This window comes from Pleurodeles waltl, chromosome 8 (assembly GCF_031143425.1).
Source record: "Pleurodeles waltl isolate 20211129_DDA chromosome 8, aPleWal1.hap1.20221129, whole genome shotgun sequence".
NCBI lineage: Eukaryota > Metazoa > Chordata > Amphibia > Caudata > Salamandridae > Pleurodeles > Pleurodeles waltl.
Window position 1 is genome coordinate 495843451 of NC_090447.1, and position 72089 is coordinate 495915539.

The window sequence follows — 72089 nt, forward strand, 5'->3', positions numbered from 1 at the left end:
CTACTGTTAGTTACATAGGAGTGAGAATAGTAAATCTAATCCCTCCAAAGTCTTACACTTCCCTGCTTTTCCTTACATTGGAGTGGGAATGGTAAATCTAACTTCTCCAAAGTCCAATACTTTCCCTGATTTTGCTTATGTAAGTAAGAATAGTAAATCTAACCCATCCAAAGTCTATCACCTTACCTACAGTTGTTTAAAGTGGGAATAGTAAATTTAACCAGTCCAGAGTCTAACACTTTTCCTTCTGTTGATTAGATTGGAATGGGAATACTATACCTAACCTCTCAAAAGGACAGCACTTTCTCTTCTGTTGCTTAGGGTAGAATTAGAATAGTGAGTCTAATCACTCTAAACCCCAACCCTTTCCCTACTAATGCTTAAAGTGCAGTGGGTATAATACATTTAATCCCTCCAAAACCCATCACTTTTCCTACTGTTGTTTAGATTGGAATGGAGATAGCAAATCTAATCCCTCCAAAATCAGACACCTTCCCTAATTTTGATTAGATTGCAGTAGGAATAGTAAATCTAACACACTCCAAATTCCAACACGTTCCCTACTGTTGTTCATATTTTAATAAGAGTAGTAAATTGAGTTCCTATAAAAACACGTTTCCTATTTAGGACCTAATTATGAGTTTGACAGATGGGATATCCTGTCTACCAAACTCCAGACAGGGTGGCTGCTGCCGTAATGGAGACCACCCCAACGGACCTATTAGGAGTTTCCCGCTAGGCCAGTGGGCGGAAACCTCGGTTTCCACCCGCCAGCCTAGTGGGAACAGGCTACAGCATTGTCTTTGGCTTGTAATCGAGCCAGCGGCAATGCTGTAGCCCACAGGGTGCACCAGCACCCTCGCAGGGTGCATTGACTGCAAGGCAGACAGTAAACATTGCAATGGTGCTGGGCAGGGGAACCCCTGCACTGCCCATGCCAAGTGTCTTGGATACTGGTCAGGACATCGTCATGCAGCGCTGCCTTTGCTTATTACGATCTCTGCCACCTCCAGGCTATTGGGATCATGGATCCCGGCTGTGCTGGCAGAACCCTGGCGATCTGACTGGCAGAGTCTTTATATGGCTGTCGGACCGCCACAGCAGCAGCAGTAGTGCCCGCAACCATGGGACTGGCGGTCTAAAGACCGCCAGCCTCGTTATGAGGTCCTTAGATTGAAGTAGGAATAATAAATGTAACCCATTCCTACTTTTGCTTATGTAGCAGTGTGAAATGCAAATCTGCTACTTTTGCTTCCATTGGAGTTTAGATATAAAATATTTTATTAAAAAAAAAAATATTTATGTTTTATATTAATTCTATTTTTTAATTGTGTGATATTTGTTTTTGGTAATATATTTAGTTAGATATTGTTGATATTAATGTCTGTTCAAATTTTTTTAGATAATGTTTTCTATATGTGTGTTTGTGTGTGTGTTCTATATTATTTTTTAGTTAACAGTATTAATTAAACTATTCATTTTAATATTTGAAATAGGTTATATATTCATATTATGCATTTGGTGGCTAATTTTTACTTTAAAATTGTTATTGATATTGTTAAAGTGATGTTTTCTTAAATTCTCTAGTTTTTTGTTTTTTTTAAATAAAGTATATTTAATTATGTATACTGTTACAAACGATTGCTTATATTTTTATTTTTTAGTATTGCAATTTTTTTAACTAAATCATACATTGTGGTATAGATCTGAATTTTCAATTTATCTATCTGCTTTTTGTCGATATTCTGTTTCACTATTATTAGAAATTGGGTTGTTGGTTGACTGGGGTGTAAACATTACACAAACAGCAGCTACAATCCTAGTCAGGTTAAGTGTCAGGCAAACCTTAAATTAACATTTGCTCACCCTCTGGTAGCTTGGGACAGAGCAGTCAGGCTTCACTTAGAGGCAGAGTGCAAAGTATATGTGCAACACTTCAAACAATAAAACAATGAAAACACCACACAAACATTATTCCAGTTTAGGAACATAGAGTATGATGTATTAAATAAAACAAGACCAAAACAACAAAAATAAAATAAGTAGATTGTGAGTTGGGAATTTTTAATGATTAAACTGTAAAATTGCACTTCAAAGCAAGCAATAAGCGCCAATCGAGGAAAAACAAAACTTCAGGCCACCGCAATGGAGTGCACCGGCTATCGAGACATATGCACTACTTTGGTTCTGAGCCTTGTAGTAGAGGTGATGCATTGAAATTCTCCATGGAATAGTAGAAATTCGTCAGTTCTCAAATGTGGCAGATTTCAGGTGTAAGTTCTTGCTGCGTGAATGTCGAGGATCCAAGAGCCGGAGCTTGTGATGCGAACACCAGGGTCGGGGATGAGTTGTGCAGTTGAGGTGAAGTGTTGGTTCTGATGAGTGCAGAGGTTGTGATGCAGACTTTCAGCGTTGGTGTTGAGGCTGCCATCAGCAAGGATGCCAGGTTTTTGCAACAAGAAAAGTGTCACAGTGGCGGTTCCGAAGGCGGTGTGCTGGTTCTTTTCCATGCAACAGCAGAAATGATTAAATTATGCTCCCGCAACAAAGGATGCGTTGGTTCCACTGGAGCTCAAACTCACTTCCAAGAGTCCAGGACTGGGGAGGCACCACTTGGCAGAGCAAACTCACAGTTGGCAGAGTACAGTTGCAGGACTAGGGTGATTAGACACCTTTTATGTCCCTGAGACGTCAGATCAGGAGGCTAGTCATATAGCCCCTGGAGTCACTCTGGGTTCAATTGATGAAGGTGCAGTCCTTCTCACCCGGGAAGGGGAACAGCAGGCACCAGAGCAGCACAGCAGCACAGCAACACAGGAGCCCAGCAAAGCAACAGTCCAGCAGAGTGGCAGTCTTTCAGCAGCACAGCAGTCCTTCTTCCTGGGAGAGTGGTCACAGATCTAGAAGTGTACTGAGCTGGTGGTGTCAGAGAACCAGTACTTAAAGCCAACTGGGCCTCTGAAGTGGGGGAGACTTCAAAGACAGTCCTTTGAAGTTCACAGATGTCCTGCCTTTCCTGCGCTGGCTCAAAACACAGTGCAGGGGATTTTGCAGCCCTTTGTGTGGGGACAGGACATAGCTTATTCAGGTGGGGCCCTCTCCCTCCTCCAATTCTGCCATGATGGTCCATCAAGGCCCACTAGATCACACCTAAGCTCCCATTGTGTGTTGCTGTCTAGGGGGGAATACCAAAGACCAGCTCTCACCCACCCTAGACAAATGATCATATATGCAGCAGGCACCAAATGTGTAAAAGCAAGAAAATGCCAACTTTCTAAAAGCAGCTTTTTCAGAATTACAATTTAAATTCTGTCTTTAGAAACTCATCTTCACCATAAGATGTAATTTTAAATTCTGCTTTCAGAGACACCAAACTCAAAAAGTTTATTTCTTCTAGATTGCGAATTACACTTATAAGATGTAATAAGGTAATCCCAATGCTATCATAAGGGAGAGATAGGCCTTGCTGTAGTGAAAAACAACTTTGGGAGTTATTCACTACCAGGACATGTAAAACTAAAAAGTACATGTACCTCCTTTTTAGATACATTGCACCCTGCCCTGTGGGTTGTTCAGGGCCTACCTTAGGGGTGACTTATATGTATAAAAGGAAATGTTTGGGCCTGACAAAAGGGTTATTTTGCCAGGTCGACATGATAGTGTAACTGCACATGCAGACACTGCAATGGTAGGCCTAAGACATGATTAAAGGGCTACATATGTAGGTGGCACAATCAGCACTGTAGGCCCAAAATGAATCATTTACACGTACTGGTCCTATGTAGTACATTTTACTAGGGACCTATAAGTAAATTAATTATGCCAACAGGAGATAAGCCAATGTTACCATGTTCTAAGGGCGAGGGCTCAAACACTTTAGCACTGGTTAGCAGTGGTGAAGTGCATAGAGTCCTAAAGCCAGCAAAAACTAGGTCTGAAAAGTGGAGGAGGTTGGCAGAATGTTGGGAGAAGATCACCCTAAAGCTGTCAGGTCTAACAACTATATTTTTGACTCAATATTTTGGCAGTTTACATGCAAAATATGTAAACTCAATATTTTTGTGGGAACATTTCTCACATGATTTTCTGATATGTCAAAATTGTTGTTCTGAAAAGACTGTCGTACAACAAATTACAAAACTGTTGGTGACAGAAAAATCATAATCAAGATTGCAAAGCTAAAGGTGCTTTTTTAACAGCACAACTTGCTCAAAAAAACTAAATGAAATTATTTTAGTCACCTGTAAAAAGACAAACATAGTGATAAAATTCAGTTCAGAGTTATAGCATCCATTAGTTTGTACTCCTGAGGATTTTGAGATAAGTATACCTAACCAGTGGTTTTGAAATGAGAGTTGAGCTACACATTTGAACTAAGCTACAACAGCAGCTGCAAAAGAGAAGAGAGAAGAGGAAGAGAGTAGTCACTTCAAACATAGAATCAGGATTCTGTTGATAACCAGCTCATTACACAAACAGCAGAAAAGACCTTCTCTAAAAACGATCTAAGTTATAAAAGGGCACTAGAATGTCAACTTTATACTGAAGACATCAAGGCACTATAGCTAGAAGAATTGGACATAGAAGGCCTTACTCAAGGCTAAATTATACTTTTCACTCTAAAAACCAACAACCCAACATCATTGATATCTATTAGAAACATAAACACCAAGGCCCTCATCCACCGCTGTGGAGCAGTCGGTATGGACTGCCACATTAGGAGGTGTGGGGCTTGGCAGACACCAAGCCTGCACAACCTTGGCTGCCCCCCCGGTGTAGTTGTACCTCCGCGGCCGGTTGGGAGCACCTCCAACCTGGCAGAATACCTCAGCCTGCCATCAGGATTACGAGGTTGCACACTGCTAGGCTTTTCGTGGTGCTCACCCCACCACAAAAAGCCTGGTGGTCATGAACCCGAGGACAGGAATCTTCATTCCTGTCGCCAGCACGCACACACTTCACCACACATGCACACATACCCCCACCTGTCCACACACTCACAGGCATCCCCCACCCCTTCACGCACGCAGGCATTCACCTACACACCCATTCAGCATATGCATACATGCACTCAGACACCTCCACTCACTTACAGTCATCAACACAGACACATACTCTCACTCGCATTCATCCATCACAGACACCCCCATACACACGCACATACATGTACACACAGCTACACATACATTTTCAGACATGCATACATCCAGTACCCCCGATGCAGAAACACACACACGCACCCAAGCACACCTCAGACCCCCCCCCCCCATTTCAGACACCCACTTACCTCTTCTGTCAAGTAGGACATCCGGGAGGGATGGGTCCTGGCAGTTGTGGGATGCCTTGGACTAGGAATGTATAGAATAAAGGGCTCACTGTCTCTTAGAAACACTCTCTTGTCACTTCAGGTTTTAAAAAATATCACCATTTGCGTGGCAACAGTACTATGCTTAAGACAAAACTGGGATAGAAACAATGCAACAATATTACCAAAAAGGGAAGATTAAATACATTTTGAGACAATGAAAAGGATAACTGCTGAGATCAGGGAGCATAACTGGAGGTAAAGGCCATGACATTCCTTATCTGGTCAATGTCTTAGGGCAAACTCAAGTGAATTATGCATACAAATTTACATTGACCCAAATTTGAATTGATATGCTAAATCAAGTGCATTGATGCTGTTTCTAAGCTCAGACCTCACTGTTGTTGTGAAATTAAGAAACAACAATAATAGCAGTTAGTACAGTGAAAAAAGATGCCTGCAATTAGAAAAATCATCCACCAGAGTTCTAGCTTAGACTTCCTTGAAAAGATGGTGTAGCGAGGAAGAAAGATGAAAAGAAAAGAGGTATCTAGACTGCAGACTTACGAAGAGACAATAAGGATCACTCCTGCAATATGGGACTAGTAAAGAGAGGATTATTGCTAAACTCTATAATTCTTTTGTTTACATGATTTTAACACACGCATGAAGAAACTTAATAATCTGAAGAGTCATCCTGCCTTGACTTCCAAATAAAGCACAACATCTTGAGTCAGGGCATCCTTTGATACTGAACAGCCTCTTTAAACCAAAACTGGTTTAAATGGTGCTGCACAGATGTTCCTACTGAAGAAATCCACTTCAAAGGCTGGAACTCTAGAGTTGATGAGGCTACCAGAGCTAAATTCTAGGTATCATTCGAGGATCAGAAGGGGTGGTAGATGCTACCCCTAAATGATTGATTTATCTTCCAGGTAGCTTCTCACCCCTGGCCACTTGCAGGCATAGAGCAACAAACACTGTTTTCCCAAACTCTTGACCTTGCAGTACTAATTGGGGATTTTGGGATAGTATTTTTATATAGGGAAGTGTCATATATTGTGGAAACACTTAGGGCATGATTACGACCTTGGCGGATGGTACTCTGTGACAAATGTCACAGATATCCCCACGCTATTTTACAAGTTCCATAGGATGTAAAGGAACTTGGAATCCGGTGGGCGGGATATCTGTCACGTTTGTGACAGAGTATCCCATCCGCCAAGGTCGTAATCAGACCCTTAATGATTTTAACTTTTTTAGATGGAATCTTTTATTTACAAGACACTGTAGAACTCAAGTTGTGAACGCCTTGAGACAGCCCAGTTTAAAAATGCACAGCACAATAAGCAAAATATGAGATACACTTTCAAACATATGCTTGTGACATTGAACAGGGCATTTTCAGCTGGGTAATGTGCTATCTGAAGAATGCATAGTTTGGGTCCCTTGACATTTAATGTCAGTTAAATTCACATTGTATGCTATAAATGTGTACTGTTCCTCATTCACTGCTTTTGTGACAAAATATGTATTGTGTGCCACATGTTATTCTCTTGCTTTTACTGAGTATTTTGAGTTGTGGTACGTATAGATACATTTTTATGCACCCCAGGAGACAATGCACTAGCCCATTAAGAGCAATATCTAACCCACACCATATCAGACCACAACCCAGTACTACTCTACCTGAAATGAGAGCACTCAAAACTATGCATTCCTACATGGAGACTAAAACCTGAATCGCTAGAAGATTCCCCTTGCCAATAAATCATCTAGGAAAATATTAGGCAATATTTTGCTGAAAATAGCGGCACGGCCTCCTCCTCCCACCAAGGTAGTGGGATGCTTTTAAAGTAGCAATCAGAGGAAAATGTATTACTGCGTTAGTGGGTATTAGAGGAACAGTACTGCAGGAAGTCCAGGCTGAATTAGAACTAGTGATGTGGAGAGATGCAGATCTGTGGGACCCGATCTACAAACTGAGACAACTAGAGTGTAGGGAAAAGGTGGTAAGTTAGGTGGAGCGACTCAGGTGTTTTGATTATAGAAACTATATGATGAAGGTCCATGTGGAGCATGACAGCACAGGATCCCTGCTGGCATGACTGGCTAACTCATCGAACAGAGACTCAGTGATAGTGGAAATTGAATCTGATGAGGCAGCCAGACTGTACAGAGAGGAAGAGACTAACCAACACTTTCTCTGCTACTATCGGAAGCTAAATGCCAGCTTCATAGAACACAAAAGTGAGTAGCTTAGGGCCGACCTGACCCCTTTACCCCTTCATACCCTTACACATTAGGAAGCTGAAGAACTGAAAAATGACATCTCCTTACAGGAAATTAAGGCAGCAATAAAGGGCTTAGCGAAGGGAAAGAGTCTGGGATCCGATGGGTTTCAGGTCGAATTCTATGGCAAATATAAGGAGGTATGGCCTTAATACTCGTAGCACTATACAAAGTGGCCAGGGTGACTGGGAGCCTTCCTATATCTACGAAAGAGGTAATGGTGATACCCTTGTTGAAACCACGCAAACCCGCATATGACTGCAAGGTCTACCGGCAACTGTTAATGCTTAATATTGACTACAAAATCTTAAGCAAAATATTAGCAACCACACTCCTCCTGCATATGACCAGACTAGTGCACCTGGACGAAGAGGGATTCATCCCAGGCCCCAATTATATGCTTAATATACTATGGCTGCTGACAGTCCTGGAAGCTAACACATATGACCACAATCAGGCAGCAATATTTGTTTTCGATATAGAGAAAGCATTTGACAGCTTTGAGTGGAATTATTTATATGGGGTGACAGAGTGCATGCAGTTGGGCAGGGATTTTTGACATGGACCAAACTGCTGTACAAGGACCCTTTGCTAGAGTCCCCGCAGGCTAGATTATTTTTTAGATCTACAATATAGGCCGAAGGACAAGACAGGGATGTCCCCTGTCTACATTGCTATTTGCGTTGACAATGGAGCCATTGGCCTGCCAAGCCAGACAAAGGAATTGGTATTAGGAAGTGAAGGTGGGTGCATAGCTCTATATGTGAGTGATCCGTTACTCTTTCTTAGAAACACAACGGAGGACATGAGTATGCCAGGAGCATGTTGGCCAAGTTTGGGGCCCTATCAGGTTTAAAGGTCAATTGACAAAAATCCAATCTATTCCCAACAGAAGCGAATCGGGGATCCCCCAGAGGGGTTAAACCCATTACAATGGGAAATGCTGTCTATCTTACCCGAGTGTCTGAATCTTTCACGAGCATGCTGACCTCCTGGATGGGAATGTGGGACTAGCCGTTAAATTGCTGGGATTGAACATAGAGTTCTGGAAAACCCTTCCCTCCTCAGTGGCTGGCAGAGTTGCGTTGCTTAACATGGTAGTGCTACCACGGCTGCTGTACTATTTTATGGTACTACCACTTTGGATCCCCAGAGAATTGCTCTGAGAGCTGGACTCCCTGACCACTGAGTTTATATGGGATAATGGACACAAGCGAGTAGCGCTAATTACATTACAACTTCCGCTGACAGAAGGGCACTTACCAGTACTGGAATTTGAAGCATACTATCTTGCTGCACAGCTACAGTGGTTCACCCAGTGGATGGCAGGCAGACAAAATCCAGGCAGGGCACTTGAACCATTCGTCTCAACACTGGCTAGGTTACTGGGAGCAATATTAAAGACAGAGCACCTCAATGAGGATGATACCAGGGAATTCCAGGTGATGTGCCGAAACAGGACTCACTGTCCCCAGAAGACATGCTGACGACTTCCTTAGTCCCCTGATGTACCCATCACAATTCTCATAACGTTGCCTCACAGTGGAAACTGGGGAGGCCCGATAGAGTGGGTGACTGCTGGGGTGACAAGGATGGAAGATCTCTACCGTAAAGGGGAGCTCCTCCCCTTTCAAGACTTCAGGATGGAATTCAGCCTTCCCGCAGGGTCACTTCCTGCTTCACAGGGCAGTGACAACAGCGTTCTGAAGGCACTGGAACACAATCTCACAGGACCTGTCAATACACGGTGACATCCTCTGAGACATACAGAGCAGTAACAACCCTTCATGAATCAATACGGAGAGATATACTCTTGTGGCTACTCTTTGCAACAAGTGGGAGGGGGACCTAAAAATTTCATTCCCCAAGAGTGACTGGATAACTATAGTAGACATGATACCAAAGGTATCCTGAAATACGTGATTCAAATTGGTTAATCTTTATGTACTTTACTGCCCTACCTGACTCCTGAACACATTAACATGTGCTTCAGCATAAATGATGCTGCATGTCCCAGATGTGAGGAGGTTGGAGCACAATTCATGCACATGCCATAACCTACTTTACAAATCTTTTGGGAGGAAGTAACAACGGTCTCTGTGGAGGTCATATAGAGGGAAGTTCCCTGTTCCCTGGGCCATTGCTTGTTAGGTTGGTTTCGACAGTCATCCAAAACAAAGGTCACAAGCAGATTCCAAGATTTGACATTCATATTAGTGAATAGGGAAATTACCAGACATTGGAAGTCTTCAGGGGCCCCTGTGTGACCACCTGAGGAAAGGAACTAGAGAAATGGGCTAGTTCTGAAGGGGAGGTGCTATTGAGAGATGCTAGGACAGGAATAGGTTTGATTGGCACAGTCTACACCTGGGAAGGAGTGGTGGTTAAAAAACCCAGATTCCCAGTCACAGGCACATTCTCTGGGAGATTCCCATGCCCACCATCCCCATAAGGAAGGAAGATTAGTGAATGAACTGACTCACAAAATTGTGCATCCCCTTCACCTCAGAGCCATTAGAAGAAGAAAAAAAAACCTCTATGTACAACAACCAGAGTGACTTTGATGGAACAAACCTATCTACCTGGACTGTATAACTGGGATGCAATTCAGAAAAGGGAGGGGGAGGGGAGAGGTTAACATTTGGAAATTGTTTTTTATGTGCTCAACTTGAATATAGCATGATGTGCAAGTCAATAATGGGCTAATAACTGATGTAACTATATTATATATGACATACACAATGAAGCCTCAATAAAATACATTTTAAAAAGTTTTCTCTTTCAAGCATATGATACAAAAATAAAGTAAAATGGAAGCATATGGCCACCATATGCTTACTTTTGAAAAATTAATAACACACATATGTTGCAATTTTACTAATAACGTTTTGTTTTTTAACAAAAACCTTTCATTTTAGCAATACATTCAATTATTAGCTGTGAAGGAGATAAGAATGCATCTTCACCTAACCAAGCCCATAAATCCAGGCACATACAAAACTATTTCAACACTTTATGACTTTGAAAAGGAGACATCAAATAAATCATCATCTAATTGGGCACCCAAGGTGGAGGAAAAAATAAATTGCTGGTTTTTAATTTTGCTATAAAATAAATAAAATAAAATACACACCTTAAACCTGATTTATCACTGAACAAGACATCTTTATCCACAAACAATATATTTTCATACATGGACAAAGTTGCATCACCACTGTTATATTCCCCCGTCATGAACTATCTGTCAACCCCAGTACATAGGTACGTGGTCAGGCAGGCTTTAAGACTGAGGCCTGAAGGTTAATGACTGACAGGTCACAGGAGTGGTAACATTTAGCTGGCAGCCAAACGCACAAACAGGAAAACTTAGATGAGATCCTGCATATAGGCAGTAACACTACAATGATCCCAGGATATTGGCCCCAATAAAACACACATGACAAGAGGGCAGCATGCATTACCAAGACATGACAAAGTCAGATGCCACGTGTAGTTATGTAGACTTAGCCAATCAGGACACAGCACACACAGCACACCAGTGACCACATGCCCCTCACGCCGGACATCTGGACACTTATTGCTGGCCCATATTGTGTCCATGCCAGTCGAGGCCCGTCTGCATTCCCTATCTGGAAAGTTTATCTATGACTCTCTAGTTAGTGGTCTTATCCGGGACTTAATGGATGATAAGCTGTATAAACATTTGCTGATTCAAGGCCTCATCTATGCTTTAGAGTTGATAGGCTCCCCTGATTTCAATGTACCAATGTTTAAACGGAGGGTGTGTAGCTTCATAATAGATTACATCTTTGTTTTGAGAAATTTAGCAAACTATTTCCAAGGGGGGAGTAATGCAACTAGCATATAGTTGCCATAATCCTCTTACCATCACTTTAGCAGTCCTAAAGGAAGACCTATGGTTGGGGTAAATTATTGTACTAAAATACCCCCAAAAAACAATGGGCGTAGGCTAGTGTGGAATTCTGCTAATATGGACACTATTTAGCAGAGCTTGAATATAGGCAGTCAGAATCCAGTGTATTATTGCCTCTCAGTAGACCGTAGTCCCCTCCATGTTGTGAAAGCTTTGGTAAAAGTGGGACATTTACAAGAGCCTTATTTCTGAAGCTAACAAGTAATTCACATGACAATCATGAAACATGGTTTGACAGTGTTTGGACCATTGCAAAAAGGAGGTTAAGAAATGCCCAGAAATCCAACCATAGGAATAAGGAAGAGCTTGCAATTTTCATAAGGGAATACAAATTGATCCTGAACAAAAAGTGACCGTCACCTAGATATATGAGAATAGTTGGTTTATTCTTGCAAACATGACAGTATTTTCGGAAAACAGACAACTCAAATGAATTTTTTGACAACTGCAAAGAAGGCACTGGGGACAAATGTCGTGATCAATGGATAGTTCACTGTAAACATATTGATTGCCCTCCAGAGAGCAATAGGGACACCTTTGGCCTGGAACTGCCTCTTCTTCCCATAAATATAATATTTCTATTGAATGGGGTTGTTGCCACACTCAATAAAAATACTTCCAAAAAGCACCAGGTGCAGATCAGGTTATGATGGACCTATCCAAGGAAATTATTCAGTTTTGCGACCCCCCTCCTTACAAATAATATTAATACTGCTTGTTACTGTGGATGTTGGCATACGGGGATCATTGTCCCGGTTTTAAAAAAAAGGCCCTACCAGGACCCTACATACTGCCTTTCAATTTCACTAATAAACTCTATGGTAATAATCATTGGGAGAGTTATTTTTGATCTGTATACCAAAATGTAATATCTTGTCTGTGGTACAGTATGGGTTTAAGATTGCCTTGAGGACACTGGAGCAATGCCTCAACTTGCATCTCTTGTTCGACAAGCATCCAGTTGCAACACACAGTTGAATACTTCCAGCCTTTATGCACCTGTCACATACATTCAATAGTGTCAACAGATCGAAGTTGTTGGCCATTTTACAGTCCTTAGGACTGGAAGGGGGATTGGTGGATTTATTGCAAGTCCTTTATTTTTGTCTGTCTGCCTATGTAAGATTTGATGAGAATGGGGAATGTAGCAATTCATTTGGTTAGGCCTATGGTGGCAGCAGGACTGTGTCTTCTATCCATTTGTTTTTCTGTATATCAATGGTCTGGATGTCCCTTTAATTAACAATGGAGGGATATGCCTGTTGTTAGAAATTGGGTTACTGGATGACTCAGGTGTCAACCCTGATCAAGCAGCAACCATAATCGTATGCAGGGTAAAGCACAAGCAAACTCCAAATAAACCTGTGCTCAACTTCCTGGTAGCTTGGGACAGAGCAGTCAGGCTTACCTTAGAGACATGTGTAAAGTATTTGTGCAGCACTTTAAACAGTAAAACAGTGAAGACATCACACAAAAAGATCCCACACCAGGTTAGAAAAATAGAGCTTAGTGTAATAATTAAAACAAGACCAAAGTGACAAGATTCCAATCAGTAGAACCAGAGTCATACATTTCTAAACAATAAATTGTAATTTAGTGCCTAAAGACAGAAAGTGCCAGCAACGGCTATCTGGTCATGCGCGACTGGGTCAAAGTCAAAAATTGAGGCAGGCAGAGATTGGGCACAGGCCAGATACAGTCCCAGATTAGTCCCACTGAAGTTTTACCTTCTCAAGTTTTGTGCCAAGAGTTAGGTTCACATTGGGGAGGGTTGCGAGGAGCAAGGTGAGCATTGGGGGCAGCAGTTAGTGTGGTGCAAAGAGGAGGCCAGTCATTGTGGACAGGCTTGCTGGAGCTTCACATTGGCGGTCTCCCTCAGGCTGTCAATGCTGCTGTGCAGAAAAACAGGCTGAGATGGCTTGTGCTGAAGGTTGGTGTGAGAGGCATAGTTCCAGTGCCAATGGGCCTGTTCACAATCACAAAGAGCCCAAAATACAGATTTCAAGGGCTCATAAGCCACTCCAGGGGTCCAGGACCTGAGATACACCACTTGGGAGTCAGGAACTTGATGAAGACAGGTCCAGAAGCTGTTTGGAAGACTTCCATGACCTTGAGGCTTAGATGAGAGATCTGGAGGCTAGCAGTCTAGCCTTTTGAGTCACTCTAGGGTCCTGGGTTCAAGATAAAGCTGCAGGGCCAGTTCTTCTTCCCAGTTATGAGGGCAGCGGGTCAGCACAACAGGGCAGCAGTTCCTTTACAGCAGCATTCCAGCAGAGGGGCAGTCCTTAAAGCAGCACAGCAGTCATTCTTCATGATTGTGTGTACACCAGTCAAGGAGGAGTAGTGTCCGAGGTACTTCTTTTATACACAGTTGTGTCTTTGAAGTGAGGAGAAGCTTTGAGGCATGCCTTTGAAGTGACAGATGTCCTGCCTTTCTGGCCCTAGCTCCACACTAACTATGGTATCCAGCCCTGTGTGTAAAGTATGCAGCCCTGTGTGTATATTCAGGTGTAAGTGAGGCTGGACCCAATCCAGCCTCCCATCCTGACAGTGATGGCCTATCCAGCCACACCTAAGCTCCCAGTGTGTATTACTGTCTAGGAGGAATTCATGAAGCCCAACTGCTAACTACACCCAGTCATGTGACCAGAGACAGACTACAGGCACCAAAATGCTAAGGCTAAAAAATACAAGAGTTCTAAAAGTGGTAGTTTCAGAACTGCAATCTTAAATCCGACTTTATCATAAGTTAGGATTTTGAATCAGGATTCTAGACATGAATCAGTTATCTCTTCCTATTTGGAAATTACATTTATAAAATTTAATAAGGCAACTCCAACGTTGTCCTATTGGAGAGGTAGGCCCTGCAGTAGTAAAAACAAATTAAAGAGTTTTTCACTACCAGGACATGTAAAACGTAAAAGCGAATGTCCATCATTTTCAATACACTGCAACCTACCATTGGGGCTGCCTAAGAACTACCTTAGGGGTGATTTATATGTACACACAGGCTGATCAATTGCAGGCCTGACACATGTTTAAAGGGTGGCACAATCACTGTGACAGGCCCACTAGAGTCCTTAAAGTACAGGCCCTAAGCACATGAAGTGCATTTTATCACAGGCTTATGAGTAAATTAAATATGTCAATACAGTCAATGTTACCATGTTTTGAGCAGACAGCACAACCGCATTAGCACTGGTTAGTAGTGGTAAAGTTCTTAGGTGCATATTTATACTCTGTTTGTGTCGAATGTGTGTCAAAAAGTTTGACGCACATTCGGCGCAAACAGTGCACCATATTTAAACTTTGACGCCCGAGCTTGCATAATTTTTTGGATTTGGGAAACTGCCTTGCGTTAATGACATGCAAGGTAGGCGTTCCCGCCCAAAAAATGACTTTAAGGCCTGTGTGCCTTATTTATACTCCAGTGTAATTTTGACGCACAGGAGGGGGCAGGCCTTAAAAAACGTCGCACAGCCTGATGTGCGTCGTTTTTTAACGCCTGGGTGAGGGCAGGCGTTAAGGGACCTGTGGGCTCACTTCCATGGTCTCTGACCATGGAAGGAGTCCAGAGGAGCCCTTCCCTGCTCCCAGGGACACCCCTGCCACTTTCACCCACCCCTGGAGGACACCCATGGATGGGGGGACCCATCCCAGGTAAGTACAGGTAAGGTGAGGTAAGTTTTTTTTTTTTTTAAGTGGCATAGGGGGGCCTAATTTGGGCCCCCCTACATGCCACTGTGCCCAATGACCATGCCCAGGGGACAGAAGTCCCCTAGGCATGGCCATTGGGCAAGGGGACATGACTCCTGTCTTTGGTAAAACAGGAGTCATTTCAATGGGGGTTGTACATCAAAAAATGGCACAAGTCCGGTTTGAGGCATGATTTTTGCCTCAAACCTGACTTGCACCATTTTTTGACGCACAACCCCTATTTTCCCCTACGCCGGCGCTGCCTGGTTTGAGTCATTTTTTTTACTCAGACCAGTCCGCAGCGCCGGCTAATGTCATTCCCTAAATAAGGCGCCCCCACGGTGCAGTGGAATGACGTTAGCCGGCGGTAACATTTTTGGCGCAAACCAGTGCTGACGCTGGTTTGCATCAAAAGGTATAAATATGGGCCTTAGGGGCATATTTATACTCCGTTTGCGCCGAAATTGCGTCGTTTTTTTTGACGCAATTTCGACGCAAAACTAACGCCAACTAACGCCATATTTATACTATGGCGTTAGAGGCGAATAGCGCCAAAGTTCCCGGAATGTGCGTCATTTTTTAGCGTGAACCCCTTCCTTGCGTTAATGATATGCAAGGGAGGCGTTCCCGTCTAAAAAATGACTCCCAGGCCTTTACGTGGTATTTATACTCCCGGGCAAAAGAGACGCCCGGGAGTGGGCGTGGCTAAAAACGGCGCATTTGCGCCGCATTTTAACGCCTGGGTCAGGCATGGCGTTAAGGGACAAGTGGGCTCAAAATGAGCCCAGAGTGCCCTCCCCTGCCCCCAGGGACCCCCCCTGCCACCCTTGCCCACCCCAGGAGGACACCCAAGGCTGGAGGGACCCACCCCAGGGACATTCAGGTAAGTATTTTTTTTATTTTTTTTTAATAATTTTTTTTGGCATATGGGGGCCTGATTTGTGCCCCCCTACATGCCACTATGCCCAATGACCATGCCCAGGGGACAGAAGTCCCCTGGGCATGGCCATTGGGCAAGGGGGCATGACTCCTATCTTTACAATGATAGGAGTCATGTTGATGGGGGATGGGCGTCGAAAATAAATGGCGCAAGTCGGGTTACGACGATTTTTTCGACGTAACCTGACTTGCCCCATTTTAAGACGCCCATGCGCCATTTTCCCCCTACGCCGGCGCTGCCTGGTGTACGTGGTTTTTCTCGCGCACACCAGGCAGCGCCGGTCTGCTTGCGCCGGCTAACGCCATTCAATAAATACGGCGCCCGCATGGCGTTTCAGAATGGCGTTAGCCGGCGCAAAACTTTTTGACGCTAAACTGCGTTAGCGCAGTTTAGCGTCAAAAAGTATAAATATGGGCCTTAGAGTCTTAAGGCCAGCGAAAATGAAGTCAGCAAAAACAGGAGGTCTGAAGGTAAAAGGTTAGTGGGAACCACGCCAAGGATGCCAGGTCTTACACCTGTCATCAAAAATAAGATGGTACCTGTCTTATTGTATGCGGATGATGCAGTTCTCATAGCAAGAACCCCAAATGACCCTAAGATATTTCTTGATGCATTGTAGGCTGCATTGACCAATTGATGTTTAGACACTAATGTTTCCAAAACATAAATCATGGGCTCACTGTCTATCAATTAAGGATAAGTCCATGGAAAAGATTAAAGAGTTCCTTTATTTGGGGGTAACCTTTGACCCTTCAAGTTAATCTGTCTCCTTTTTTTCAATTAGGAAATAGCGAATTATTTGAACTGTTACGCCTCCAATTTAAAATAGAAGCTAACTGCACCCCTTTGGAAATACACAAAAGGAAATGCATCTCAATTCTGACACATGTCGCTGGTATATGCAGGGACAAAGATGTCAGAAGACTGCATGTAGAGACAAATATGGTATGAAGCAGTACACTGGGTATGCCAGTGAGTAGCTCACACTATGCCGTATCTCAAAAGCTGGGCTTGGACTAATTGGAGAATCAAATAAAATTAGCCCCTGTTTTACTACGTTTCTCGAAGAGGTGTAATGACCATGCCGTGCTGAATAAAAATATAATAGAGGACTGTTTATCACATGATTTTGGAACTCTGATTCTTTGGCTCAATATATTATGATAGCCACTTCAAAAGTTGTCTGACCATCTATCTTTTATAAACCAGTAGAGCTAAGGAAATCAGATATTGACTCTTGGAAAGCTTTTTGGGTGCAAGGCAAAATAAAAGAGAAAGGGTGGAGTTTGCTAAAATCCTCTATTCTGGATTATGGGCCAGATGTATCAAAGCTTTTTGCATTCGCAAACGGTGCGAATGCAAAATGTATCAAAGGCATTCTGGGGGTCATTCCAACCCTGGCGGTCGGTGTTAAAGCGGCGGCCAAACCGCCAACAGTCTGGCGGGAAAAAAAATTGAATTCCGACCCTGGCGGAAACCCCCAACAGAGACCGCCACTTCAACACACCGCCCGCCACGGCAAGACAAACTAACAGGGCGGCGGTCACCGCCAACAGACAGGCGAGAGTCAATGTACCGCCCACCCCATCACAACCTACCAATCCGCCACCTTTTCCGGGGCAGTAGCCCCGCCGATAAAAACACGGCGGAAACAGGCATTTTGAACGGAAAACGCTCACCTCCATACACCCCATGAGGAATCTGGACAGCATGGAACTCGAACTCCACATCCTCCCAGCGATTGTCTTCCTGCTCCTCTACCAGGAGCACGAACGCCGGCGCAGAAGACAACGGTGAGTCCTGCACCTACAACACAGGGGAGGGGGAAGGTAAAAAATTACGGGGACACACATACGCGACACACCCACCCCCACCCTCACCCACTACAACACACACATCAATGCATAGCAACAACTCAGAGTTACACCCCCCAAGCTCCCCGGAAGAATGCAAAGACAAAAGGTAATTATTCTAAACATTGGAATATATTGTATCACTGGCTTATAAATATATCACACATCTAAAACCTTTATACACATACATTTTAAAGTCCGATCATTGTAGCAGGTTATTGTCCGTGGGCCACTGGGCCCAAATCACATGGGCAACGCCCACACAGGATACCTGACTCCAACGGAGAGAACACTGCAGGGGCATCAGATAGCAAAACTACAGGCACCTCAGGGGGAAGGGAAGGTGGGGCACCTCAGCCAGATGAGTGCACGATGCCAGATCCACGAGGGGCCTCCATGGCCACTGTTCCATCCTGGGGAGTGCAAATCCACAGTCTCTCAAGTCTCTACAGTGGGTGGGTTGCCCACTGTTCAATCCTGGGAAGTGCAAAGCCACAGTCTCTCAAGTCTCTACATTGGGTGGGTTGCCCACTGAACAATCCTGGGGAGTACAAAGCCACAGTCTCTCAAGTCTCTACAGTGGGTGGTTTGCCCACTGTGCCATCCTGGGGAGTGCAAAGCCACAGTCTTTCAAGTCACTACAGTGGGTGGTTTGCCCACTGTGCCATCCTGGGGAGTGCAAAGCCACAGTCTCTCAAGTCTCTACAGTGGGTGGTTTGCCCACTGTGCCATCCTGGGGAGTGCAAAGCCACAGTCTCTCAAGTCTCTACAGTGGGTGGGTTGCCCACTGTTCCATCCTGGGGAGTGCAAAGCCACAGTCTCTCAAGTGGATAACAGTCTCCACTGGTTCTGGAGGGGGACTGGTGCCCAGAGTGCTTCGTGCAGCCCTGCCCAACAAAGATGCGGGCCTGCCCCTTCCGCCAATGGGCCAGCGGTGCTTGAGACGGCGGTGCCCAGTGCAGCGGTGCTTGAGACGGCGGTGCCCAGTTCAGCGGTGCTTGAGACGGCGGTGTCCTGTGCAGTGGTGCTTGAGACCCCGGTGCCATGTGCAGCGGTGCTTGAAACGGCTGTGCCCTGTTCAGCGGTGTTTGAGATGAAGGGCCCAGTGCAGCGGTGCTTGAGACGGCGGTGCCCAGTTCAGCGGTGCTTGAGACGGCGGTGCCCTGTTCAGCGGTGCTTGAGACGGCGTGCCCTGTGCAGCGGTGCTTGAGATGAAGGGCCCAGTGCAGCGGTGCTTGAGACGGCGGTGCCCTGTTCAGCGGTGCATGAGATGAAGGGCCCAGTTCAGCGGTGCTTGAGACGGCGGTGCCCTGTTCAGCGGTGCTTGAGATGCCGGTGCCCTGTGCAGCGGTGCTTGAGATGAAGGGCCCAGTGCAGTGGTGCTTGAGACGGCGGTGCCCTATTCAGCGGTGCTTGAGATGAAGGGCCCAGTGCAGCGGTGCTTCAGACGGCAGTGCCCTGTTCAGCGGTGCTTGAGATGAAGGGCCCAGTTCAGCGGTGCTTGAGACGGCGGTGCCCTGTGCAGCGGTGCTTGAGACGGCGGTGCCCTGTGCAGCGGTGCTTGAGACGGCGGTGCCCTGTTCAGCGGTGCTTGAGACGGTGGTGCCATGTTTAGCGGTGCTTGAGACGGTGGTGCCATGTGCAGCGGTGCTTGAGACGGCGGTGCCTTGTTCAGCGGTGCTTGAGACGGCGGTGCCCTGTTCAGCGGTGCTTGAGATGAAGGGCCCAGTGCAGCGGTGCTTGAGACGGTGGTGCCCTGTTCAGCGGTGCTTGAGATGAAGGGCCCAGTGCAGCGGTGCTTGAGACGGCGGTGCCCTGTTCAGCGGTGCTTGAGATGAAGGGCCCAGTTCAGCGGTGCTTGAGACGGCGGTGCCCTGTGCAGCAGTGCTTGAGACGGCGTGCCCTGTGCAGCGGTGCTTGAGACGGCGGTGCCATGTGCAGCGGTGCTTGAGACGGCGGTGCCCTGTTCAGCGGTGCTTGAGACGGCGGTGCCCTGTTCAGAGGTGCATCGGATGAGTGTGCAGCTCAGCGGATCCGGTCATGGTGTGGAGGTCATTCGCTACCTGACCTGTGGCTGGCGGTGCCTTCCTGCCCATCTGTCGTGTGGCTGGCGGGGCCCTCCTGGGCTGCAGTACCGGGCCTGTTGGTGTCCTCCTGCCCACCTGGGATGGGGCTTGCGTGGCCCTCCTGGGCTGCAGTACCGGGCCTGTTGGTGTCCTCCTGCCCACCTGGGATGGGTCTGGTGGGGCCCTCCTGGGCAGCTCGGCTGGTGGTGGTCTTGTCGGGCGTGCTGCCCTTCGCCTGTGGCCCTTCCCCACCTTTAGCGGTGTGCCAGGTGGCACCACACTTCCTGGCGGTGCCATGGTAGGGATTTTGGCCCCTGGTGTCCTCGGCCTCTCGCGCCGGCCACTGACAATTTTCGGATGTTTCACCGGGGGTGGGCTGGACGTGCCTTGGCTCCTTACTGAACTGGCTGCCCTTGAGGGTGGGGGACGCCACAGTCCATGGCAGACTGTCATTACAGGTCCCGCTTTTGTGGTGGCTGAGGTGCTGACTGGAGTCCTATGAGATGGACGGGGTAGGGGAGTTTTAGGAAAGAGGTCAAGTTTGGAAAGGAAAAACAATTTAGGAACAGAGGGACGGGTAGGTGTAGTGGGTATGGGAGTGGAGGAAGAGGTTGTGGTTATAGGAGTTTCAGTCTGGTGTCTTTGGGTGCAGGTGCTTGGGCTGGAGGCTGTCGTGAGGTGGATGGCTGGTCGGTGGGTGGCTGCCTGCATTTGTGTAGCTTGGAAGAGGGGGTCACAGACACAGTGGGAGAGGACACAAGGGACGTGTAAATGGTAGTGGGGGTGGTGACTGCACGTGTGCGGGGGTTCTGGTGGGTGTGCTGGTGATGGACGTAGTGGCTGAAGATGTTGTGCATGCAGGTGTGAGTGGAGACGTGACAGGGAGGGAGGAGGGAGACGAAGAGGAGGGGGACACAGTGGAAGCAGTGGGTGTTGGCATATCTGCATGTGGATGTTGCTTGTGTGAATGCTTGTGTGATGTGTGGTGCTTATGTTTGTCTGAGCTTCCCTTGGGTGTTGAGGTGTGTGCAGGCTGGTCTGATGGTGTGTCTGGGATAGGCAGAGGTACAGGGGATTGGGTCTGGGTGGAGGAAGTTGGAGGGGGGAGGCTAGAGACAGGAACAATGGCTGCCATCAGTGCTGAGGCCAGAGTGTTGAACGATCGCTGAAGGGCAGCCTGACCAGAATGAATGCCCTCCAGGTATGCATTACTCTGGTGCACCTCCCTTTCTACACCCTGGATGGCATTCAAAATGGTAGACTGCCCAACAGTGAGCTTCCTCAGGAGGTCAATGACCTCCTCACTGAGGGCAGCAGGGGTGACAGGGGCAGGGCCTGAGGTGCCTGGGGCGAAGGAGATGCCCACCTTCCTGGGTGAGCGGGCACGGGGCAAACGCTGAGGGGCTACTGGGAGGGCGGTGCTGGGTGGCGGCTGTACCTGTAGTTGCGGGGGCACAGATGTTGCCGCCACCACAAGGGAGCTCCCTTCAGAGGACGAGTCACTGTCACTGACATCTGCACGAGTCCCCGCTGTGGAGCTCCCCTCGCCCTCCGTCTCACTGGTGAATTCCGAATCCGTTGCATGGCCCGCCATGGCCATGTGAGATGCAGCTCCCTCGTGCTCCGATGCCACTTCTCCTCCGCCTGATGATGCTAATGCACACATGAACAGGAAGACCACAAAAAGGGGGGGGGGAGAAAATAAAGACATGTTGAGTACATGCATTGACGACACCGTTGGCAGACAGGACAGACACAGAAGCCCCCTGCACTATGCCACGCACTTGGGGTCGACTACGCAATCCGTGGGACATGGCCTACAAGCCCATGAGCGACATCTGCACACATAGATGACACAGGGCAATGAATAGCTGTACTTGGCACCCTACAGAGGTGGGGGGCGGGGGCACAGGGCCATGCCTTACGGAGGGGCCTAGCCTACAGAAATCGCCCTGGCCTAGGGATACCCACAGCCCTCCTCCCCCACCCAGACACCTCCACTGGGCGCAACGTCAGCAGAATGAGAATGTACTCACCCCCTTGTGTCTGCTGTGATGTCCTCACACGCCCATCCAAATCGGGGTAGGCCACCGCCAGGATCCGGGACATCAGGGGGGTCAAAGTCCGACTGGCACCCCTTCCACGTTGGGAGATCATCCCCAGCTGAGCCTCCGCCGTCTTCCTGCTCCAGCGTCGGATGTCCTCCCATCTCTTCCGGCAGTGGTTGCCCCGTCTGTGGTGGACCCCCAGGGTCCGGACGTCCTTGGCGATGACACGCCAAATGTCGATTTTCTGATGGGCGCTGACCTATGTGACATGTACAGGGAGAGAAAAATATTCATCACCTTCTGCATGCTCGATGTGAGTGGCCCCCCATCCCCACCCTTGCCACGTGGCACATGCTCTCATCTGTCGTTTGATGCATGCCTCAATCGCTCCCCTCCCCACCATCTTTCATCCACCCCACTCAACACAGGCATTGCCCACAAAGCATGGTCCCTGTGTACTTACCTGTTGGTCTGGAGGACCGTAGAGTAGCGCATACTGGGGGAGGACCCCATCCACAAGTTTCTCCAATTCCTGAGCAGTGAAGGCAGGGGCCCTTTCCCCAGTCGCATGAGCCATTGTCTCTTCCAGACTGAGGTCACAGCAGCACTTGCAGTGTAGGTCCTCTCCTGTGGAAGATCAGGTATCGAGTGATTAAGCAGATAGAAAATGGCGGTCACGCCCGCGGCAGTGCATACCGCGACCGCCGGCGCACATCGTCATTGGACCCTGAGACCCATAGGGTTCAATGTTAACCAATGCTGCTTTGTGCCGTGGTCTTCGACCGCCTACCACCACGGTGTGCCACGCCAGCGCATTGACCTCACATCCCATTGTCACACTTCACAGGTCAGGCAGCCGCCATTTCAAGGGCCCACATGGCTTACTTTTAACTGCGTCACACATACCTAGGCCTTGCATCGACACTCATACAAACCATTCAGTGCATTGGGAATCGTGTTTTTGGCTGTGGTTACATACCTGTGGGCTGATTGACTCTGTGCTCGCTGTTGTCTTTCATAGGCACCGTCCGCTGGGACATGCGAGGAGATGGAGAAATCTTCCTGTGTACAGACCGCTGGTGGACCTGTCGACAATGGAGGAAAGACATGTCATACTGACATACAGGCTTGACCGAGCCACTATTCAGGAACTGTGTGCCCAGCTGGAGGCAGACCTGATGTCACCAATCCGCCAACCCACAGGGATCCCCCCTCTAGTGCAGGTGCTGTCAGTACTCCATTTCTTTGCAAGTGGGTCATTTCAAACAACAGTGGCCATATCATCAGGGATGTCTCAGCCTATGTTTTCCAAGGTGTTGTCCAGAGTGTTGTCTGCCCTGCTGAAACACATGCGCAGCTACATAATTTTCCCTGAGGTGGGGGATTTGGCTACAGTGAAGGGTGATTTCTATACCCTTGGACATATCCCCAACATCATAGGTGCCATTGATGGGACACATGTTGCTTTGGTCCCCCCCAGCAGGAGTGAACAGGTGTACAGGAACAGGAAGAGTTATCATTCCATGAATGTACAGATGGTGTGTTTGGCTGACCAGTACATCTCCCATGTGAATGCCAAGTTCCCTGGCTCAGTGCATGACGCCTACATCCTGCGGAATAGCAGCATCCCTTACGTGATGGGTCAACTCCAGAGGCACCGGGTGTGGCTACTAGGGGACTCTGGTTACCCCAACCTGTCATGGCTACTGACCCCAGTGAGGAATCCCAGGACAAGGGCAGAGGAACGCTACAATGAGGCCCATGGGAGAACTAGGAGGGTGATTGAGCAGACCTTCGGCCTCCTGAAGGCCAGGTTCAGGTGCCTTCATATGACAGGTGGATCCCTAATGTACTCACCAAAGAAGGTGTGTCAGATCATCGTGGCCTGCTTTATGCTTCACAACCTGGCTTTGCGACGCCAGGTGCCTTTTCTGCAGGAGGATGGTCAAGATGGTGGTGTTGTAGCAGCTGTGGAGCCTGTGGAGAGTGAAGACGAGGAAGCCGAAGAGGACGACATAGACAACAGGAACACAGTAATACAGCAGTATTTTCAATGACACACAGGTAAGATTCCAACCCGGCATATTACATATACTTAACCCCTACTACCTCTCTACTGTCTGACCTTTTCCCCCTGTGTATGGTAACTGAGTTGTGACTTTCCCTTCCAATTTCAGAGATGTGGGCCATACTGCATGACATCTGCGTTGTTTCCCCATGGACTACAGCTGTGTGACATTGGTATGTTGGCATCACAATGTAAATATGCATTTTGGGACGGTAATGTCTAATACATTTGTTCGAAATCACAGCCAGACTCCTGATTGTTTTGTGCAATAACTGTGTTTATTTCAGTGCTCTATATTGGTGGGTGGTTGCAACTCGGTGAGGGGTGATGGTGGAGGATTGTCCATGGCAGAGTCCAGACTATTAGTTTCACAGGTGCAATTTCCAAATGCCTGTGGAAAATGGAGCATGGGCAGTATAAGGATGGACAGGGTGTCAATGTGGGACAGTGGGATGACATTCAGGGAGGTATCCTTTCCTGGCGGGGGTCTTGGCATCTTACTCTGTCTTCTTCCTGGATCTCAGGGCCCGCATGCGGGGTGGTTCTCCTTCTGCAGGGGGTGGGGTCCTGGTGGCCTGTTGGTCCTGTGGCGGGCCTCCTGTCCACTAGCACCAGAAGAGGTGGTAGGCAGTTCTTGGTCCATGCTAGTGTCAGGGGCCCTTTGTCCTGCCACAGTGACCCACAATGTGGTGACTACCTGATTCAGAGCCCCTACAATAGTGGCCAGGGCGGAACTGATGTTTCGAAGTTCCTCCCTGAACCCCATATACTGTTCCTCCTGCAGAAGCTGGATCTCCTGAAACCTGGCCAGGACCGTCGCCATTGTCTCCTGGGAGTGGTGGTATGCTCCCATGATGGAGGTGAGGGCCTTGTGGAGAGTGGGTTCCCTGGGCCTGTCCCCCCCTCTGTCGCACAGCAGCCCTCCCTGTTCCCCTGTTTCCCTGGGCCTCTGTCCCCTGGACCGTGTGCCCACTACCACTGCCCCCAGGTCCCTGTTGTTGTTGGGCTGGTGGGTTAACCTGGGTGCCCTGTAGTGGTGGACACACCGCTGATTGACGTGTCCTGGGCACTGAGGGATGGGCCCGCTGGGTGGGTGCTGTGCTGGTGTTCCCAGAGGGGGGAAGGTCTGCTATGGGCTGTGGCTGTCTGAGGGGAACCGACTGTCCAGAGGTCCCCGATGGGCCGGGCTGGTCATCTAGATCCAGGTCGACAGAGGTCCTGTCCTCACTGTGGGCCTCTTCTGGGGGTGGAGTGGACATTTGTGGACCCTCCTGCGCAGTGACGTGGCGTTCGGGTCCTGCAGGGGTATAAAAGTATGGTTATTGCATTTGTGTGTGCCATAGCGTGTAATGGGTGGGTGCCCTTGTACCCCAGTGCTGGCATTCCCGTGTGGGGGCTGTGGTGACGGTGATTTGGGGGGGGATGGGTATGTGCAGTGGGCATGCTTTGGTGATGAGTGTCCATGCTTTGTGGTCGCATGCAGGGCTTGGTGTTGGGATGGGTGGCTTGTGATGGTGAGACATTTGCAAGGAGCAGGATGTGATGGGGGTGAGGGTGAGGGTGAGGGTGGGCGTATGAGTTGGCATGCTGGTGGGGTGGGGGGGATGAAGTAGTGAAGATGAGACTTACCAGAGTCCATTCCTCCAGATACTCCTGCGAGGCCCTCAGGATGCAGGATCGCCAAGACTTGATCATCCCATGTTGTAAATTCTGGGGGAGGAGGTGGGGGTCCGCCGCCAGACGGCTGCACTGCGATGTTGTGTCGGGATACCATAGAACACACCTTCCCCCATAGGTCGTTCCACCTCTTCCTGATGTCGTCCCTATTTCTTGGGTGCTGTCCCACCGCGTTGACCCTGTCGACTATTCTGCTCCATAGCTCCATCTTCCTGGCAATGGTGGTGTGCTGCACCTGTGTCCCGAAGAGCTGTGGCTCTACCCGTACAATTTCCTCCACCATGACCCTGAGTAATTCGTTAGAAAACCTGCGGTGTCTTTGCGGTGCCATGGGGTGGTGTGGGTGATGTGTGGGGTGGATTGTGTGGTGCTAAGTGTGGTGATGTGTATTGTTGTGTTGTGTGAAGTGTGTGCTAATATTGCTGGGTGACAGTAAAATGCGCGTCTGGGTGCTCGGATGTCTTTTCTCTTTGGGTGGTCCCGATTCTCTAGGAGTGGAGGTTTGTGGGTGTGTGTTTTATATTGTATTGGATGTGTGGGAGTGGTGTGTGTATTTGAATCAGGTGTGTGTATTTTGAATTGTCCAATGTGGCGGAGCTTTGTTGAAGTGTGTGTATTCTGAACGCGGCGGTGTGTACCGCCAATAGAATACCACGGTTGAAGGACCGCCATGAGGATTAGTGTGTCGTGATAGTGTGGGCGTATTTCTGTTGGCGTGACGGTGGAGGTTTGGTCATCGCCAGTTTCTCGCTGCCCTTTGGTGTGGCGGACTTTTGTGGATGTCTGTATTTTGGCGGTTTGCCATTTGTGGGTCACGGCCGCGGCGGTGTTCTGGCAGTCTTCTGCACGGCGGTAAGCGCCTTTTACCGCCAAGGTTGGAATGAGGGCCTCTGAGTGCAATTTTAAAGAATCGCTAAAATAGCGATTCCTCAAAATTGCGACCCTGTTTAGAGAGTCGCAAATTGCGACTCTCTAAATAAGAAATCGCATATAAGGAATCCTTATTTGCGATTTCTAAAGCACATGTATGAAGCAATTCCTTAATGCGAATTGGGCATTAAGGAATCGGTATTACCACCAAGTTGAACTTGGTGGTAACCATGTGCAAATTTTAAAACTGCATTTAAATTTACATGTAAAGCACACATGTCCTTTTGGCATGTTTGCACCTTACATGTTGTTAAAAAATGTTTTGGGGTGCAGCAGAGGGGGGGCTTAGACCCCCAGCACCCTGGACTTTGCATTTCCCAAAATTGTGAATTCCTGTTATGAATTAGCAATTTGGGACATGCTAAATATTCGCAAATATGGGCCGACAGGCCCATAGATGCAAATGGGGTCCGGTATCGTAATTTGCGATTCGGTAATAGCATTTGCAATTTTTAAGAAATCGCTATTACCGAATCGCAAATATGATTCATTGCCTTTTGCGAATCAGAAATAGCGATTTCTTAAAAATGGCTATTTCCGATTCGCAAAAGGCTTTTTTCATACGTCTGGCCCTATGTTTTGATTCAAACCTCTTTTTTTGGAGCACTACCTGGACCTGGTGCCACATTCTTGAGAACCGACCCTTTCAACAGATTGAGACTGGGCTCTAATAGATGGCAACTCTGCTCTCCCTTGGACGAGTCGGGAATCAGCAGTTTATGTATAGTTTTTTAGTTCCATTATTTAAGAGATCACAATTCAGGTGATGCAGACCAATGTTTTATTACACATGCTCCATTCGCCCAATATATGCTGCGGAGTGTCTTTTTTCTTGAAATCTGTTCTCCGGTATGGTAATACTTTAATCTTTTTACTATTGGTGAGTAACACTGTTGCTGTATTTGTCCGTGATCAATTGATGACTCTTTTTGTGCTATATTAAAGCTAGAGCGATTGCATTTTTTTATGTGCTCCCCTGCATTATAATAATTTTCAATGATTGTTTTTTATTCTTTTTATTGAGATAATCATTTTCTATATTTCTTATAAATATATATGTGTGAATTTTCTGTGTTAAAATGACGCTTGTTATATGCTGCTAATTTGCTATGTGCTTTTATGATTATTTACGAATGATCAAATAAAAACATGAAATAAAATGACTGATTCCTGAAATGCTTTGCAGTGGCACTGCATGGTAAAAAAATGTACACAATCCAGAAACCTGGGCCCATATTTATACTTTTTTAGCACCGCATGAGCGTCATTTTTTTACGCAAAGGCGGCGCAAACATGCAAAATACAATTGGGGCATATTTATAATCCGTCTGAGCCGAATGTGCGTCAAAATGTTTGGCGCATATTCAGTGCAAACGTTGCCCCGTATTTAAACTTTGACACCTGAGCCCACGGATGACAAAATTCTGCCATGTGCGTAATTTTTTGGATGCGGCAACCCGCCTTGCGTTAATCATATGCAAGGTAGGCGTTCCCGTCCCAAAAATGACTTAAACGGCCGTTCGTCGTATTTATGCTTTCGGGCAAAAATGATGCACGGCCGGGAGGCGGAGCCGGAAAATGACGCACAGCCCGATTTGCGTAAAAAATGAACGCCTGGGTCAGGGAAGGCGTTAAAATGGGGGCAAATACACCTGTATTTAATCAGAACACACAGAAGCAACAGCAGAGCAACAGAGCAGCAACAGGGAGACATGGAGGTGATTCTAATCCAGCGTGCACGCAGACGCAGAGCCCAGCAGCAACAACAGCAGCTACAACAACACCAGCAGGGACCCCAAAGGCAGCGCAGAAGGCAGGAGAGGATATTCCGCCCCAGAACAACAAGGGCCTCAGGGAACACAACATCATCCCGAGGTACAGGTTGAACTGGCAGGCCATTCAGCAGCTGCTGCGCAACATTGAACCGCAGTTGGCCCCCATTTTGCTGACACCCCGCACCATCCCAACATAAACCAAGCTGCTTGTCGTACTTCATGTGCTGGCAAGTGGCTCTTTTCAAACAACTGGTGCCCTGGTTGCCGGAATATCGCAACCATCATTCTCCGCCTTTTTGCCCAAAGTACTGGATACCATCATTGGACTTACACCCCACCACATCTGCTTTCCTAACACACTGCAGAAGCAGCAGGAAACAAAACAGGGGTTCTACCTCATCAGTGGCTTCCCACATGTCCTTGGTGCAATCGACTGCACACATGTACGCCTTGTGCCACCTGCTGCAACTGAACACCTCTACTGCAACAGGAAGCCCACACATTCCATCAACGTGCAGGACATAGTCGATCACCAAGGATTGATCACCAACATCGTGGCTAAATATCCTGGGAGTGTCCATGACTCCTTCATCTTCCGTCACTGCACCATCAATGAACACTTCCAGGATGGACAGTATGGCAATAGCTACTTGTTGGTAAGTACAAAAACCTACTTATATACACACTGCACAGCAACCCTCTAGGACACACAACACATACACCACACCAGCAACATGTGAACAGGAACACACTGATGATGTGACATCGCTAGCCATGTTTCTTAGGTCTGCAGTGAACCTGTCACACATCTGAAATTACTGTACAACCTAATGTTAAGATGTCAAAGATCACAACGTGTGGAGTGGGTTGCCTAAATGTCACCTTGCAAAATGTAAGTGTCCCATTGACGTTTACATTAATCCATTGCATACGTCTAAAGGTATGGGATGTCCAGGGTACATTTATATGAACGTGTTACCACCACTGTCAATTTTAACCTGTGTATGAAACTATCATCTCACCCCCAGTGAAGACACACGGACACCTGTATCACAAGTCACAATGCTAGGGAGGGCACACTGTACTGCAAATCCCAAAACATACTGCTGACAACCAGTTAGCAGACAAACACTTGTTCAGCCAAGGAAACAACATAATGCAGATGGTACATCCCACAAGCCAAGGATGCTACCTTATAACACAAAAGAATCACAGACAACACAAGACAACTACTGCCAAAAAAAGGTCATTTCAATAGGGCCAGCTACATCAACATGAGGGGTATGGCATCCAGCCATGGATTATGACACCTATTGGCAACCCAAGTACTGCTGCAGAGCGTGCCTACAATGATGCACATAGGAGGACACGCAGCATAGTCGAGAGGACCTTCAGCATCCTCAAGTCAAGTTTCCTGTGCCTCGACATCACTGGTGGTAGCCTCCTATATTCCCTGTAGATGGTCTGTAAGATCATCCTAACATGTGCAGTATTGCACAACATTTGCATCAAAAGGAACATTCCCCTCCTGGAACCAGAGCCACACATGCCTGAAGAGGAGGAAGAGGAGGATGGTGGCCTGCAACATGAGGGTGAACTATAGAACACGGCCGCTGGTATACGCAGGTGGCAACATATCGTCAACAATTTCTTTTAAATATGATTACCTTCACCACTTTAGTTAACTAATTTAAATAAACACCTATAATAATAACCATATCATGGTCTGGATATTAATTTTTGCACACCTTCATCTCTACTTATCAGAATAAGAGTGTTGTCTCATGGAGCATTGCAGAGATACTGATTAGGACACTGAAAATCCCAGAGCTAATGTGATGCCTAACATACAATGGTCACATACAGACACACTGTAAATGACATCTATCATGTACATTTCTCCTTTGAAGGCAAATAGCAGAGGACCACACCTATTTCACACATACATGTTGAAATCAAGGTCCAACGCAGCATATGGCACACAACTAAGACACCATCACTCAATAAGGAGAAAACAAGCCTCATGCATGAGGCAGTCAATGTGCTTTTGCATCAGTAACAGGAATGTCTGACCAGACCCTTGACAGCAGTAAGTCCAACTGCATCCAATATTTGCAAGGAGTATCTGTGACCAGAGTTCCATAGAAGCAAAACATATACAGCGCAAGTGCCACACTTATGAGCAGCATTGCACACGTGACATTACATGTACATGTCAGCCCATTTCCTAACTCCTGACACACTCATGCACCTGGTCACAACCCACCTGTCGGAAGAGGTCCCTGGAATACTAAGATGTGTACCCTGATATTCCCTCCTCTACACACACAGACCAACAGTAGCAATCCAGTGTGCTACACCTTTTCCTATGGTATGGCATTGTCATAGAACATCTGACTGCATGGACGTCAGGTTAATTTATACACTGTCTTCTAGTTTCAAAGCCCTGTTAACACCTGTAGATTGCTTCCCGTGTGAAAATGTCTGTTGGCCCTTAGAATGCAAATCTCACCTACAGGACTGGTGAGAAACAGATGCAGCCCACACCTGTGATCAACTCCATGCACACCACCCATTTCAACAAGTACTGCCCATGCTGATGCCTGAAACAGCATAGGACTTGCCATTTAGTCAATTACACCGTTAAGCATTGATACTAATTAAGCTGTGTAACACAACCCTTGGGTTCATTTGTCACCTTCAAAAGCACAGGACATACACAGTTTGACATGTCAACTGCCTAGTTTGTCCTCCAAATAGTCTGAGTCAGACCACTGATTATGTAACTTGTCAAATTGCTGTATCCTAATTCACCCTGCATTCTGTCAGCCTGACTGGCATCTGTCTGTGCATCAAACGAAAGTATCCCTGTGTCTACATATGTACCACACTTGCGTTAGCAAACCTCTCATTCATCAGGGGATATTGGGCATGGGCTTCTTCAATGCATACACAAATACATTGTGTAGCATCATCTGCCTTTTAACTGTACCATTTGAGTAAAATCCTCTGGGAAAAGCAAAATCCATGGCCCATCCCTTGTCTGGGTCTCATTTATGCATGAATGACAAAGTGTGACAGTGTCCCAGGGCCGTAGGCAGGGATTGGGTACAGGGCTTTCAGCAGAACCAGCAACCTCTGATATTGTCCACGAAAAATACAGAACTGTCAGGACCATGACAGTTCACACACAGAATCACAGTGTTCACAATATATTGATGGGCCGTGTGTGGTGAATAGCTGCGATAATAATCAGCACAGAGGCTATGATGTTCCCAGATGCAGTGGGAATTGCAGAGGCTAACCGGTGTATAAATGTTGTAATGACACCTGCCGGAACATGACACCTGAGACATTATCTCCCTCAGCACACCAAGGTTGCCCTGTTGACTGTCTCATTACACATCTTTAGTGACAGGGTGGGACCATCCCCATGTAGGTTCACATGTCCTCATCCACTTTACTCACATTGATCAACCAAGGATACTCAGTAGATACAGGAATAGCTGCCACTGACTCATGATAAGTCATGGACCGAACTGTGACAAATTACACCCCAAACAATAAACAGGATCATCATTGGACCACACACATGAACAAGACACCTATGTACAATTGATCACTGGAAATATGTGGACACATGCTGTCTTGTATGCTGGTCCACCACAGCCACTTGATAGTTGGGGCTCACTTCTTTGGCCTCAGCTGTAGTGTCATCATACATTTGAGATTCACCCTTGTCTGTCTGTGCAAACAACATGGTACCCACTTCCTCAATGCATGTGTATGACTCACTGTGGGATTCACCAACTAGTGCCTAGGAAGCTGTTACCAATACTCTAGGACATAGGATGTTGAAAATGTGGACCAGCGTCTGCCATCTATCTGGTGCATGCTATGTCACATGTGGTGTCTACTTTACCCTAAATCTTGGAAGTCCACATTATGGATGTTGCTACATGTATGACTAACACATGCCCTCTCTCATTTCCACAATGACTTGCATCTAAGGATTGGACACATGGACGTCACATTCATACAAGCATATGTGCAATAATGCTTCATGTGATACACACACACTTGGTCAACAAATACATTAGTTGCCAAAGCACACACTTTGAGCCAAAGGCATTTAGGGATTGTACATATGTGCGTCACATTGCTATCCTCTCCTGATGCCACATTTGCACAATGTGTGCAACACAGATATGTAGGCCACACTTATGACCAACTATTGTATCAGCCAACCGTAAAAATACTGTGACGGGAGTAGCGGATCATGGTCCGCTGCAGTATGATGTCACACATGTGAACATACACCATCAACACCATAGTGTCCTTTGTAACTAGATACACGATGCATAGTCAGGGTATCTACAAAATACTCAAACGTCATTGGCATGTACTTACCGATCTACATGGACTTAAGGGGTCCCTTCCCGCAACACCTCGAATCACTTACCGAAGAGGTAAGACATTAAGAGATTTTCTCTGTCCAAGTTATGTATCTGTACCTAATGTATCTACTTGGCTTCCAGTGAAGCCTTTGGGCTTCTATACATGTCGTGAATGTAATATGTGTTCTTTCGGTTTGGATAAAACCAGGACTTTCTGTTACAATAACACAAGGGTCTTTTCTATTAAGAGTTTTATTAATTGTAACACCAAATTTGTAATCTATATTCTAAAATGTACATGTAACAAAATTTATGTGGGAAGTACCATCAGACAACTGAAACATCGAATACAGGAGCACATACGTGCTATCAGGAATAATGATAATAGGTATCCATTATCATTACATATGATGTCGACACATCAACATGATGATGGAATTTTTTTCCACGGGATTGACCATATTCCACCGAACCCCAGGGGGGGCGACAGAGAATTACAATTACGCAAAAGAGAAGCGACATGGATTTGTCGCTTACGTACGGTCGAGTTGGGACACAACACTGACCATGAACTTCACTATTACCTGTAATGGCACTACTAGTGCCTCAGTGAAGTACTGAATATTAGTAGTTATTTGTCAAAAACGATGTACATAATAGGAGCTAAACGATGGCATATACATGTAATAAAATACTTTTCATATACTGTTTGAGATTGTACCAGGTTTTAATACATGTTTTGTTATCACTGTTGATAATATCAGCCTGTATACATGTATGCTTATTGTACACTAATGGATATAACTTTCTGTATAACTGAGATTTCATCATAACTGAAACTATAGGCCCCCCTTTCTTGTTATATATATCACTGTATATTATTATTATTATATATATATTTTATATGACATTATCTTTGCATTGGGGTCTTGATACTCTTTCACTGCTCTAATTCTGCACTGAGGACTGCTTGTTTCACTGGCTCCTTTTGTTTTGTTTTGCTTTCACCTCTTCGCTTCAAGTCTCATATATATTACAGGCAATACACTTCTATACTTGCACATACTCTCTGTCTCACTACTGTATAATGGTATATCTCTTTATATTTTGTTATCCTGATTCCATTTACTTCCATATTGAGAACTCCCATTGTTTATTCTAATATGGCCACCGCTTAAACCACTTGTATTGTGGCGTACCCTGGGTATTGTCCCTTTTCTGTGTTCACACACCCCTTTTCTTTCCTCAACGTACGGCGTTGTTCATAAATTCTCGGCGTTCTCTGCCGGAATCTTTTCAACACTCTAACGAGCCGCGCACTTAGCTCACATGACGGGCGGCAACGTGACCGGGCCCGTCTTTCTACTCTTTCTGACTTGGAAAATCCGGCCGGTTATTAAATACCTTGCAACTTTACAATTTACGGTAAGGCTGGACAACAGCACTTTAACTTACAATTAGAGTGATGTTAATTTATTCAAATTAACACTTGTGGGTTATGGTCCCCACTGTATTATTTATCTATGTTTCAGTATACGAATCGCCTTTCTTTATTCTTACCTTTGTCATTTTTATTTTTAGTTCTTTGAACCTTTGTTCGCGTTTTACACTTATTTCACAAACGACCCTTGACCCTATATTGGAACTTACTACTCGGTATGTGCTTTTCCTCAGTGAACTATTTTCTCCTCTATTCGCTTTCCTGCACTTATTCTCACATTTTTTTCCTATATTCAGTTTGATTCTACTCGCTCACTTCTTTTCTCGAGCCTTCAACTTAAGTTTCTGGTGACTATAGTTTTGGTGATGGATCACTTGATTTTGTGTTGTGGTAATGTTGGTAGCACCTTGATTTACGGACCATTGCAATTATTTTATTCATTACAACTGTTATGGTATGTTGCTATCGTGCACTTTTTCGTGATCCACGCAATTTTCTGAATTCACATCTTGGATTTTTTCGATTGTCTTTCCCTTTATTTTTCTCCCTTGTCGGTTCCATTTATTAATTACGACTTAAGGCTGACTGATAATCTGGGGTAGGATAGATTTGAAGAAATTCTTCTTCTCTTTTTGAACTTAAACTTATATTGGATGTAACTGGTGTTTTGTGCATTATATTATGCAATTGTTGATTTTGCTCCATATGTTTTGATCTCGTAATGTCAGAAATATTATTGTTAGTTTACTTTTGCCTTATGGTTATTTGTTAATCTTGCAGCCCTGAAGAAGCCCAAGTGTATAGGGCGAAACGCGTTGGCTGCTGGGTTGGTTCTCTCCATAAATCTATTGTGACATCAAGTATCTCTGACCAAATAAATTTTCTGGAAGAAATCTACGAAAATCTACGTTATTATATTTTCAACAAACTGGGACTCTTCTGAATTATTATTTATATTTTTATTGATGGTGGTGCACAACCGACTTCATTGTTCTTTAATATTTGGGGTGTTTTATCTCACCCCTTTGGTTCCTTTGTGCAGTAGGAACTTTGTTGGTAGTGCACACTATACTCTATTGTATTATGTGTCATCTATGTACATTGTGAACACTCAGAAACTACTAGGGATTGATGCGTTCCTCTTTTGGGCTTACTGCACTTGGTTTTGATTGAGATATTCTTAAGGCCCATACGCACTCCCTATTCAATTTCAACATGTCACGATTCAAGGATAACCGTGAGGAACTGGCAAGGGATCTTTTCACACATCCAACAGGCTCAAGCACAACCAACACAACTTCACGGCAGACTGACAGTCTAAAAGTTAAATTTCAAAAACTAGAAAAATTGAAAAAACAGGAACTGTCAAGATGGTGGGATGGGACCACATTACAGAAATATCTAGATAACAAAAAGATACCTAGAGGCCTTAGAATCTTAATATTCCCTACTTATGAGGACTTAGATGATGAAGCACTCAAGGACTGGGAGGACAATTTGCAAAATGCATCATTTAACATGATGCGCATTCTAATTAAACACACTGATAAAAAAGTGGCCAAGTTACAGGGTGATATTGTAAAACTAGAAAATGAAATAGATGGAGTTCCCCAAAAAGACCTAATAAATAAGAACTATGAGATTCTTCACAAAATAATTGAGGACTATCAAATTTATCTACGTGATAAAAAACTACGTAAGGTCAAGCGTGACGACCTTGACTACAAACTTGGCAGAGTTTACACCTTTGCCCGCAAATATGACAATGTGAAGATTTCTGGACCAGATATCAACAGGGACAGATTTATAAGCGATACTGATCTCTCCAGTGGCAGTTCTATGTCTTCTGTAGATAGTAGTACCTTACAGGATAGTGAATCTTCTAAACAAATCCCCCATAGTTCAGCTAATAGTTTTTTAGTCAAAATGGAACGACTGCGTCTTGGAACAAAAATCAACCGAAGAGAAACAAGACCAGAAGGGGTGGGAAACAATGGAGAAAAAAGCTCAGGACGAACAGGGGTTCGAACCCGTTCGAAGAGAGATTAGGACTTACCACCCCTGATAGTAACGAATCTGGAAGTGATTTGACCATTGTTAATCTATCTAATCGGTCCCTAGACGTTACCGAGTGTAATCTACTCAGTAAAGGTCTAGGTTTCTGTCCAACTCAAACCAACGACCAGGTGGAAATCTTTGTGGACTTATTCAAATTTACCCGTTTACTAAAACTAAGGAACTATTTTTCCACGCACAATGGGGGGATTACTAATAGTGAAACTTCAACACCATCAACTATTGATACCACTATTGTTAATACTCAGGCAGTGACTGAATCCATATCGGATTTGCATGATATACAATTGTTGATGTCTTTACAAAATGGCAGTGAGATTGACATTGAAAATATTAGGACAGACTTGGGAATCATGGAGGATTTCAACATCACTAGTGGTCTCAGACCACGTTCTAAATTTATACCTACTGTTGCACACAGCAATATTGATCTATTTGCGGACAAAGTATCATCTGACCTGTACAAATTCCTAGGCGATCCTCATACTAACTGGCGTAAAACTGATAATTTATCTATTGGAGAACGGAAGGCTCTCACTAACCTCAGGACAGATTGGTCAATTGTTATCCGAGAGGCTGATAAAGGTGGAAATGTAGTCATTATGAATACAAGTGACTACATGCAGGAAATTGACAGACAGTTATCAGACACAACATGTTACAAATGTCTCACCAATAATCCTATCTTTGAATTGATTGAATATATTAATAATAAACTATCGGGATGGCATTAACAGGGTCTATTATCAGCTCATGAGTATAAGTACTTAGTTGTCAAATATCCTAGATATCCTTGCATCTATATTCTTCCAAAAATTCACAAGGAAGGTACATTTCCTCCTGGTAGACCGATCATATCTGGGATTGACTCCCCCACTGAGAGATTATCGGAATTCGTGGACATTTTTCTTCAGAAATTTGTCTGTAACCTTCCGTCATTTATACAGGATAGCAAGGATATTTTGAACAAATTTGAAGACTTTCCTTGGTCTAATGACCTTTTATTTGTTACAATGGATGTCAATAGCCTCTACACTTGTATCCAAAAACGGTTTGGCTTGTTGGCAGTCACTTCATTTCTCAATACCCGTTCTGCTGACCATTATGATCATAATCAAATGCTTTTGGACATGATTGATATCATCTTATCTAAAAATTATTTTATACACAACACTAGATGGTTTCAACAAATACAAGGGACAGGAATGGGTTCCAAATTTGCCCCTTCGTATGCCTGTCTCTTTATGGGCTGGTTCGAAAAAATACATGCTTGGGGTAGACATGCCTCTCCCTGGACTGAATTTATTGTATTTTGGGGGAGGTACATAGATGATATTATTCTGATCTGGAATGGATCAATAGAGCAACTAATTCTATACCATACATTTCTTAACGATAATCCTTATAATGTAAAACTTAGTCTTCATTACAGTAGGGACAGTATTGAATTTCTGGATATCAGATTTTTCATTCAGAATAACACTATACAGAGCGTTTTGTGCAGGAAATCCACGTCTTGTAACAGTCTTTTACATGCAACAAGTGCACATCCCCCCTCTACTATTAATAATATTCCTTTTGGTGAGATGATACGCATGCGCAGAAATTGTAGTACTGAAGACCTTTTTTATGAACAAATCAGACTTGTCAAACAGAGATTTATTAACAGAGGTTACAATTATCAGACTCTATGTAATGCAGAACAACGTATCATGAAAACATCTAGAAAGGATACGTTGTTATTGAAACCAAAAAGAAAAAAGAAGATAATCAATGAACGCTTGTCCTTTGTAACTAGATACGTGATGCATAGTCAGGGTATCTACAAAATACTCAAACGTCATTGGCATGTACTTACCGATCTACATGGACTTAAGGGGTCCCTTCCCGCAACACCTCGAATCACTTACCGAAGAGGTAAGACATTAAGAGATTTTCTCTGTCCAAGTTATGTATCTGTACCTAATGTATCTACTTGGCTTCCAGCGAAGCCTTTGGGCTTCTATACATGTCGTGAATGTAATATGTGTTCTTTCGGTTTGGATAAAACCAGGACTTTCTGTTACAATAACACAGGGGTCTTTTCTATTAAGAGTTTTATTAATTGTAACACCAAATTTGTAATCTATATTCTAAAATGTACATGTAACAAAATTTATGTGGGACGTACCATCAGACAACTGAAACATCGAATACAGGAGCACATACGTGCTATCAGGAATAATGATAATAGGTATCCATTATCATTACATATGATGTCGACACATCAACATGATGATGTAATTTTATTCCACGGGATTGACCATATTCCACCGAACCCCAGGGGGGGCGACAGAGAATTACAATTACGCAAAAGAGAAGCGACATGGATTTGTCGCTTACGTACGGTCGAGTTGGGACACAACACTGACCATTAACTTCACTATTACCTGTAATGGCACTACTAGTGCCTCAGTGAAGTACTGAATATTAGTAGTTATTTGTCAAAAACGATGTACATAATAGGAGCTAAAAGATGGCATATACACATGTAATACACTGATACTTTTCATATACTGTTTGAGATTGTACCAGGTTTTAATACATGTTTTGTTATCACTGTTGATAATATCAGCCTGTATACATGTATGCTTATTGTACACTAATGGATATAACTTTCTGTATAACTGAGATTTCATCATAACTGAAACTATAGGCCCCCCTTTCTTGTTTATAATATCACTGTATATTATTATTATTATATATATATTTTATATGACATTATATTTGCATTGGGGTCTTGATACTCTTTCACTGCTCTAATTCTGCACTGAGGACTGCTTGTTTCACTGGCTCCTTTTGTTTTGTTTTGCTTTCACCTCTTCGCTTCAAGTCTCATATATATTACAGGCAATACACTTCTATACTTGCACATACTCTCTGTCTCACTACTGTATAATGGTATATCTCTTTATATTTTGTTATCCTGATTCCATTTACTTCCATATTGAGAACTCCCATTGTTTATTCTAATATGGCCGCCGCTTAAACCACTTGTATTGTGGCGTACCCTGGGTATTGTCCCTTTTCTGTGTTCACACCCCCCTTTTCTTTCCTCAACATACGGCGTTGTTCATAAATTCTCGCCGTTCTCTGCCGGAATCTTTTCAACACTCTAACGAGCCGCGCACTTAGCTCACATAACGGGCGGCAACGTGACCGGGCCCGTCTTTCTACTCTTTCTGACATGGAAAATCCGGCCTGTTATTAAATACCTTGCAACTTTACAATTTACGGTAAGGCTGGACAACAGCACTTTAACTTACAATTAGAGTGATGTTAATTTATTCAAATTAACACTTGTGGGTTATGGTCCCCACTGTATTATTTATCTATGTTTCAGTATACGAATCGCCTTTCTTTATTCTTACCTTTGTCATTTTTATTTTTAGTTCTTTGAACCTTTGTTCGCGTTTTACACTTATTTCACAAACGACCCTTGACCCTATATTGGAACTTACTACTCGGTATGTGCTTTTCCTCAGTGAACTATTTCCTCCTCTATTCGCTTTCCTGCACTTATTCTCACATTTTTTTCCTATATTCAGTTTGATTCTACTCGCTCACTTCTTTTCTCGAGCCTTCAACTTAAGTTTCTGGTGACTATAGTTTTGGTGATGGATCACTTGATTTTGTGTTGTGGTAATGTTGGTAGCACCTTGATTTACGGACCATTGCAATTATTTTATTCATTACAACTGTTATGGTATGTTGCTATCGTGCACTTTTTCGTGATCCACGCAATTTTCCGAATTCACATCTTGGATTTTTTCGATTGTCTTTCCCTTTATTTTTCTCCCTTGTCGGTTCCATTTATTAATTACGACTTAAGGCTGACTGATAATCTGGGGTAGGATAGATTTGAAGAAATTCTTCTTCTCTTTTTGAACTTAAACTTATATTGGATGTAACTGGTGTTTTGTGCATTATATTATGCAATTGTTGATTTTGCTCCATATGTTTTGATCTCGTAATGTCAGAAATATTATTGTTAGTTTACTTTTGCCTTATGGTTATTTGTTAATCTTGCAGCCCTGAAGAAGCCCAAGTGTATAGGGCGAAACGCGTTGGCTGCTGGGTTGGTTCTCTCCATAAATCTATTGTGACATCAAGTATCTCTGACCAAATAAATTTTCTGGAAGAAATCTACGAAAATCTACGTTATTATATTTTCAACAAACTGGGACTCTTCTGAATTATTATTTATATTTTTATTGATGGTGGTGCACAACCGACTTCATTGTTCTTTAATATTTGGGGTGTTTTATCTCACCCCTTTGGTTCCTTTGTGCAGTAGGAACTTTGTTGGTAGTGCACACTATACTCTATTGTATTATGTGTCATCTATGTACATTGTGAACACTCAGAAACTACTAGGGATTGATGCGTTCCTCTTTTGGGCTTACTGCACTTGGTTTTGATTGAGATATTCTTAAGGCCCATACGCACTCCATATTCAATTTCAACATGTCACGATTCAAGGATAACCGTGAGGAACTGGCAAGGGATCTTTTCACACATCCAACAGGCTCAAGCACAACCAACACAACTTCACGGCAGACTGACAGTCTAAAAGTTAAATTTCAAAAACTAGAAAAATTGAAAAAACAGGAACTGTCAAGATGGTGGGATGGGACCACATTACAGAAATATCTAGATAACAAAAAGATACCTAGAGGCCTTAGAATCTTAATATTCCCTACTTATGAGGACTTAGATGATGAAGCACTCAAGGACTGGGAGGACAATTTGCAAAATGCATCATTTAACATGATGCGCATTCTAATTAAACACACTGATAAAAAAGTGGCCAAGTTACAGGGTGATATTGTAAAACTAGAAAATGAAATAGATGGAGTTCCCCAAAAAGACCTAATAAATAAGAACTATGAGATTCTTCACAAAATAATTGAGGACTATCAAATTTATCTACGTGATAAAAAACTACGTAAGGTCAAGCGTGACGACCTTGACTACAAACTTGGCAGAGTTTACACCTTTGCCCGCAAATATGACAATGTGAAGATTTCTGGACCAGATATCAAAAGGGACAGATTTATAAGCGATACTGATCTCTCCAGTGGCAGTTCTATGCCTTCTGTAGATAGTAGTACCTTACAGGATAGTGAATCTTCTAAACAAATCCCCCATAGTTCAGCTAATAGTTTTTTAGTCGAAATGGAACGACTACGTCTTGGAACAAAAATCAACCGAAGAGAAACAAGACCAGAAGGGGTGGGAAACAATGGAGAAAAAAGCTCAGAAAAACAAGGGGTTCGAACCCGTTCGAAGATAGATTAGGACTTACCACCCCTGATAGTAACGAATCTGGAAGTGATTTGACCATTGTTAATCTATCTAATCGGTCCCTAGACGTTACCGAGTGTAATCTACTCAGTAAAGGTCTAGGTTTCTGTCCAACTCAAACCAACGACCAGGTGGAAATCTTTGTGGACTTATTCAAATTTACCCGTTTACTAAAACTAAGGAACTATTTTTCCACGCACAATGGGGGGATTACTAATAGTGAAACTTCAACACCATCAACTATTGATACCACTATTGTTAATACTCAGGCAGTGACTGAATCCATATTGGATTTGCATGATATACAATTGTTGATGTCTTTACAAAATGGCAGTGAGATTGACATTGAAAATATTAGGACAGACTTGGGAATCATGGAGGATTTCAACATCACTAGTGGTCTCAGACCACGTTCTAAATTTATACCTACTGTTGCACACAGCAATATTGATCTATTTGCGGACAAAGTATCATCTGACCTGTACAAATTCCTAGGCGATCCTCATACTAACTGGCGTAAAACTGACAATTTATCTATTGGAGAACAGAAGGCTCTCACTAACCTTAGGACAGATCGGTCAATTGTTATCCGAGAGGCTGATAAAGGTGGAAATGTAGTCATTATGAATACAAGTGACTACATGCAGGAAATTGACAGACAGTTATCAGACACAACATGTTACAAATGTCTCACCAATAATCCTATCTTTGAATTGACTGAATATATTAATAATAAACTATGGGGATGGCATGAACAGGGTCTATTATCAGCTCATGAGTATAAGTACTTAGTTGTCAAATATCCTAGATATCCTTGCATCTATATTCTTCCAAAAATTCACAAGGAAGGTACATTTCCTCCTGGTAGACCGATCATATCTGGGATTGACTCCCCCACTGAGAGATTATCGGAATTCGTGGACATTTTTCTTCAGAAATTTGTCTGTAACCTTCCGTCATTTATACAGGATAGTAAGGATATTTTGAACAAATTTGAAGACTTTCCTTGGTCTAATGACCTTTTATTTGTTACAATGGATGTCAATAGCCTCTACACTTGTATCCAAAAACGGTTTGGCTTGTTGGCAGTCACTTCATTTCTCAATACCAATGATCTCAATGACCATTATGATCATAATCAAATGCTTTTGGACATGATTGATATCATCTTATCTAAAAATTATTTTATACACAACACTAGATGGTTTCAACAAATACAAGGGACAGCGATGGGTTCCAAATTTGCCCCTTCGTATGCCTGTCTCTTTATGGGCTGGTTCGAAAAAATACATGCTTGGGGTAGACATGCCTCTCCCTGGACTGAATTTATTGTATTTTGGGGGAGGTACATAGATGATATTATTCTGATCTGGAATGGATCAATAGAGCAACTAATTCTATACCATACATTTCTTAACGATAATCCTTATAATGTAAAACTTAGTCTTCATTACAGTAGGGACAGTATTGAATTTCTGGATATCAGATTTTTCATTCAGAATAACACTATACAGAGCGTTTTGTACAGGAAATCCACGTCTTGTAACAGTCTTTTACATGCAACAAGTGCACATCCCCCCTCTACTATTAATAATATTCCTTTTGGTGAGATGATACGCATGCGCAGAAATTGTAGTACTGAAGACCTTTTTTATGAACAAATCAGACTTGTCAAACAGAGATTTATTAACAGAGGTTACAATTATCAGACTCTATGTAATGCAGAACAACGTATCATGAAAACATCTAGAAAGGATACGTTGTTATTGAAACCAAAAAGAAAAAAGAAGATAATCAATGAACGCTTGTCCTTTGTAACTAGATACATGATGCATAGTCAGGGTATCTACAAAATACTCAAACGTCATTGGCATGTACTTACCGATCTACATGGACTTAAGGGGTCCCTTCCCGCAACACCTCGAATCACTTACCGAAGAGGTAAGACATTAAGAGAATTTCTCTGTCCAAGTTATGTATCTGTACCTAATGTATCTACTTGGCTTCCAGCGAAGCCTTTGGGCTTCTATACATGTCGTGAATGTAATATGTGTTCTTTCGGTTTGGATAAAACCAGGACTTTCTGTTACAATAACACAGGGGTCTTTTCTATTAAGAGTTTTATTAATTGTAACACCAAATTTGTAATCTATTTTCTAAAATGTACATGTAACAAAATTTATGTGGGAAGTACCATCAGACAACTGAAACATCGAATACAGGAGCACATACGTGCTATCAGGAATAATGATAATAGGTATCCATTATCATTACATATGATGTCGACACATCAACATGATGATGTAATTTTATTCCACGGGATTGACCATATTCCACCGAACCCCAGGGGGGGCGACAGAGAATTACAATTACGCAAAAGAGAAGCGACATGGATTTGTCGCTTACGTACGGTCGAGTTGGGACACAACACTGACCATGAACTTCACTATTACCTGTAATGGCACTACTAGTGCCTCAGTGAAGTACTGAATATTAGTAGTTATTTGTCAAAAACGATGTACATAATAGGAGCTAAAAGATGGCATATACACATGTAATACACTGATACTTTTCATATACTGTTTGAGATTGTACCAGGTTTTAATACATGTTTTGTTATCACTGTTGATAATATCAGCCTGTATACATGTATGCTTATTGTACACTAATGGATATAACTTTCTGTATAACTGAGATTTCATCATAACTGAAACTATAGGCCCCCCTTTCTTGTTATATATATCACTGTATATTATTATTATTATATATATATTTTATATGACATTATCTTTGCATTGGGGTCTTGATACTCTTTCACTGCTCTAATTCTGCACTGAGGACTGCTTGTTTCACTGGCTCCTTTTGTTTTGTTTTGCTTTCACCTCTTCGCTTCAAGTCTCATATATATTACAGGCAATACACTTCTATACTTGCACATACTCTCTGTCTCACTACTGTATAATGGTATATCTCTTTATATTTTGTTATCCTGATTCCATTTACTTCCATATTGAGAACTCCCATTGTTTATTCTAATATGGCCGCCGCTTAAACCACTTGTATTGTGGCGTACCCTGGGTATTGTCCCTTTTCTGTGTTCACACCCCCCTTTTCTTTCCTCAACGTACGGCGTTGTTCATAAATTCTCGGCGTTCTCTGCCGGAATCTTTTCAACACTCTAACGAGCCGCGCACTTAGCTCACATGACGGGCGGCAACGTGACCGCGCCCGTCTTTCTACTCTTTCTGACTTGGAAAATCCGGCCGGTTATTAAATACCTTGCAACTTTACAATTTACGGTAAGGCTGGACAACAGCACTTTAACTTACAATTAGAGTGATGTTAATTTATTCAAATTAACACTTGTGGGTTATGGTCCCCACTGTATTATTTATCTATGTTTCAGTATACGAATCGCCTTTCTTTATTCTTACCTTTGTCATTTTTATTTTTAGTTCTTTGAACCTTTGTTCGCGTTTTACACTTATTTCACAAACGACCCTTGACCCTATATTGGAACTTACTACTCGGTATGTGCTTTTCCTCAGTGAACTATTTCCTCCTCTATTCGCTTTCCTGCACTTATTCTCACATTTTTTTCCTATATTTAGTTTGATTCTACTCGCTCACTTCTTTTCTCGAGCCTTCAACTTAAGTTTCTGGTGACTATAGTTTTGGTGATGGATCACTTGATTTTGTGTTGTGGTAATGTTGGTAGCACCTTGATTTACGGACCATTGCAATTATTTTATTCATTACAACTGTTATGGTATGTTGCTATCGTGCACTTTTCCGTGATCCACGCAATTTTCCGAATTCACATCTTGGATTTTTTCGATTGTCTTTCCCTTTATTTTTCTCCCTTGTCGGTTCCATTTATTAATTACGACTTAAGGCTGACTGATAATCTGGGGTAGGATAGATTTGAAGAAATTCTTCTTCTCTTTTTGAACTTAAACTTATATTGGATGTAACTGGTGTTTTGTGCATTATATTATGCAATTGTTGATTTTGCTCCATATGTTTTGATCTCGTAATGTCAGAAATATTATTGTTAGTTTACTTTTGCCTTATGGTTATTTGTTAATCTTGCAGCCCTGAAGAAGCCCAAGTGTATAGGGCGAAACGCGTTGGCTGCTGGGTTGGTTCTCTCCATAAATCTATTGTGACATCAAGTATCTCTGACCAAATAAATTTTCTGGAAGAAATCTACGAAAATCTACGTTATTATATTTTCAACAAACTGGGACTCTTCTGAATTATTATTTATATTTTTATTGATGGTGGTGCACAACCGACTTCATTGTTCTTTAATATTTGGGGTGTTTTATCTCACCCCTTTGGTTCCTTTGTGCAGTAGGAACTTTGTTGGTAGTGTACACTATACTCTATTGTATTATGTGTCATCTATGTACATTGTGAACACTCAGAAACTACTAGGGATTGATGCGTTCCTCTTTTGGGCTTACTACACTTGGTTTTGATTGAGATATTCTTAAGGCCCATACGCACTCCTTATTCAATTTCAACATGTCACGATTCAAGGATAACCGTGAGGAACTGGCAAGGGATCTTTTCACACATCCAACAGGCTCAAGCACAACCAACACAACTTCACGGCAGACTGACAGTCTAAAAGTTAAATTTCAAAAACTAGAAAAATTGAAAAAACAGGAACTGTCAAGATGGTGGGATGGGATCACATTACAGAAATATCTAGATAACAAAAAGATACCTAGAGGCCTTAGAATCTTAATATTCCCTACTTATGAGGACTTAGATGATGAAGCACTCAAGGACTGGGAGGACAATTTGCAAAATGCATCATTTAACATGATGCACATTCTAATTAAACACACTGATAAAAAAGTGGCCAAGTTACAGGGTGATATTGTAAAACTAGAAAATGAAATAGATGGGGTTCACCAAAAAGACCTAATAAATAAGAACTATGAGATTCTTCACAAAATAATTGAGGACTAAAAATAGTTCCTTAGTTTTAGTAAACGGGTAAATTTGAATAAGTCCACAAAGATTTCCACCTGGTCGTTGGTTTGAGTTGGACAGAAACCTAGACCTTTACTGAGTAGATTACACTCGGTAACGTCTAGGGACCGATTAGATAGATTAACAATGGTCAAATCACTTCCAGATTCGTTACTATCAGGGGTGGTAAGTCCTAATCTCTCTTCGAACGGGTTCGAACCCCTTGACTACAAACTTGGCAGAGTTTACACCTTTGCCCGCAAATATGACAATGTGAAGATTTCTGGACCAGATATCAACAGGGACAGATTTATAAGCGATACTGATCTCTCCAGTGGCAGTTCTATGTCTTCTGTAGATAGTAGTACCTTACAGGATAGTGAATCTTCTAAACAAATCCCCCATAGTTCAGCTAATAGTTTTTTAGTCGAAATGGAACGACTACGTCTTGGAACAAAAATCAACCGAAGAGAAACAAGACCAGAAGGGGTGGGAAACAATGGAGAAAAAAGCTCAGAAAAACAAGGGGTTCGAACCCGTTCGAAGAGAGATTAGGATTTACCACCCCTGATAGTAACGAATCTGGAAGTGATAAATTTTCTGGAAGAAAGCTACGAAAATCTACGTTATTATATTTTCAACAAACAAGGACTCTTCTGAATTATTATTTATATTTTTATTGATGGTGGTGCACAACCGACTTCATTGTTCTTTAACACCATAGTGTGTTCAATCAGCCTATCTTTGATGTGTCCCAAATGTAACATAACAAAAAAACAGAAAAATTGCCCAAAACCAGTTAATGCACTGAAATGTTGACGTTCCTAGCGTTATGCGTCATTCTACCAAAACTGTATTTGCGTCATTTTTTTTTACTCGCAGGAGTGAAAATTAGCCCACATCCAGATATTTGTATAGGCTATGTACTATTATGTGGATGCAGGCTAATTTTCACTCCTGTGCGTCAAAACAAATGACGCAAATACAGTTTTGGTAGACAAAATATTACGCAGAACGCGAAAAAGGGCGGACATTTCATACAGGAAGTGATGTAATAGGATATCCTGTTTACAGATCATGTATAGTGGGTGTACTTTCACTTTCACTTTGCAGTCTATGATCCTTCTAGACTGTGTGGCTGTGTAGAGAGTGGTGTCCTGAGATTTTGTGCTTTTTTGTCCTGTGTGCTATCTGTATTGTCCATTTGTGAAATAAATATTGTTGGTGTCTACTGTACTACTGTGTTTTGTCTACATTTGTCCATTTATTTTGTGTTTTTGTTGTTTGTGGGAGTCTGTTGTGGGTAGTGTTAGTTTGGGGATAGCTGGGCTCTTGTAGTTTTTAAGTTTACTTTTCATCTGCATTTGTACCCCTACTTTCCCCCTTTTTCCCCTTTCTATTTCTTTTACCCCTGTTCCCTTTCACTTTTTCACTATGTCCACGTCTTGGCAGGATGGGTGAAGAGGAGTTGTGGGGGGTTCATATGGCTTGTGTGCCATTTCTTGCCACTCATGATCGAGGCATGGGGTAGGATGATACAGGGGTATCCAACAGAGGCGCGCAGAATCCAGTGGGGAAAGGTGCTGCATCACCTGCAGCGTGTGTATGCCAGCCAGAGGAGTGACCACCAGCTGAAGCACCGGTGGGCTGACCTCATCACCAGGGAGCAGGAGCTCTTGGACCACCTGGGAATCATGATTGGTGGCACTGTTGGTGAGTACTAGTCATGTAAAAGTGCACGATTAAATGCTCTGTAGTGACATCAGATGATTTGTACTATGTCTGCCAGCTAGCTTGCTGACTGTGTGTAATGCTGGGGAAACATACTGGGATAATTGATGCACTATGGTAAGGATCACAATTGCTGGCTGTCAGGTAGCACGTGCTCAGCAAACTTACAGGATGCTTTTCCATGAAGTAAATTGGTGCAACCTTTGTGTCGGACAACTAAACAAAATAGGAGCCAATCATGTCTATATAGGGTACTATTGACAGAGAAGTAAAGATGTACCAACATATTGGCTAACTTTGTTGACGCAATAGCTAGACTGACTTTAGAATCACTACATGATGCAGAAAATGAGTGCTGCCTTCACGTCAATTGATAATAGCAAAGTGGCTCAGACATAGGTCTCATGTGAGTCTGGTGAGTGTGGAAGGAAAGCGTTCACGGAAGTACTATGAATGTTTGGGATTTTTGTATTCCTTGATCTTTTTGGATACATGTCAGATCTGGATTTGAAAACATCATGAAAAGGTGTAAGGTGCCCTCAGCTAACATCTTAGAATGTTTGTTGGAGTTAGTTGTGCCACATTCCAAATATGGATGGCAGTCCAAAGGTATGCACATGGCTTCACATCTCCATGGTTGTTGCAAATCACCATAGCTGGGCCACATCAATTGAATCAAATGTGACAACAGGAGGGCTTACAAAAGTCCCTGCCCCTCCCTCTGTACATTGTACCTATGTGTCATTAATGTGTCGTGGAGACAAGGCTTGTTTGACTGGTAATGCAGTGCTCAAGTAACCAGGCTTTGGATGTCTCTCTTGGATGCAAATGATGAGACAATTACACTCCATATTTTTTCTGGTCACCAATTACGGGGCATGTTTGCAACCACATGATAGTTAGGGCCAATGTATGTGTGCAGATATGTGTGTAACTATCACAGGAGCCCATGCTATGTACAAGTTGGCCGTGATATATCAGATGCAGTACCATCATGTCTGAATAGCTGCCATTTCCTTATTCAGCCTACACATTGTATATGTATATGAAATTGTTGCACTCTGCACAGATTTTGAGCACATTTCTTCCTTACATACTTTACAGGTGGACCGGCACCCTACACTGTGGGAGAGGTGGCCACATTTGAGGACCCCGACCACTCCAGTAAGTGTTGATATGTCTGTTATGTGTTGTGTTTGCTGTTTATGGAATCGTGTGTGTGGAATGCATAGCAAGGTGTGATGTTTTGGGCAATCATTTCTCTTGTTCCATGAGTGGGATTTCAGTTTCTCAAATGTTTTGAGTTGGCCAATGCGTATCCAATGGTATTATGTAGGGATTGTAGGCCATTCCTGTAGGCCCCACTGTGAGTACTGGGGTTAGTCATGTGGATGACACTTGTATCAACAAGAGTCGCACTGGAAGTCAGCTCCGATTTAGTCAGCCTGTCAGACCCACATTCTCCAAGATTGGTACAGCAAATTGCTTTCCAATAGACTTCTGCTTCCCTATTCACTAACGTAATTATGAAACTGTAGGTAGAACCTCCTAGCAGCATGTACTTCCACATGTAGTGCTACAAGTATGTGGAACTTGAGTGCAATGGCCTAGGTGTGCATGCAATTCATGATCATGGGTGTTCTTGCAACTCTGTGTCTGATGTAAGTTAGGCCTTACTGGAAGTATATGTTGTGTACCAAGTTCTGAATTTCCTGACATGTGTGGCCCTATGATTGGTCTAGGGTTTGCTGACTCCTAATTGTTGATAGACCTTACCTGTGGTGTGTGTGTAGAGCCAAAAATGTGTGGAGTTTTCTATACACTCCTAGGTGTACATTTTGTTGGAAATTGATAGTTGTTTATCCACCCCCCCACCCTCAAACACAGGCAGTGGTTTGTGAATGGGGTACCTAGTACTGATGCTACCAGTATGTTACACATACATGTGAATAAGTGACTGTTTGGTTGGAACCCAGTATACACACTCAGGTTTGGCACTTGGTACTATACTGGCAAGTCCAGTTACAACTTGCAGACCATGTGGCTTTAGTTTTGCTTTCCGTAAACTGACTTTGTAGCCCAGGTCTTGGCGGAGGATATGCAGCATGATTCTTAGCTGTTAACTGCCAGAACTCAGATTGCAATGCCAGTTGTTACCCATCTTGTAGGTTATGGATGTGCTATGTGTGATGTGACCTTTGTAGGCTGTCCTGCCATGTACTTCCTCAGGGACATTCAATGATCTGCATTATGATATGAGCTGTTACAAGTACAGTAGATGTATTGTCTGATTAACTTCTTGTGCCATTTCACCCTGCAGCCTTCCACAACATGGAACGGAAGATGGACGTGTGCTGCGCAAGATGAGCCACCTGAGCCGGGATGTGCGCCACATTAACCGGCGTGTTAAGACTATCAAGAGGACCCTCCGGAGGGCCAACCTCTAGACATTTTTGATAGACATGAATCCCTCCCCTCCCTCCTCTTTCCTTGTTCTTATAGTTAGTGGGCTTAGGGGGCTTAGTGTTAGGTTAGTATAGGCTGTTAGTTTAGTTAGTGTTAGTGGGTGGGGGGTCCAGATTCTTTCTATTTTTACTTTTTAAGTGTGCTTGGGGGGCTAAGTTGGGGTTCTTGTGTGTTTAAAATTAAAAATAAAAAAAAAAGTATTTGTTTAGGATAGTATAGTATGTGTTTAGGTTAGTATGTGTTATCCTCCATGTGTCCCGTCTCATAAGGGGGTTGGGGGGTAGATGTTTAGAACGTTTCGTTACATGTGATAAGTAAGTGTAGCTTAGGTTAGTTAGGGACAGTTGTGGGTAATGAGTAGTTAGGGTAGATTTGGGTAGGTAAGATTTTTCCCTCAGTTTCCTCTTCTGTGATTAGAATTTAATAAATATTTGGTTAACCCTTAATAGTATGTGTTGAATGGTACTTAATCCTGGGTTTGGATTCAGTGTACATACATTTTGTACTATTACATTTGTGTCCTATGCTACAAACAAATCCCAACTGAGCTGTACGATTGGCAGCTAGCCCAGAGCTACCTTGCAAAGTGTCCACCCTTCGTTGCAACCACCAATCACAGTTAATAAGGAATGACAATGTGTTTCTGTTGATAAGTGTGTTTTCAAAGTCACAAACAGTGCTTCCAGACTTGGTATTGGTAAAACAGTTTTAGGTCTGACTGCAGTGTGATGATCAAAGACATCCTTATAAGATGAGTTCTCATTGGCACTCTTGTATTCTTATCTTCATGACTCTCATAAGTCATTTGTGACACAGTTCAGCATGATTACCTATTTGTATGTAACCTCAGACACCTTCATTTATGCAGTTTTTGTAGTGTTTGCTTAGATTATTGTGCACTGTTATATGTATTATTATTGCATGTTGACAACATTTTGCGTCCACTATTTGATGACTTAGATATCCCCTGAGGAAGCATTATTTTGTCCAGCACAGCATGATGGTGTATGGTTTCTCACTTCATCAGATATGTCCCTCAGGATGGGCAGAGTATGATGCAATCATGGACACTGTGCAGATTTCTCTGACTACATAATATCAGGACAGTTGTATTGACAAGCTATGTAATTTGACAGTAGGCACATTTCAGTTATCTACTGCACAGTTGATATGTCACATTACCCAGAGACAGATTTGTTGTGTAAGTGATATTTATTGAAAAGTGCTGTAGTGCTATCTGTACATTGTCTATGATTGTGTGTCCATTATAGTGACATCTTACATTGTGATCCAACACAAGGGTTTACCAAAATGCTTTTGACATGCTGGAGTTGATGTTTCAGACTATGCAGAGGGACAGAATTTGCCAATGAGTAGGAGAAAGACAATCACTGGGCTGGGTGACAAGATATACAGTGGTTTGCAGAACAGTGTTTGAGTACAGTTGTTGCAAGACTGGCAAGTTACAAAGCGCAGGACCTTGGTAATAGTTGGCCATGTGGCAGGGACTAGTGCTTCTGGGTCATTTTCCATGTGAATGTGATCTGTTCCATGTCTTCTTATACTGATGTGTGTGTTGCCTGCTCTGTCCTTGTTGTTGTTGGTTTTGAAGGGGCAACACACACCTCAGTGTTAGAAGACGTGGAGTCAGACATCCCGGTCGCTGCTCCCTGTGAAGGTCTTAAGGGCAGTACTGCAGCAAGGAGTATCTGCTGGTTCTTGAGAATAGCAGCCACAGCACGATGGTAGGCAGCCAGGTCGGCCCTGAGGGGTTCATTGTTGCATTCGTGCACACGTTGACAGGATTGCTGTTGTAGGTGTTGGGTCAACTGTATTACAGCTGTGCTGATTTCCTTCTGGGGTTTCTGCAATTCCTGCAATATAGATGTTAGGGCTTGCATAGCTGCTGCCTCATCTGCAGATGACATCATGCACGAACGCAGCCCCTCTAGGCTGGCTACCATATTTTGCATCCCCACCCACACGTCCTTGGCCAGCTCCCGATGTACTCCAAATACAGTTCTCTCAAAGCTGGTGCCAGTGTCGTCTGAGTCCTCAGCTGTATTGGAGCTGGCAGGTCTTACAATTGGGGTTGTGGGTGAATCCTCTGCGATGGCTGCTTGTTCTGTGCTCCTCCTTGTGACAAAAGGTGCGGTCTGGAGGGTTTCAAGGACCTTTTGGATAGTCTCCTGGGGAATGTTTATCGGCTAGTCATCCATGTCATCAGGGTAATCTGGGACAGGCATATCCGCAGGAGATCCATCTTCCTCTGCAATGAAACAGGGTACAATTAGTGTGTCTGTGTTGTGGCAATTTTGATGTGACATGCCTGCCGGTTGATGAATTCACTTTGTGATCTTGTTTCGTTTGAATTGCTCCAGTCTTTCAGATGGGCATTCTTCTAGGCCTATGCCCCACCTGCATGTCACATGCATGTTATTGAGTTATTAGACTTGTCTGCATCATCTCTTCTAGGTGTTGGTTTTGGCCAAATAGATAATTGCCACCTTCTTGTCCTACTCAAGCCTCCGTCTACATCCATTCTCATGGTGAGACCTTTCACTGGCTGTGGGTGTTCTGGTGGCTCTGGCAGCACACTTAACAATCTGGACCTGCCCCAATCTCTGATCTTTCACATCCACTTAAATGTATTTGACATGTGGCATATCCTATGCATAGCAATGTTATGATACGATATGGATGTTGGCATTGGTAATATGTACTGCTGATGTTGGGGAATTTGTGTTACATTGGATTGCCCTGATAATCGTATTAGTGTCCTATTTCCTCCTCTGACTGTGCAGGTGTATTTCAGTGACCAGTTACATGTGTCCCCCGCTCAATGCTGTTGTGTGAGCACTATGACATTCGGGATGTTGCATTGTTACCCAGGCACAGGATGGACCATGACATATGCAGCATGGGTGTGTCCTTAGTGCTGTGTAGCTCCTATTGTTGTTTACATTGGCTGATGTTTGCGACAACTATGGGCATTGACAATTGACAGTACTGGGGCCTTTGTCTTGTTTCTGGGGATTGTTGAAGTTGTCATCCTCACCCCCAAATTCAGGTGTGTATGATCCATGGGGAGGTGACTGCCATTGGCTACTTGAGCTGCACACAGAGCGGAGGTGGTAGTGGCAACTGTTGTCACTGTTACATTCCAGTTGTCGGTATGGCTAGAGGTTGTTAATAGGGCCCTAGTTAATGTAGGGGGTATGATGGCTGAGTTGTGCCGTGATGTCAGTTTGACGTTGTGGCCTTCCCTCTGTCGTGGCTTTCCCTTTGCTCCATCGTTGGCATGACAGCATGCCCCCATGGGACTGTTGTTGGTGTTGTGTAATGGTGTGCCCCAGGTCTTCTCAGAACAGACCATGCCCCCATGCCGTGCCCCTTTACCCATGCCACTCCATGTATAAGATTACTTCCATGCATTTTGTGGTCGGTATCCCCCCCTGCTCACAGTTGACATTATTGCATTATAATTCCCCATGCGACTTACCCTACATGTGCGTTGTCTCCTGGTAGTCTGCGCTGTCCTGTCCTTAAATCCCTGTGACGATCTCCTCAGGGATGACGGCTGCTACCATCTCCTCCATGTGGTCTAGGGCCTCCTGGTGTGCTGGACTCCCTCCTCCAGTCTGCAGTGCTGCCTTCCTGTTACTGGCCATCTTTTGATGGTCCTGCTCTTGCAGTCATGCCAGCGTTTCTTGCACTCGATGACTGTTCTGCGTACTTCAGCCACACTGTTAATCTTGTCGACAATTTGTTGCCATATAGCCTCCCTCCTACTGATTGGCAACTTTGAGGTGACAAACAGTTGGTGCTGGTGTTCCGTCACCTCTTTCACCAGAATTTCCTGCTCCTCTGCACTGAAGCGACACTTTATTTTCTTCTTATAAGTGTCCTGGTTCTTGTGTGGGTCCTCCTGGCTGGTTCCTGGTCTGTTGTCATCTTCCTGGTGTCTGTAGTGGCATCTGGGATCCATTTTGGCTCTCCTCTGGTGAAATGGCAGTGTTCGCGGGTTTTTTTGATGCTGTTGCGTCAAAAAATGGCGCATAACAGGTTTGCGGTGTCGTAAATCGACCTACAGTCATTTCCGCCGTGTTAACGTCATTTTCCTTTACGACTTGACGCTGCGGTGTGCGTCAAAAATAATGACTCCCACCTGTGGTTTGCGCTGCCGTGTGTCAAAGTATAAATTTGACGCCCGCACGGCGCACCACAATGGAGTTAGCCGGCGGTAATATTTTTGACGCAAAACTGCGCTGGCGCAGTTTTGCGTCAAAAAGTATAAATATGGCCCATTTGTATTTTGTAAGTTTGTCCCGTTTTTGCATCAAAAAGAGGTGCAAATGCGGCGCTAAAAAGTATAAATATGGGCCCTGGTGGTCTCCAGTCACACTCATTCATTTTCCTTTGTAGATGAGGGATTTACACAATAGTTTCAATATGCAAATGTAATCTTTGTTCAAGTATCAGATTATAATCAGACATTTTTATAATTAAAAAAAAAAAAAAAAAACAATGAAATACTGTGATCTTTAGGCCCTGAAAACATTATAATTCGAGCTACTTTTGAGAACTGTTCTCCAAGGCAACATTTTGTGACTGTGTCTGTGATAAATGTCAAGTCATCCGAGTAGCAGACAAATTTTATGAGGATGCTTGGTAGGTAATCTACATTTGACTCACTGCCTATAATGCTGAGCAAACTACATTGAAAGCGGTTATATTTTTGTATTTCAAAATGATGCTTAAAGTTAACTTTGATCAAGTTTGAGAGTATGAAATAGTGGGTCACTTTGAAGTTGAACGAGCAAGGTTCATCGTTTTTGAGAGGCTCAGATAAGATGATTATAGGTTATGTATTCAGTGAGCAGGGAAATTGACATTATATTCAACATTGTGAAAGTGTGACCTGGTCATGCTAGAAAATTATATACCGTTAGCATTAGAATCATTAGAGAGTGAAATTCAAAGTAAAATTTAGAGCAGTACATTTGAAGTAGGGAAATGGTGTAGCTATCTGCATTTTTTAAAATAGGAAAATGATTACGGTGCCACAGACAGAGCCAGCACCTGCCTGTCATTGAAGGCAGGGTAGCTCTTTAAAAAGGACAAGGAAGAAAGCAACACAGCAATGGTTATCATTTAAATGAAGTCGTTTAGTAAGTTTTCAGGACAAAATATGTATGACTTTCAGTTACTGCTGGCAGAGACTATTTTGTAAAGAAAAAGAAACAGATGCAGAATTAATTACTAAAATACATTATGTTCCATAATTACTTGAAAGCAAGTTATGTGAATTCTGCACACCCCTTTTATTGAGTCATGGCTGTCATCCAGCTACCATCCACAGTGGTCAAACAGAGTGAATCAATCAGACACTGGAACAGTATCTTGTATTGCATAATATCACAGAGTGGGTGAGTTACTTGTGAGCAACATGTTCTCATAATAAAGCCATTGTCTTCTCCCCATTTGTCTGCTCCCAAGTGTATCATAATTTTAAGTAATCTAGACAAATCCAGTGCCCATGATTGAACAACTAACTGGCCTTTGCAAACCATGTTTATGAAAGCAGAGCAAATGGTGACCCAGGTGAAGAACACAAAAATAATACACTGCCTATGTCCCATTTTACATCTGGGCGACGAAAACTGGATAGCAGCAAAACATTTCCACTTAAAACACCCATGATTCCTAGAACATACTGGATTCTAAATGCAATGAATCTTGAAACTGGACCTTCCAGTACACATTCACAAACTGCATTTTGTAGTGGGTTTAGTAGTACTACATTAGTACTATAAAATTCTTTTCACTAACCTGTGCCTCTGTCTCTCCTATCTTTTCTATGCAGAGATGTCCGCCTCCTCTGAGGAAATCTCTGCACATATATGCATATGTAGTAAATGCAGAAGGGTCAAAGGAGAGGAGGGATACCTATGACTAAATGACAGAAGTTAGCAGGTCTTAAAGGAGAGTTAGGGACGGAAATGTATCCTCCCAGCAAAGAAAAAAATGCCCTTCCGATTCACAAGCTAAAAAGGACCTAAAACAATCATAGAAAATAGCAGAGACTAGGGTTTAAAATGGAATTGAATAGGAAATAATGTTAAAATAAATTCATTCATTTATACATTTTAGAAATATGTATACATTTAATGTAATGTTAAAAAAGAATATATGGATATAAAATCATATTTTTTCAATAACTTTTTCGTTCAAAAAGACAGATTTTATTATTGGATACTAATTTAATTCATGTAAATTAAATCTACGCATAACTTTTTGTAACATATAAAACATACCAAAAGAATATAAGCAATTCTTTTTAGGTAGGTGCTTTCTTTTATTTAATAAATCTTTAAAAAATAATTTTATTTCAATGTAACATATTTAAACTATTTTTTAGAATCAACGAAATATAGAAGTAGCATTTGTTATTTTAGTGTACATTTGGAGCACATGTATAATATAGATTTATATTAATATGTAACATTAAACTATGTTTAATATTTTGGAACAAATTAAACTTTTCCCTGTATGATACTACAGGGAGAACTCCACCCCGACTGTGGAAATCTCTTTATCAATGTGAAAAGTAACTAATTGTAACTTGACACTTGTACATTTGGTCCACCACTTGAAGACATGTATGCCAACACTTTGTGGTAAATGTACACACGTAAATGGTGAATGGCCAAAAGTAGTACATTTATCATTAAGTGTAAGAGTAAATTAGCATGTGTAGATGTACACATGTGGAAAGTTAACTTCACGAAGGGGCCCCAATATCTTTCACCTTAGTTGAAACTAATAAAAGCACTATTCGACTCATGTAGCCTCTGTAGCTTATTTTACTAAATTGAATAATGTGGTCCATGCAATTAAATACTATAAATAAATGTGGGTTAGATTTATGTACCTGATGAAGTGGAAATATTATGGGTCAGTGGGGAAGTCAAGAACATTGTGGGTATGCATAGGAGAAGAATGGTTCTTACAACTTCAACTCAGTGTTAAATCATGTCCAGCTGCATAGGTAGCCCCAGGTCGCAATCTTTCTGGTTTGACACTTCTTGCCTTGGTCATTTTCACCATTATACACTGATCTTTAAGACTCAATAAAAACAATAAAAGGAAAAAAAGAGTTACTGGTCCAGTGTGGCCATAATATAGGAGTATACTAATAAAGGACAATGCATATCTTGCTCTAGTTAATTCCATATTTAACCAATGTCATTACTTTTTGCTCATATACGTGCAAAAAATAACTACATAACTGATACTGAAGAGACAAATGTTTCACTGTTGCCCATAATGGAAAGAATGCCACAGCATCAAAAACAGCTGAGATAAATATTCTGTGTAATACAAGTTACTTATAGATGAAGGAAATCTGTGCTTTTATGGTGCATTGCAATGGGCAAGATCTATGCACATTGATGTTTATTATAAAAAGACTTCAAGTCATTCCCTCTTTTCCCCCATCACTCGAGCTGTCTGGTGCCACAGTGCTCCGGTTATTTGGTTGTAAGGGTCAGGTCATAAACTGCCCACTTAAAGTTCTTCCTTGTCTCCCCATCTGTGCAATCTGTACAAGGTGCTACATTCAATACCAATGAAGCAGCTGATCTTCAATACCTCTGATGAAATCCTTTTTCCTTTCCCTACATTTAGCCTTTCCCAATATATCACATTGTACAAGGTTTAGTCAAGTGAGACTGTGGCAAGGGACATTCACATGTTTCCTTCTAGTGACTTAGGGCCAGATGTTTAAACCTTTTGGCATGTCACAAACAGCGCAAACAGGTATGGTAGCCTGTTGGAGACAGCAGACCACCATGTCTGTGACTGCTTTTGAATAAAGCAGTTTTTTTGTTGTAATGCAGCCCGTTTTCCTAATGGAAAACGAGATGCATTACAAAGCTAAAAAATGAAACTTTTTTGTTTCATTTTTTTATGCCATTCACAAAGGGGAAGGGGTCCCATGGGGACCCCTTCCCTTTTGCGAATGGGTTACCACCAGTGTGACACTGGTGGTAACTGCGATTGCTTTGCGACTGCGTTCATGGTCACAAAACAATACAGCATCGCGCTGCGACTCGCAGTCCCGTTTTGGAAGTCGGTAACCACCGATCTGAGGTATTCCAATGCAGGATTTGTGCAGCCTACCCACCTCATTTGCACCAGAATCTAGATGGGGAAATGACATTTAGAGGGGTTAAAAGCAAAATCAATGGAAAGGGAAAAGTGGACAGCAGTACCTCTTAGCAATTCAAGGACTGTAAAAATGGCACTTGTGTCAAGCAATGCTGGCATTTATTCAATTAAGAAGTTGAGACAAGTTCAGGAACTGCAACTCAAGAAACAGGATTATGCAAAACATTCATGACAGATAGATTTCGTTAGCTATTCCAGACATTATCCATGGAGGGAAATTTGAAACAAATAAGGCATTCAGAAAAGGCAACAAACAAATAAATCAGTAAAATGAACAATGGCCATTTAATATTATTTAGAAAGCAGGGGTAAAGGACAATAAAATAAATAGATGCATGCCTGTCAGGAATTATTGTAACTGGGTTACAGTTGGTGGTAATTGGGATACCTTTCCTGACAGCGCCTGTCGAATACCTTTCATTATTATTAGGTCTTCAGTGAGCATAGTTAGTCAATTAATATACAGGACATTGGGAAAATATTGTAAAGTAGGACAGGGTTGAGAAGCAAAGAAAATCAGACAGTTTAATTTCTATTTATTTCCAGGTAGTAGTGTCACATTAAGAAATAGCAGTGCTTGCCAGAGCACATAGTATGTTCATATATGAAAATGGAAAATCACTTCGACTTTCTGTTGGTCTGCCTGAAACACCAGTTTATGGGATACAGAGTATCACTAAAAGGCCTGAATGAACAGAGCAGATGCAGAATGAATTAAATAATTAAAAGAGAATAGAAAAATAAATATAGACAATATTTTATTAGTTGAAAATCTGTGAAGTGCTCTACACAACCGAAGTCTCCTCTGGGAATTTGATATAGGGAAACCTAATTAACCCTACAAAAAATTGTACATTTTAATTTAAATTTTCTTCAGATACTATGGCCCATATTTATACTTTGCGCCGCATTTGTGTCATTGTTTGACGCAAAAGCAGTGCAAACTTGCAAAATACAATTGTATTTTGTAAGTTTGTGCTGTGTTTGCGTAAAAAAATGACGCAAATGTGGCACAAAAAGTATAAATATGGGCCTATGTGCGCAATTTGACTAATTTCAATGGAAGATGTGTGTGTGAAATTGAGTCCTGAACTGAGAAGTGTTTGCCTGAATTAGAGGCATGTACATAAGAGTTCTGCACCTATAAGTTACTAGGAGATGCAGTGAAAAAGAATATGTTGTTTGGTGTGGTCCATTCCAAAAATAGGCTTAGCACCTCTTAATTGTACAATATTGTGGGTACAAAATCCTGATTTAATTACTGGAAAACTAGTGGCATGACTGGAATGGCGTTGCCTTGGATCCACTCTCTTCTGTTCAATCATACCCAAAAGGTAGAATTGACTCAGTGGAATTCTGCACTGGATAAAGTGTTTTAAATTTTGATTCAGATTTAACTAGAGGCAGGAAGTGTTGAAGAAGTAAAGGCCCATATTTATACTTTTTGACGCACAACTGCGTCAACGCAGTTGTGCGTCAAAAATTTTAACGCCGGCTAACGCCATTCCAAAGCGCCATGCGGGCGCCTTATTTATTGAATGACGTAAGCCGACGATGCGGACTGGTGTGCGTCAAAAAAAATTACTCACACCAGGCAGCGCCGGCGTAGGGGAAAATGGAGCTTGGGTGTCAAAAAATGGGGCAAGTCAAGTCTGAGGCAAAATTTTGACCTCAACCCGATTTGCGCTATTTTTTTTGACGCCCAACCCCCATTGATATGACTCCTGTCTTAGCAAAGACAGGAGTCATGGCCCCTTGCCCAATGGCCATGCCCAGGGGACTTATGTCTCCTGGGCATGGTCATTGGGCATAGTGGCATGTAGGGGGGCCCAAATCAGGCCCCCCTATGCCACAAAAAAAAAAAATACTTACCCCAACTTACCTCAACTTCCCTGGGATGGCTCCCTCCATCCTTGGGTGTCCTCCTTGGGTGGGCAAGGGTGGCAGGGGGTGTCCCTGGGGGCATGGGAGGGCACCTCTGGGCTCCTTCTGAGCCCACAGGTCCCTTAACGCCTGCCCTGACCCCGGTGTTAAAAAACGGCGCCCATCAGGCTGGGCGCCGTTTTTTAAGGCCTGCCCCCTCCTGTGCGTCAAAATGACGTCACAGTATAAATAAGGCGCACAGGCCTTAAAGTCATTTTTTGGAAGGGAACGCCTACCTTGCATATAATTAACGCAAGGCAGGTTCCCCCTTCCAAAAAATGGCGCACATGGTGGAACTTTGACACCCACTGCGTCGGACGTCAAAGTATAAATATGGGGCAGGGTTTGAGCCGAATGTGCGTCAAAAATGTTGACGCACATTCGGCGCAAACAGAGTATAAATATGCCCCAAAGTATCTCAGACCAAAATAAATCTGCTCTGAGAAGGATGCCCTGGGGTCTCTTGGTCATATGTGGTTAAAAATGTATTATGTGCTGTTTTTTTGTCCCTGCCAAAGTCTGAGGCATGCAATAGCTAAATGTGACTTTGAAAGATAAGATCAAAAGCCTATCATGTGCACAAGTTCTTTGAATATTAAAATGAGGCTCCCATTACCCCAACCTTCCATAACTAGCAAAGCTTTAAGAAATGAAAAAAAGCAAGAGTAAAATGTCAACTTCCTTGACAGGATTGACATGATTGGGTTTTGTAGACTCTCACATTAAACTTGTGCAAAAGCCTTTCCTACTCCACACATTTTGCACTTTCCATGCCTTCTTCTGGCTTCCATCCAAAAGTTGGATTTCTTATCCTGGTGAATTTCCTTTTAAAGGTTTTGAGTCTGTCATTATTGTCAAAACAGTAGCAGGTTTGACATTGATCAGTGAGCAAGTTTTATTAGGGGGGAGAGGAAGGTGGTGAAGATGGACAATGTTAGTTTGATTATTGTGAGAAAACAGGGCTGATTGCAGAGGACCCATAACTTTTTGCCCCCATTTTTCACTTTATGCTGGTGTTTTCCTGACTTTAAAGGTGCCCTGGGTACTGCTAACCAGTCCCAGGGCCTGTGCTCTGTGTAAAATGGATATGCAAATTAGGCTAATTATAATTGGCTAAGTTAACCTACCTATATGTTCCTAGTATATGGTAGGGCATGTAGGTTTAGGGACCACAGCATAGGTGGTGCACACCTAAGTGCATTGCTGAGGTGCCCAGTGTAATTTTTAAAGCAAGCCTGCCTTGCTGGCTGCTTTTAAATTAAAGTTATATGCAAATTCGACTTTGGAATTAAAGGTACTTCCAAAGTCTTAAACTACCTTATTTTTACATATAAGTCACCCCTAAGGTGTGCCCTATGTGCCCCTAGGGCTGGGTGCCATGTAACTATAAGCAGGGACTTTATACAAATAGATTTATAAGCCCTGGTGAGGTAAAAACAGCCAAATTCGTTTTTCCCTCATTGAAGTAAATGGCCTTCATAGGCTAGAATGGGCAGACTTTATTTTAAATTTTAAAATCTCCTTAAATGTTACATACCAAGAATTTGGTATCAAATTGATTGTTGTAATAAATCCCACAACTTCCAGTTGTTGGATTTAATATAACTTGTCCAGGTAAAAAGTTTAGACTTTACCTAAAAAGTTGCCAATTTCAGCTCTGCATTGTTTTTGCTGCTGTGCTCTGATTGGCCAGCCTGCAGCAGCTTCTGCCAGGCTGCCTTGATGAGGTGTGAAGTGGCCAGACTTCACACAAAGGAATGTGCTTGGGGGAGAGAATCTCCCCTCAGCAGATGGTGAGGCAGGAAGGGGGAGGGCTGCCAAACTGGTCTTCAAAGGCAGAGAAGGACATTTGCAGCACCCAGCAACACCCCCACATCCTGCAACCCCAGACAGCTAGGTGCCCCCATGATTAGATTAGGAGAGGGCAGGAGAGGGGTGTGTTTATGATTTTTAGCCACACCAGTGGGTGGGCTCAGCCAGATGTAACCTCCAAAAATCAGATTCATCCATGTTGGATTTTTAGAGACTGTTGCCTTCTGGGATGGATTTTTGCCACACTTCCCAGGAAGTGGTCATCACAGGGGGACGACCCTGTCCCTGATTGGAGAACCAGGGCCCCCCTGCTTTTCACCCAGGAGCAAGGATAAAACTGGCAGACCTGCACCCCACCTCAGATCCCTTCCAGAATTCAACAAGAAAGGAACTAAAGAAGAAGAAGGACTGCCCTGCTGGACCCCTGGCCTGCACCTGGACCCTGCACTCAGAAGGACTGCACCAGCTGCACACTTGGGCTTCACCACAAGAAGGACTTTGCCTGGCTTCAACTGGTTCAAGGAGGGACTCCCTGTTTGCTACAGGTGAAAAATTGCTAAACCAGAGTCCCCTGCACCAACTCCTGAAGAAAGCGACCAGCTGACCACTGTCCAGTGGCCAAAAAGGAGTTTGCGCCAGGTGCATTCTGGGAGTTGAAGTCCGCACCCCCCAAGGACCATCACAGAACTTCTGGACCCTTGGGGTGAGCTGTGGACCCCAAAAGAACCTTAAAAGAACATCTGGGTGAAGCCCCAGAAGTTTGGAAAAGATTTGAGAATTTTTGGAAAAAAGCTCCAGAGAGGGACCGACCCGCCGCGGAAATTCTAGCCGGCTTGCCTCAACTGCGACCCGGCCTGACTTCGTGGTTCGTCCCGGTAAAGAAAAACTTCAAAATAAAGACTAAGTCAGAAGGTAACTTTTTAACCAAGGCCTCCCGCGACCTGTAGCCGAGCAGGGCTCCATCGCGGTCGGCCTGAAAGTTTGACTTTGCCCCGGTCGAGGTGCAACCAGATGACCCGATTGGCGCTTTTTGTTTCTAAGCGCTAGAAAAGTAATAATTCTTTAAAAATTCATATCTCCGGTTCCCCTGAACCGATTTTAATCGTTTTTGTGTCATTTTAAAGATAAAAATATACACTATTTTTATAAATTGGTTTTGGATTTTTAAACTGTTTCCTGTGTTTTATTTAATTACTGTTTTGTGATATTTGAATGCTTTACACTTTGTCTCCTAAGTTAAGCCTTGACGCTCGTTGCCAAGCTACCAAGGGTTGAGCTGGGATTAATTTACTGAGACCTAACTGTACCTATGGGGAGGTTAGTGGCTTGTTGCTAGGTGTAGGTACCTACCTGCCCTACCAATAACCCATTTTCCAACATAATTGGAAGCAGCGACGGGATCCTGTACTTGTGTTCAATATCACGTTACAGTTTTAGGTAAAACAAATTAAAAATCCTTTAAATTGTCCTAGTGCAAAAATTGTTTTTAATTTTTAATTTGGATTAATTTCAAATATTGAATTTTTGTAATTTTTCTAGATTCTTGTTTCCAATTTTTGCAAAAAGTTTTTGTTGACACAAAACTAGGGAACCATGGAGCTTGATCTGGCTAGCCTACCCACACTGACAGTAGTCCAGCTTAGGGGGTTGTGTATTGAAAGGGGTTGCCTGCAACCACTGATCTCAGGAAGCAAATCCTGATCACGTCCCTGACAGCATGGGCTGAGGCCCAAGAGGTAGAGTCAGAAGAAGCTCCAGAGGAGGGAGAAAGAAGGGAGGATGCAAGCTCTAACCACTCAGGGGAGGGAAGGCATCTGAGCCCAAGTGAGGATGAGGAAGAGCGGTCCTCAGTAAACACAGTCACTAGGGGCAGATCCAAAGCTAGTGGTGGGAAGGGGGTCCTTTCAGGAGGAGAGAACCCATCCATCAGAGAAAGAGAGCTGGAGGCCCAGCTAGCATACATAGCTTTGGAAGCAGAGAAGCTGGCCCTAGAAAAGAAAAAGTGGGCATACAAAGAGAAAAGAGATGGAAGCAGCGATAAAGAAGCTGAGGTGTCCATGGGTGGGGGAGTTTGCCCCAGATTACCCAAGGGGGTGGTTCCTGCTTATGTAGAGGGGGATGACATAGATAAGTGGCTGGGGGCCTTTGAGAGGGCACTCCAAATGAGAAGGGTTAGGCCTCAATACTGGGGTTCCCTTTTGTGGGAGTTGGTCCCCAACTCAGGGAGGGATAGGCTTCTGACCTTAAGGGGGGAGGAGGCAGATTCATACCCTAGTATGAAGAGGTGCTTAGCCAAGAAGTTTGGTCTGACCCCAGAGCAATATAGAATGAAGTTCAGGGACACCCAGAAGGTCAGTACCCAGTCTTGGGTTGACTTTGTGGACATTTCACTAAAGGCACTAGAGGGCTGGATTATTGGTAACAAAGTAAATACTTATGAGGGGTTATACAATCTGATCATGAGAGAGCACATCTTGACCAATTGTACCCAAGAAAGGTTACGCCAGCATCTAGTGGACTCTAAGCAGACCAACCCTAGAGAACTAGGGGAGGCAGCTGATGAGTGGTTGAGAACCAGGGTGGTTGTCAAGTCCCAGGGGGGAGACTCCAAGAAGGGGGGGGGCAGGTCCCCAAAAACCTAAGGAGGGAGGTGGTAAGCCCACTACAGAGACTCCCTCTGTACCCCAGAACCCTAAGAAGGAGGAGAGTAAATCCCACTACCACTCTGACCAGCAGAGACAGTTAGACCCAGGGTTGAAAAAGCTCTTGGACAGTAGGGCTTGCTTTGACTGTCAGCAGACAGGTCACTTCAGAGGAGATGCAGCCTGTCCAAAGAAGGTGGTTAGCACTGGGCTGTCCAGTGTAGCCATAGAGGAGGATTCCTCAGATGATGAAGTCCTCCTAGCATTGTGCTGGGAGACAGGACCAGACGGTAAGCTGGTGATCCCTGAGGGTGGGAGTAGGCACTTCCACCACATTCAAGTGAATGGGATCCCTACCACTGGCCTGAGAGACACCTGTGCCAGTCACACTATAGTGAGTGACCGGTTAGTGACCCCAGACATGTATGTCCCAGGAAAGACAAAGAAAGTCAGGATAGCCACAGGGGAGGTCACCTCCAAACCTGTAGCCATAGTGCCCCTAGAGAGGGAGGGTATCCTTGACTGGATTAGGGTGGTAGTCAGTGCTGACCTTCCCCTAGATTGTATCCTGGGCAATGACCTCCCAGAGGTGAGTCTGGTCACAGATGGGGTGGTCGCCCAGGGCGCCCCCCCAACCCAAAGTCCTGGGGAGTCAGTCCCTACAGTTAGGAGACAGGGGTCCCCAAGAAAAGGAAAGAAGAAAAGGAAGGGTAGGCCACTCTTAAAGAGAGTTCCAGGGAGCCAAGGGCCTTCTGCCCCAGTAGGGGGGGAGCCCAGAGTTGGCACTGGTGAGGCCTCACCTGACCCCAAGGAAGTCCTGAGTAGTCAGGCAGCTGTCCAGATGCAAGGTGTTGCCCCTGCACTGACATAAGGGAGAGTGGAAGGAGGGTGTCTGCCACAGGAGGTGGTAGCCCCCCACTCTAGACAGCAAGAGGGGTGCCAGGACCCCAAAGATGCCCCTAAAGCAGCTCAGCCACCTGTCAGTGGAGAGCTTAGGGTGTGGTTCTGGGTACTGACAGCTGTCAGTAGCCTCTGCTGGGTGCTAGCCTTCCAGGCAGCACTGTACTTGGCCTGGGAGGCAGACCCCAGGGCCAATAGCAAAGTAGGCCCCCTGACCCTATTGGTCATGGTGGGGTTGCTCAAGTGTTGGGTGACCTCTTTGGGTAAGCTAGGTGTTGCCCTAGCAAAGTTTGGAGTAGGGGAGGTGGGCACCTCACTACCCATGTTGGCAGAGAGAGAGGAGGAAGACCCCCCTAGAGGGAAGTTTCAGTTTGAAATGGGTCCTTTCATTGTTGGGGTGGGTTCACTACCCAGAGGGAGAGACCCTGACAGGAGGATGTAAGGCAGAGTAGGCCCTGCAAAGGGACAGCCAGTTTTCTTCACTGTCTTCCTCGCCTAACAAGCCAGGAAGACTCTCCCAGGGTTGGGCTGAGTCTCCTGGGCGTGTGGGCTGGGGGGGGGTTGTGTGAGAAAACAGGGCTGATTGCAGAGGCCCCATAACTTTTTGCCCCCATTTTCCACTTTATGCTGGTGTTTTCCTGACTTTAAAGGTGCCCTGGGTACTGCTAACCAGTCCCAGGGCCTGTGCTCTGTGTAAAATGGATATGCAAATTAGGCTAATTATAATTGGCTAAGTTAACCTACCTATATGTTCATAGTATATGGTAGGGCATGTAGGTTTAGGGACCACAGCATAGGTGGTGCACACCTAGGTGCATTGCTGAGGTGCCCAGTGTCATTTTAAAAGCAAGCCTGCCTTGCTGGCTGCTTTTAAATTAAAGTTATATGCAAATTCGACTTTGGAATTAAAGGTACTTCCAAAGTCTTAAACTACCTTATTTTTACATATAAGTCACCCCTAAGGTGTGCCCTATGTGCCCCTAGGGCTAGGTGCCATGTAACTATAAGCAGGGACTTTATACAAATAGATTTGTAAGCCCTGGTGAGGTAAAAACAGCCAAATTCGTTTTTCCCTCATTGAAGTAAATGGCCTTCATAGGCTAGAATGGGCAGACTTTATTTTAAATTTTAAAATCTCCTTAAATGTTACATACCAAGAATTTGGTATCAAATTGATTGTTGTAATAAATCCCACAACTTCCAGTTGTTGGATTTAATATAACTTGTCCAGGTAAAAAGTTTAGACTTTACCTAAAAAGTTGCCAATTTCAGCTCTGCATTGTTTTTGCTGCTGTGCTCTGATTGGCCAGCCTGCAGCAGCTTCTGCCAGGCTGCCTTGATGAGGTGTGAAGTGGCCAGACTTCACACAAAGGAATGTGCTTGGGGGAGAGAATCTCCCCTCAGCAGATGGTGAGGCAGGAAGGGGGAGGGCTGCCAAACTGGTCTTCAAAGGCAGAGAAGGACATTTGCAGCACCCAGCAACACCCCCACATCCTGCAACCCCAGACAGCTAGGTGCCCCCATGATTAGATTAGGAGAGGGCAGGAGAGGGGTGTGTTTATGATTTTTAGCCACACCAGTGGGTGGGCTCAGCCAGATGTAACCTCCAAAAATCAGATTCATCCATGTTGGATTTTTAGAGACTGTTGCCTTCTGGGATGGATTTTTGCCACACTTCCCAGGAAGTGGTCATCACAGGGGGACGACCCTGTCCCTGATTGGAGAACCAGGGCCCCCCTGCTTTTCACCCAGGAGCAAGGATAAAACTGGCAGACCTGCACCCACACCTCAGATCCCCTCCAGAATTCAACAAGAAAGGAACTAAAGAAGAAGAAGGACTGCCCTGCTGGACCCCTGGCCTGCACCTGGACCCTGCACTCAGAAGGACTGCACCAGCTGCACACTTGGGCTTCACCACAAGAAGGACTTTGCCTGGCTTCAACTGGTTCAAGGAGGGACTCCCTGTTTGATACAGGTGAAAAATTGCTAAACCAGAGTCCCCTGCACCAACTCCTGAAGAAAGCGACCAGCTGACCACTGTCCAGTGGCCAAAAAGGAGTTTGCGCCAGGTGCATTCTGGGAGTTGAAGTCCGCACCCCCCAAGGACCATCACAGAACTTCTGGACCCTTGGGGTGAGCTGTGGACCCCAAAAGAACCTTAAAAGAACATCTGGGTGAAGCCCCAGAAGTTTGGAAAAGATTTGAGAATTTTTGGAAAAAAGCTCCAGAGAGGGACCGACCCGCCGCGGAAATTCTAGCCGGCTTGCCTCAACTGCGACCCGGCCTGACTTCGTGGTTCGTCCCGGTAAAGAAAAACTTCAAAATAAAGACTAAGTCAGAAGGTAACTTTTTAACCAAGGCCTCCCGCGACCTGTAGCCGAGCAGGGCTCCATCGCGGTCGGCCTGAAAGTTTGACTTTGCCCCGGTCGAGGTGCAACCAGATGACCCGATTGGCGCTTTTTGTTTCTAAGCGCTAGAAAAGTAATAATTCTTTAAAAATTCATATCTCCGGTTCCCCTGAACCGATTTTAATCGTTTTTGTGTCATTTTAAAGATAAAAATATACACTATTTTTATAAATTGGTTTTGGATTTTTAAACTGTTTCCTGTGTTTTATTTAATTACTGTTTTGTGATATTTGAATGCTTTACACTTTGTCTCCTAAGTTAAGCCTTGACGCTCGTTGCCAAGCTACCAAGGGTTGAGCTGGGATTAATTTACTGAGACCTAACTGTACCTATGGGGAGGTTAGTGGCTTGTTGCTAGGTGTAGGTACCTACCTGCCCTACCAATAACCCATTTTCCAACATAATTGGAAGCAGCGACGGGATCCTGTACTTGTGTTCAATATCACGTTACAGTTTTAGGTAAAACAAATTAAAAATCCTTTAAATTGTCCTAGTGCAAAAATTGTTTTTAATTTTTAATTTGGATTAATTTCAAATATTGAATTTTTGTAATTTTTCTAGATTCTTGTTTCCAATTTTTGCAAAAAGTTTTTGTTGACACAAAACTAGGGAACCATGGAGCTTGATCTGGCTAGCCTACCCACACTGACAGTAGTCCAGCTTAGGGGGTTGTGTATTGAAAGGGGTTGCCTGCAACCACTGATCTCAGGAAGCAAATCCTGATCACGTCCCTGACAGCATGGGCTGAGGCCCAAGAGGTAGAGTCAGAAGAAGCTCCAGAGGAGGGAGAAAGAAGGGAGGATGCAAGCTCTAACCACTCAGGGGAGGGAAGGCATCTGAGCCCAAGTGAGGATGAGGAAGAGCGGTCCTCAGTAAACACAGTCACTAGGGGCAGATCCAAAGCTAGTGGTGGGAAGGGGGTCCTTTCAGGAGGAGAGAACCCATCCATCAGAGAAAGAGAGCTGGAGGCCCAGCTAGCATACATAGCTTTGGAAGCAGAGAAGCTGGCCCTAGAAAAGAAAAAGTGGGCATACAAAGAGAAAAGAGATGGAAGCAGCGATAAAGAAGCTGAGGTGTCCATGGGTGGGGGAGTTTGCCCCAGATTACCCAAGGGGGTGGTTCCTGCTTATGTAGAGGGGGATGACATAGATAAGTGGCTGGGGGCCTTTGAGAGGGCACTCCAAATGAGAAGGGTTAGGCCTCAATACTGGGGTTCCCTTTTGTGGGAGTTGGTCCCCAACTCAGGGAGGGATAGGCTTCTGACCTTAAGGGGGGAGGAGGCAGATTCATACCCTAGTATGAAGAGGTGCTTAGCCAAGAAGTTTGGTCTGACCCCAGAGCAATATAGAATGAAGTTCAGGGACACCCAGAAGGTCAGTACCCAGTCTTGGGTTGACTTTGTGGACATTTCACTAAAGGCACTAGAGGGCTGGATTATTGGTAACAAAGTAAATACTTATGAGGGGTTATACAATCTGATCATGAGAGAGCACATCTTGACCAATTGTACCCAAGAAAGGTTACGCCAGCATCTAGTGGACTCTAAGCAGACCAACCCTAGAGAACTAGGGGAGGCAGCTGATGAGTGGTTGAGAACCAGGGTGGTTGTCAAGTCCCAGGGGGGAGACTCCAAGAAGGGGGGGGGCAGGTCCCCAAAAACCTAAGGAGGGAGGTGGTAAGCCCACTACAGAGACTCCCTCTGTACCCCAGAACCCTAAGAAGGAGGAGAGTAAATCCCACTACCACTCTGACCAGCAGAGACAGTTAGACCCAGGGTTGAAAAAGCTCTTGGACAGTAGGGCTTGCTTTGACTGTCAGCAGACAGGTCACTTCAGAGGAGATGCAGCCTGTCCAAAGAAGGTGGTTAGCACTGGGCTGTCCAGTGTAGCCATAGAGGAGGATTCCTCAGATGATGAAGTCCTCCTAGCATTGTGCTGGGAGACAGGACCAGACGGTAAGCTGGTGATCCCTGAGGGTGGGAGTAGGCACTTCCACCACATTCAAGTGAATGGGATCCCTACCACTGGCCTGAGAGACACCTGTGCCAGTCACACTATAGTGAGTGACCGGTTAGTGACCCCAGACATGTATGTCCCAGGAAAGACAAAGAAAGTCAGGATAGCCACAGGGGAGGTCACCTCCAAACCTGTAGCCATAGTGCCCCTAGAGAGGGAGGGTATCCTTGACTGGATTAGGGTGGTAGTCAGTGCTGACCTTCCCCTAGATTGTATCCTGGGCAATGACCTCCCAGAGGTGAGTCTGGTCACAGATGGGGTGGTCGCCCAGGGCGCCCCCCCAACCCAAAGTCCTGGGGAGTCAGTCCCTACAGTTAGGAGACAGGGGTCCCCAAGAAAAGGAAAGAAGAAAAGGAAGGGTAGGCCACTCTTAAAGAGAGTTCCAGGGAGCCAAGGGCCTTCTGCCCCAGTAGGGGGGGAGCCCAGAGTTGGCACTGGTGAGGCCTCACCTGACCCCAAGGAAGTCCTGAGTAGTCAGGCAGCTGTCCAGATGCAAGGTGTTGCCCCTGCACTGACATAAGGGAGAGTGGAAGGAGGGTGTCTGCCACAGGAGGTGGTAGCCCCCCACTCTAGACAGCAAGAGGGGTGCCAGGACCCCAAAGATGCCCCTAAAGCAGCTCAGCCACCTGTCAGTGGAGAGCTTAGGGTGTGGTTCTGGGTACTGACAGCTGTCAGTAGCCTCTGCTGGGTGCTAGCCTTCCAGGCAGCACTGTACTTGGCCTGGGAGGCAGACCCCAGGGCCAATAGCAAAGTAGGCCCCCTGACCCTATTGGTCATGGTGGGGTTGCTCAAGTGTTGGGTGACCTCTTTGGGTAAGCTAGGTGTTGCCCTAGCAAAGTTTGGAGTAGGGGAGGTGGGCACCTCACTACCCATGTTGGCAGAGAGAGAGGAGGAAGACCCCCCTAGAGGGAAGTTTCAGTTTGAAATGGGTCCTTTCATTGTTGGGGTGGGTTCACTACCCAGAGGGAGAGACCCTGACAGGAGGATGTAAGGCAGAGTAGGCCCTGCAAAGGGACAGCCAGTTTTCTTCACTGTCTTCCTCGCCTAACAAGCCAGGAAGACTCTCCCAGGGTTGGGCTGAGTCTCCTGGGCGTGTGGGCTGGGGGGGGGTTGTGTGAGAAAACAGGGCT